At 38.5% G+C, this 72,089-nt stretch overlaps 4 protein-coding genes, 1 long non-coding RNA gene and 2 pseudogenes across 14 annotated transcripts; 2 read left to right on the top strand and 5 right to left on the bottom strand.

Moving 5' to 3' along the window:
• Positions 1-7,037: 7,037 nt before the first annotated feature.
• Positions 7,038-9,540, bottom strand: LOC133739133 (B3 domain-containing protein Os01g0723500-like). 2 transcript variants are annotated; one of them, XM_062166859.1, is made up of 4 exons: positions 8,993-9,540; positions 7,847-8,132; positions 7,595-7,755; positions 7,038-7,346 (listed from the first exon to the last, which is right to left on the bottom strand). In XM_062166859.1, exons 1-4 carry the CDS (start codon positions 9,086-9,088, stop codon positions 7,098-7,100), a joined length of 792 nt encoding a protein of 263 aa, XP_062022843.1. In that variant the 5' UTR covers positions 9,089-9,540; the 3' UTR covers positions 7,038-7,097. The 2 variants fall into 2 exon arrangements, with proteins under 2 accessions (XP_062022843.1, XP_062022844.1); XM_062166860.1 differs by having other exon boundaries at positions 7,595-7,749; positions 8,993-9,535.
• A 484-nt stretch (positions 9,541-10,024) lies between these two features.
• On the top strand, positions 10,025-11,465 carry LOC133737245 (eukaryotic translation initiation factor 2 subunit gamma-like; annotated as a pseudogene).
• A 2,588-nt stretch (positions 11,466-14,053) lies between these two features.
• Positions 14,054-17,311, bottom strand: LOC133737030 (B3 domain-containing protein Os01g0723500-like). Of its 9 annotated transcripts, none has more exons than XM_062164658.1 (6): positions 17,170-17,311; positions 15,711-15,825; positions 15,131-15,546; positions 14,925-15,029; positions 14,737-14,825; positions 14,054-14,474 (listed from the first exon to the last, which is right to left on the bottom strand). In XM_062164658.1, the coding sequence occupies exons 2-6, from the start codon at positions 15,776-15,778 to the stop codon at positions 14,232-14,234; spliced, it is 921 nt and encodes a 306-aa protein (XP_062020642.1). In that variant the 5' UTR covers positions 15,779-15,825; positions 17,170-17,311; the 3' UTR covers positions 14,054-14,231. The 9 variants fall into 9 exon arrangements, with proteins under 9 accessions (XP_062020642.1, XP_062020647.1, XP_062020641.1 ...); XM_062164663.1 differs by having other exon boundaries at positions 15,131-15,521; XM_062164657.1 differs by lacking the exon at positions 17,170-17,311 and adding an exon at positions 17,004-17,145.
• Positions 17,312-40,065: 22,754 nt separating this feature from the next.
• LOC133741293 (uncharacterized) lies at positions 40,066-40,853 on the top strand. The gene is made up of 2 exons (XR_009861790.1): positions 40,066-40,290; positions 40,464-40,853. It is a non-coding gene; the product is annotated as an uncharacterized LOC133741293 (long non-coding RNA).
• A 6,047-nt stretch (positions 40,854-46,900) lies between these two features.
• Positions 46,901-49,490, bottom strand: LOC133735898 (cell division cycle protein 48 homolog). Its single transcript, XM_062163344.1, has one exon. The coding sequence runs from the start codon at positions 49,488-49,490 to the stop codon at positions 47,088-47,090; it is 2,403 nt and encodes an 800-aa protein (XP_062019328.1). The 3' UTR covers positions 46,901-47,087.
• A 15,899-nt stretch (positions 49,491-65,389) lies between these two features.
• On the bottom strand, positions 65,390-67,991 carry LOC133736487 (pentatricopeptide repeat-containing protein At1g62260, mitochondrial-like; annotated as a pseudogene).
• Positions 67,992-68,309: 318 nt separating this feature from the next.
• LOC133736491 (B3 domain-containing protein Os01g0723500-like) lies at positions 68,310-69,765 on the bottom strand. The gene is made up of 4 exons (XM_062164001.1): positions 69,656-69,765; positions 69,133-69,487; positions 68,906-69,033; positions 68,310-68,789 (listed from the first exon to the last, which is right to left on the bottom strand). Exons 1-4 carry the CDS (start codon positions 69,743-69,745, stop codon positions 68,562-68,564), a joined length of 801 nt encoding a protein of 266 aa, XP_062019985.1. The 5' UTR covers positions 69,746-69,765; the 3' UTR covers positions 68,310-68,561.
• Positions 69,766-72,089: the final 2,324 nt, after the last annotated feature.

Raw genomic sequence — 72,089 nt, 5'->3', positions numbered from 1 at the left:
GGAGAATTCTATAATGTTTCGCTAGGCAAACTTGGCGAGTGGTTTACACTGGTCCAGTATAATCAGATATTCAGATACATATATGTATGAACTAGATATTTACTCTCTTAAAAGTTATCAATACTTCACCCACACTGTTATGAGATGATGCCTGTTTGATATTACTATCCCAAAACCAAAGCAATGAGCATGACAAATTTGGATTTGGAATGGACTTGGTTAAGATCTAAAATGATTATCAACAGGGAAAAGGTGAAAAAGCTGAAAATTACTCATGGTATAACAATACTTTGCTAAGCGCGCAGCTTACCATTGTCTATTGAAAAAAGAAAGAAAGAGCAGTTTACCATTGTATATGTGTATATATATAGTCTAATCCAACCAACCATAGAAGATAGATGTGCAATTAAAGTAATAGATGTTGTAAAAGGAACATAGAAAGTGTTTCAGAAAATGGAGAGAGCTTTGCTTCTAAGAACTTGAGAGAGAGAGAGTTTAGATGCAGATAAATAAGTGTAGTATTTTCTGTTTTTCATCTTCTTCCATGTATGAGAAATGGACTACATATGTAGTGGAAGACAAGGAACATATAGCCTAAAGTCCTCCATAAAACAAGGACCCTTAAAGTCCTCCTTAAAACATGGATCCCCTAAAACTAGGAAAGAGAAAAGCATCTTCTAATATACAACAATTTACATGATATAGCCATAAAAGTTTACAACACTCCCCCTTGGATATTTCATGTCAATAGTGTTGCTTAGGTTGTGCGCTTCTAAGTTGTCTCATCAAAAACCTTGCCAAGTAATAAAAACCCTGTGGGAAAAAACAACCTTGGTCGAAGGAGAAAAAGAGCACAACGCGCATGAGTGTGGAGTAGTAATATCACAGCTTCGGAGATAAGTGGAGTCTTCTTATTAGCACCATAAGTAGGTAGTATGTCTACGAGAGGGATGCATTTAGATTTGCTACACCAAAACCTTGCCCGGTAAACCCAGTGGGAAAAACCCGTGGTCGAAGGGAAAAGATGAGCAAATGCATATATATTAAATCAAAACATCTTCAGGATGTAGTATAAGTGGAGCGACCATGCTAAAGATGTGCCTCGTTAAAACCTTGCCAGGTAATAAAACCCAGTGGGACAAAATAACCCTGGACGAAGGACAAAAGAGTACACGATGGTCAAGTGGGTATGCTTCTGGATACTCCCCCTGATTTCAACTCCCCCTGAAAATTACATGTTAGGTAATTCAGATAATTTACGTAGACCAATACCTTGTACATGCTTCTGGAATGTAGACTTTGGTAGTGACTTAGTAAAGAGGTCTGCACGATTGTCTTCAGATCGAATCTGCTTGACTTTAATTTTCTGATGCTCCTATTGTTGCTGATTGAAGAAGAACTTTGGTGCAATATGTTTGGTGTCGTCTCCTTTGATGAAACCCGTCTTCATTTGCTTGATGCAAGCAGCATTATCCTCGTGGATAGTGGTTGGTTCATCAATGGTGGAATGCAGCCCACATGTGCTTTGTGATGGCTCTCAACCATGCATATACATTCACGTACTGCTTCGTGAAGAGCTAGAATCTCAGCATGATTCAAAGAGATAGCAACAAGGGTCTGTTTTGTAGACCTCCAAGAAATTGCAGTATTCCCAATGGCAAAGACATAACCAGTTGGGGAACGCGCCTTGTGCGGGTTGATAGATAGTCTGTATCAGCATATACAACAAGGCGAGCATCATTCTGAGGATCAAGTGGGTTTGATCCATTCCTTGATGCATAGGGATAGAATAAGCCCATGTCCGCCGTACCTCTACGGTAGCGAAAAATGTCTTTTATGTCATTCCAGTGGCGGCGTGTTGGCGCAGAGCTATATCTAGCTAACAAGTTCACATCGAAAGAGATGTTCTGTCTAGGGCATTGAGCCAAGTATAATAATGCTCCTATTGCACTTAGATATGGGACTTCTGGCACCAATATCTCTTCGTTATCACCAGCAGAACGATACGGTTCTCTCTAGACTTCGGACGACCATGGGTGTGCTTGCTTTTATCCTTATTAAAGCATATTAACATCTTCTGGATGTAATTTGGTTGATGGACCAAAATTTCATCTGCACTTTGCTCGGGCTCCAGGTCGAGACAATAATTTGTTCTCCCAAGGGCTTTCATCTCAAATTCCGACTTCAGGTGCTTTGCAGTTTCCTTGATCTCTTCAGGAATATCAATCAAATTCATGTCTTTGAAAACATAGACCGCCATAATTGCAAACCCGGAATTTGTTTCCTTAATAAACACGCATGGGCGTAGTTTATTATTCACATATCCCATCCCGATCAAATATTCACTTAGACGGTTATACCACTTCCGTCTAGATTGTTTTAATCCATAAAGTGAACACCTCAAAACTAATGGAGAACACGTTCCGTGGTCTAGAACTATTTGCATTGGGTACCTTAAGTCCTTCAGGAACTTTCAGGTATATCTCTGTATTATGATCCCCCTAGAGATAAGTTATGACCACATTCATAAGCTGCATATTCAGTTTTTCAGAAACTACCGAACTGATAAGGTAGTGGAACGTTATGACGTTCATTACGGGAGAATACGCCTCCTCGTAATCAATCACAGGGCGTTGAGAAAATTCTTGCGCCACTAGACGAGCTTTGTGTATCACAATCTCATTTTTCTCATTACGCTTCCTTATAAATACCCATTTAAATTCTACAGGTTTAACATGGGGAGGTGTAGGAACAACAGGTCCAAAACACCTTTCTCTTTGTCAAGGAATCTAATTTGACCTAGATTGCTTATTTCCTTTTTGGCCAGTCATTTCTTCGTTGACATTCATCAATGGAGCAAGGTTCGATTTCATCTCTTGTTTTAGTTTCGGTGGCCACCGCAAATACAAACACATCATCGATGATAATCTTATTCCAATTCCAAATCTCACAAAATTTACCGAGATTTCTCTATTCTCGGGAGTGGGTTCAAATGTTGGAGCGTCCCCCAACGTCGTCTCTTCTAGGACGGACCCATAATCCGGATTTATCTCGTGAGATGAATCAGTTTGAGATTGCGATGTCAAGAAGATTCATTTGTGCCGAGTTTACCCTCTTCTGGGGATAAGAATCTTTCGAACCTAATGGTCTACCTCGCTTCTGGGCAGGGACATATGACTGGTTAGCCGCCATGGTTGTACCTCGTCCATCTGGGATGACATGTCATACGGGGACGTCTATCCTTACAGGCATATTTGCAGCAGGTATATGTGATCTGGTCACTTTAGCTAGATCAGAGAAAGCGTCTGGCATATTTTGGGCTATACTTTGTAGATCTAGAATTCTCCGCACTTCACTATCGCATTGTGCGGTTCGGGGATCGAGATGAGACATAGTGGGGACATTCCACGTCAATTCACGTCGTTCATCAGGAACGGTAACGTTCTTATCTCCCCCTAACGGCGGGAAGACTGTCTCATCAAAGTGACAATCTGTAAACTCTCCGGCATTATCAAGTCTTATGGACTTTATGGGATAATCCGAGTGGTGAGCCACAATTTCATGATCTGGGCGAGAGTTTAGCAAAAGCAGCATTTTCTTGTGGACAATAGTGTAACATGTGATCACTTTGTCGATACATCAACCACAACCATGAAATATTTAAATGGTCCGCATGGTGGTTGGAAAGGTCCACAAATTTTCCTTGCATTCTGTGCAGAAAAATGGTGTGTGTATATACTAGTCTTTGCACATGATGGTCTAGAGTTTAACATTCCTAACGATCGAGCAAGTTTGGCATAATGTGTTACTAAACACAAGACCCTTATTCAGAAGGGGATGCCCGTGTGATAAGTTGAGGATACGGTGCATCATACTTTGACCTGGGTGTCCCAAATGGTCATGTCATAGCAAGTAGTTGCTCGAATAAGTTAGCTTCTAGCTAACAGATTTCAATTTCTCCAATATACGCTTCTGGCTGCATATTGAAAGGTTATGCAAAGATATTACACTCATTTTTCTCAGTGGTTTCAACATGATAACCGTTGGCTCGAATATCCTTAAAACTCAATAACGTTCTTCTGGAACGTGGAGAATATAAGGCCTTATTAATGGTAAATTTAATACCATTGGACAACATAAAGTGGACTATGCCATAGCCCTCCATCAGGTTGGATCGTCCTGATGCAGTTGTCACAGAGGTATGAATAGGCAATAAGTTTGAAAATATCTCCGATCTGGGAGTATGGTGTGCATAATAGCACTGTTAGCCAGACAACAAACTTCTCCATAGAATATGCCTATTCATTTATTTAATTCAATGGATCACATGTATAAATAAATTTATTGAATTAAATATATTCGAACATAACCACATTTCTATAATCCAAAATAATTGAAAACATAAATCACCAAAATCTGAAGATGTTTCATTCATTAAGATGAAAATATGGCACAAGGGGCCAATTATATCCATGTCTTCGAGTTCTAATTCTCGGTATGTTTAGTAACTTCCTGAAAATCCATGATCTCTAGTGTGGAATCGATGGAAAATGACTCTTCAATAAAGTTGGTATTTCGAGTTCCACGACTGGCGAAATACTCATCTACTGCTTTGGCTGTCACACAGCAGGTGCGGGACCAACAATCAATTCCTCCACATCGATGACAAAGATCATGCTAATTTTGGTGGCGACGAGCCAGACTAGTGTTCCTTTCAACTCGGGCTTGCTGAGCTAGGGCATCACAATTCTCACCACATGGGCATTGGCCATGTGGAGCTGGATTACGTGCTCCTTGGCCTCTTGGGCCTTGGCCACCTGACTGACGGTCATGTGGGTTATTTTCTTTCTGCCAATCATGTCTTGCTTCAGGCAAGAAAATGGTCATTTGATGGTTAAAGCGCTCTTCCAGAGCGACCCAGAGAGTCTGTGCATCATCTTTATCGGATACTCAGCTTGGAGTGCTTTCTCCATATGTTTCTTTATGAAAATTATGGCACTCGCCTTAAAAGCCTCTCGGGCGACATTGTCAACATTGATTATTGATCTCATCTTCTTTGCAGTTAGATGAATTATCACATCTTGAGTCCACTTTAGATAGTGTCTTCTGGAAACCTCCAAAGCAATAAAGTCAAGTTTGTTGAGATTTGGCATTTCTTACAGGAAAGGAACAAATAATCTTAGTGCTTTGGGTAGTATCGTCCATAAGCAACTAATAGGAATTTCAGGTTCTATAACATGGTATGGAAAATCGGATTAAACATGTAAAATCTACTGGTTTTATCATGTGTGGTGAATTTATGAAGGAAACTTCAAGTTTCTTAAATGGCATTATCGAAACTACATGTTCGATATGTGAATGAACTACTGGTTCATTTAGAACTTCTAGTTCATTAGGTACCTGCATTTTCTACACATATATTCTAGTGCGAAATTTAGACAAGTAACACAATAATATTGAATAGAGCAAATTGAAATAATATCTCACAAATTGAATAAATGGAAATCACAAATCAATTGAGATATTAATTGCATGCTAGTAATATAACATATTAATTATCACACAATTATGTGAATAAATGCTTCTGGCAATTAATTACACATATGAAATATGGTGAATTTATTTACAATAGCCATAATGACATGCAGGTTGTCTGGGTTCAAATCTCAGTAGAATCAAATCATTTTTCCTTTTATTTGGTTCTGCTGGACCAAAGAAAGAGTGGGCTTGATAATAAACTCTACAGGGTTTAGCTGCGAGCTCGTGACCCAAGCTTTCATGCACTAGTCAAAGAGTGTGTGAGGCCTGCTGGGCTGCTAGGTCCTGCAGAGGGAGAGTAGGCCTGCTGGGCTCAAACTGGTCTTTGTCATGGCAACACATGGCGAGCTTCTGTTATGGTCTTGTAGCTTGGGCCTGAGCTTCTGGCTCGGGTTTGTTATTGTGGCTTTGGGCTTGATTTGAGCTTCTGACTCAACCACATTTAATATTCACAATTATAACATAACCAAATTCAATATATGTTATTACATCATAACGGAAACAAATTAATGCAGGGGTTATGTACCTAAGGAAATGGGTTCAAATCCCATTAATGCTTCTGGCATTTCGTATAGGTAATAAATTGAGCAAATACTTCTGGCATAACGTTTATATAATAATCGCGTAATAATTTAGCCCATAATGCTTCTAGCATAAGGAATTATGATGGCATAATTCAAATTTGTGTAACCAAAAAATTAAGTCCATAATGCTTCAACAAAAATCACAAAAACATGATTGCAGCTTCTACTGAACAACAGTCGAAAGACGAACTGAAACATTAAGCAAAACTACCCAGAAAAATACGAAAATTTACAGAGATGCACTAAACACATAAGGGTTCCAGCATACAAAATTTGGTGAGTTTTGAAGTTGATTTACTATTTCAAATAAATACTGGAACACAGAGAACAGAAGTTAAAATGAAACAGCAAAATCGGTTTTTGTTTGGAAAAACCTACTTGGTTGTAGAGCTTGGTAGATTGACGTTGATTGAATGATGAACCGCCTCTTCTCTGCAACCCCAAGAGTTATTCACCTCTTCTTGGAAATCTGCAATCCGAATGCTAGAGCTATTCGTGCTGATAACGTGTTGTAAAAGGAACATAGAAAGTGTTTCAGAAAATGGAGAGAGCTTTGCTTCTAAGAACTTGAGAGAGAGAGAGTTTCGATGCAGATAAATAAGTGTAGTATTTTCTGTTTTTCATCTTCTTCCATGTATGAGAAATGGACTACATATGTAGTGGAAGACAAGGAACATATAGCCTAAAGTCCTCCATAAAACAAGGACCCTTAAAGTCCTCCTTAAAACATGGATCCCCTAAAACTAGGAAAGAGAAAAGCATCTTCTAATATACAACAATTTACATGATATAGCCATAAAAGTTTACAACAATAGAGAAGCAATTAGATATATAGTATTTTAAAAACATCTTAATCGTATATATCATACTGAAATTGCAAACCAGTTGAATACAGTATGAGAAGTAGTTATTCAAGCCACTAACTAAATACTAGGTTTGTCTAATCAGCAAGAAAACAGTGAATTGACACACTGATCACTTAGGATCAATGTGAACCAACATTGTTTTGCTTTCCACAAGCTCAAATGTGCAAGTATCTCCGGAGTTGATTTGGTTGTCACGTCTAAAAGCAGCCCATCCTGCAGAAAGTTTAACCGTATTACAGGAAGCATCCTTCCCATTAGGCACAACGCTTACTTCCCATTCTCTTGCCTCTGAATTTTTCAGGACAATGGTGTAGTATCCCAGAGGAAAGTACTTCATAGAAAAGTCTGTAGGAACTGCCTGCATGATTTTGAAGCTAAAACTATAAACAAAAACAACTAGAGCAAGAAGTTCACAAAGAATATAAAATATATCTGGATAAATATGTATGATTAAATTGATGGCATTGAATAGGGAGAGATAACTGTGTCTAGATTATGCGACATGTGTAATGTGTAAACTAAGTAGACCACTTGTTGCCAGTTAATTTGTTTGCAGCTTGAATACTAAGGAAAGTTGAAAAGAAAGTATAAGGTTGGCTTGCTTACCAAATTATACAAGTTTTGTCCAACAATGCTTGTAAACGCAGGGCCTTCTAAATTGTGCAATGTGGCAGCTTCTTCTTCTTTGTTATCTTGGTAATCTTCCTCCTCTTCTTTAACCTCTTTGAGTTTGTTGGATTGACAACTTTGAGTGTGTATACCTGCAGCTTCCATACATAAATGAAATATTATAAGAGACTAAGGTTGTTTCCAGTAATATGTATGTATAAACATTCTAATCAAAACCTGAACTTTCACCTTGTCTGTGTGTTCTGACATTTGGAAACGTGATCCTCTTACTCGCATTTCTCTCAAAGATCTCAATGCTAAATTGCATATCGCTCTCATACCTAAATACTAAGAATTCAAAGTTACCTAAGGAGTTATCTCTTACAAACTTCTGCCATCCATTCTTGAAATATATCTCCCCTTCTGTTTGGCTCACATCAACAGTCCATGAACTATTTGAAGAATCCATTAAATTCAAAGTAGCCCTGTCGGAGAGTTCATTCAACAGGTGTCTCCGGAATTTGGGTGGGATTCTCTTCAAAAACAATAAAAAGGAAAGAGAAACTAAAATTTCAGATTATGCAATTGGAGGATGTGCATTAGCAAATAGCAAAATGACCATACATGAATACAAAATGTTCATTAGGCCTTCACAAACTCACAATACAGTATTAACTTACACAAGAGGCACATGTTCAACCTTAACAATAGGAAAATAAATTATCCAGCAAATGAGATTATAAATTAATTGAATTACTTAGATTCACTTAAGCCTATACAGACTGATATGGAAGTTAATTTAGTTAAACCCCATCGCTCTATGAATTACATCATTATAAAGAACCCTACAAGATCTGTTAGAACTTTAGTCCTTTTCCACTATCCCCTTTCAAAGGTATTGCAAAGTTGTAAATATCCAAGTAGTTCACAAGAAAGAATTAGTTAAAACATTTTATAACTATTGGTATGCAAAGTGAGTTTCATTACCATGGCCCAAAAAAGAACTGAGTTTTCAGTGTAAGTAAAACCAACACAGAAATATTATGAGTCCCCATATGTTTCTTAGCTGCTACTATTTTTACCTCAGATTTCTTAGTATTTAAGCATAATTTGTAATTACAATGGTTTTAGAAATCAAATGGCAAGGACGGTCAGATTTCTTATTACAACAGCATCAAAAATGAAAAAAAAAAAAAGAAGAAGTTATGATTGCAGGCTAAAGAAGAGAACATCCATTTTAAGCTTATTTTGAATGTGATAGTGTTATCTAGAACCTATAAAGGCACATACAAGGACATATAATCAGGTAAAAACCTCAGTTGCAGAGAAAAATCAATATTTGAGAATAATGAACAAAATTAAAGACATGGGCATGGTAGTAGGGGTTGAAATTACCAAATCCTCAGTGTTGAAACCGGTTTTTATGATCTTGAAGAACGTAGGGCCCTTTTTTTCCTCCATACCACCATTGTTGAATGTTGTTCTCGCCATTCTTGGATACTCTCTGAGACTCAAGGTTTCTCTTCACTCTGAATATGGACTTGAATATGCTAGTTACTACACAACCTCTCAGAATAAGAACTTGTTGAGTTATTGGAGACTAAAGAAAGGCACATGGTTCTACTCATCAGAAAGCATTTAAAGACTGAGGACATGCTTTTGTATCACCCAATGGACAATAGCATAGATCTCTAACAGCCGGCACTGCAATAAGTACTGCCCAGAAATTACTAAGGACTGATCCATCAGTTCAGCTGGTTTATGTTTGTCAGCATATCATATGTACATATCTGAGCATATCTTTTTATTTTGGGGAACTATCTGAGCATATCTTCTATTACATTAAAGAACTCAAACTCATTAATGGAAATGCAATTAAATAACCGGAGTCTCGTGAATGGATATCACAAAACAAGCCTTTTGGATGATTTTTAAACATGTAATCCCAACTTAGGGATAGCACATTCTCGTTAGAATTGGTCACAAAATATACATTTATACCATAAGCACTAGTACAAGTAGAAATAAATTCTCTGTTGCAAAAAGTACCAGTAATTAAAGAAAGCTGAGGGAGATGGAAGTTTAGGAGCAATAAAAACAGATGCAAAAAGTAGTTTTTCAGGATTCGTAATTAGAATTAAAGAATTGGATTTTTTCTTGTTGCACAAGGTATTAAGGGTTCCTAATTAGATTCTATTTAGATTTTGGTTGGCTATATATAAACATCGTCATACTTGAATGAAAAATACAAACCATCCTACAAAATCAGAGCACACGATCACAAAAGATGAAGCTCGTATAACCCTTTTACCCATAGCTCTCCATGGCTTTCATTACGTTACCTAGAAGATCAAACAAGACCTTGTCACAACACTTGTCACCGCAATTTCGAAGAAGAAGAATACTAAGGAAGACCTTGTCACAACAATGTCTAAGAACAATAATAAAGGTTTCATGGAAGATCTCGCCACAACAATGTCGAAGATGAAAAAGAATAATAATAAGGGTTTGATGGCTCAGGAATCAGGATCTGAGCAAACTGGATCTAACTCATTTAGATCCCCTCTCGCTGGAAGTTATATCTTGTCAGGCCACGATCAACATTGGCACAATAGGTCATGTGGCTCATGGTAAGTCAACGGTGGTCAAGGCAATTTCGGGGGTTCAGACAGTTCGTTTCAAACAGGAGCTGGAGCGCAACATAACTATAAAAACAGGATATGCTAATGCCAAAATTTGAGTGTGGTAGCTGCCCCCGGCCTGACTGCTACAAGTCTTATGGTAGTGGAAAAGAAGACAGTCCTCTCTGTGAAGGGTGTGGGAGTCAGATGAGGCTGGAGAGACGTGTCCTTTGTAGATTGCCCCAGTACGTCACGAAGCACTAATGGCTACTATGCTTAATGGTGTGTCCATTATGGATGGAGCGTTACTTGTCGTAGCTGCTGACGAACAGCATCTGGAAGCTGTTGAAATCATGTCTCTTAAACACAACATTGTGCTTCAAAACAAAATTGACCTTGTCCGAGACTCCGAGAGAAGGCAATCGAGCAGTGAAAGGAGATGAAGGAGTGGTTTCGTGGCACGGTGGCTGAAGATGCAACAATTGTGCCTATTGTTGCTCAGCTGAAGTATAATATGGATGTAGTGAACGAGTACATTGTCAAGAACATCCCCATCCGGAAAGGGACTTTGTTTTGCCTCCTTATATGAGGATCATACGTTCGTTTGATGTCAATAAACCTGGGTTGGGGATTGATGACATAAAAGGTGCTGTGGCTGGTGGAACCCTTCTTAGGGGTGCTTTGAAACTGAACCAATTGGTCGAGGTTCGTCCTGGTCTTGTTGTCAAAGACGAGAGAGGAAATTTCATGAGGTGCACGCCATTGTATTCTAGAATAGTTTCCTTGTTTGCTGAGGAAAATGAGTCGCAGTTTGCTGTGCCAGGAGGTCTGATTGGGGTTGGCACAACTTGGATCCTGCTTTGACTCGCGGCGATAAATTGTTGAGTCAAGTTGTTGGTGATGTTGGCTCACTCCCTGATATGCACAACTTGAGGTGCATTACCATATGACTAAGGGATCAGCAGAGAAGAAGGGGGTATCAAAGTTAAGCAAGAATAACATTGTGATGTTAAATATTGGATCCAAGGCTACAGAAGCAAAGGATGTTGCTGTAAGGGATAATGTGGTGAAGTTGCGATTCATCACATCTCCAGTTTGCACCAACATAGGTGACAAAGTGGCGATCAGGTCAAAGAGTAGAGCAGCATAAGCCCCGGTGTCTTATTGCTTGGGGCGAGATTACAGCTGGGAGAACTCTTGATATCGAACCTTGCCCTACTTTAGCAGCTGACTCCACAAATCAGTAAGATAGAAAGAAGGAAACAATAAATAGAGGTCAAGGCAGAGACTTATTAGGAACAGTTTTGGTTGATTTTTATATCCATGTTATTTAGTTTTGTTTGGTGATTAATTCGCAGGATGATTATGATTTATGATGAATTTTAAGTTTTTTACCAGTGATATGCTATTCTCTGTTGATTCTTATCTTTATGTGCAACCTCAGACCATATACCTGAACCGCAATGCTGTTCTCTGTTTTGTTTTGGACATGCATGTTACCATTTCTTTATACAAGATTGTACTCATTGTTAAAAGAACAGAAATTGGCCAGAAGATTAGATTTTGTCTTGATTGAAACATCTTAAAAGAGGTTAAATACAATTCTTTGATATGTTGCTAAACGCCTAAACCCATATTTTGTTTGGTCCCTTTGAATCCAAATTGTCTCATAAAATCCACAGTCAATTCCTACACTCCTAACCTTTTTCTTTTGTGAAAGTAATGGACAAACTTCATTCACATGACTGGAACAGTAACAACGAATTTAACTAGCACCAGGAAGCTAATTCAATCTTCACATTTCTTCCACAAACTTGCCACAACATCAATTACCAAACTATTAACTGCTTTTCCTTAAAAGATAAAAAAAAAAAAAAAAAAAAAGCTGTTAGTATGGTAATTTAAGCCTCTAGAAGGAGAAGTATGGCAATACAGGGAGGAAAGAGAAACAAACAAGCATCTGGTACTTAACAACCGGAAATGTTTCCTTTTTGATGAGAAGCTCAAATACGAACCACCCTTTTCAACGAATCAACTCCAACGCTCTGGTTCAGACCAAGCAGTCCATGTCTAGTAAGATACCCTTGGGTAGTAAGCTCTCTCAGATATCAGCAAGAAAAACCAAGAAAGAAAAGAAGACTGAAAACTCAGAATGCAAGACAGACATAATGGTAGGGCTTCAAGGTTGGATTTCAATTATGGTAGATTTATATATACCAATCTTGAACAATTGGAAAATGGTGAGAAGAACATCACAAAAAATGGCAAGACACCCTTCTTGTTGGATGTTCTTCTCTCCATTTCCAACTGGTCTCAAATTGGAGTAGCAAACGAAGATGGATAGGAATGAAGGAAAGAGGCCGGGGGTACCCAATTTATATAGGCTCTCGCTAGAAAGAGTAATACAAAGCAGGAAATATAGAATAATAGAATATGAAAGGTTCACATGCCAAACTGAATAAAGCTGAGAAGTCTAAAGCAGTACGCAAGACCCAGACTTTTTCAGCAGTCAAGGCAGTACTTAGGACTGTAGGAGCATGTGAACTGAGAAACAATATACAAGAAACAAAGCCACAGACTTTGGGCATCCCGAGTGCAGTCCAGCCCAGTCAAACGGTTCTGATTAATTTGTGACCTATGCTAGCTAATAATGCATTGAGCAGTACAGTAGAGTAATGGGTAAGCAGTACAACAATGCATAGAACAAAAACTTGGTGTGTCTAGTTTACCCAATCGACCAAAAAAAAAAAAAAAATTCCACCCAACAAATATTGATATGGATAAATAAGTTTTTTTAATTTTTTAAATTAATTTTTTATCTAAACCCATAAATCCATAATTGCCACCAATGGACACCAAAAACATTTTGTGCGTTTTAGCACATTTTGATTCACCTATAGAAATTTAGAATAGTAACACAACCCAAGGTTATTCCTAATTACAACTTTACAAGGCCTGCTAATTACAACTTCACAAGGCCTGCCATTGTCTTGAGCATAATGTATTCTGAGTTTTTTGTTTTTTTTTTTCTTGGCCAATTTCTAATTGACACCACAGAAGGCAGGCATTACAAACAATTTTTTGATTAATATCTGACATCTAGAATCCACCCCTTAATTTGTCAATTTCCATGCTGAGTAAAACAGAAACAATCCAAGTACAGTATGATAGTTTAATTTCCTTCCTCAGTTCCTCATGTGATTACTTGGTTTAAATGTGAAGCTCAAACTTCACTTGTTCAGCAAGCAATTTGCATAAAGCACACCACCCTTAATTTACACATGATTACTACATACCATGTTTTCCCTTCAAAATTTTCAAGAAAACAACATTATACTTTCCTGGAGAAAAATCACAAATAATTTTATCGCGCTGTTTGATCTATATATATGCATGGTAAGGTGGTTGATTCCTCAGTTTTGTTCTCTTCCTCGCACATAATCTCTAATTCTCTAGCTATTAGTTCATCTGATTCACTACTTCAAATGTGTTTACACATGATCATGACTCATGAGTTAAATGAGTTCCAAATCAAATGGAAAGCAATTCCAAAGCATGCTGAGTCATGATATCAAGCAGCTGAAAGCAAAAAAAGCTTCACATGAAGATGTTATACTTAACCATCATGGCAATCCTATAGTTCTGGTGCTAGAAATCTTGCTCAGAAGCGCCTGTTGCTGAAGTGTTGTCTGTCGTTTGACAATGTATTTCTATAGCATTATCTAATGGTTACTTAAGCATTGTTAATTGTGACTATGTTTTTGTCTAGAGAAAGAGATGAAGAGGAGAGGTTGATTTCCTTAAAAAAAAAAAAAAAATACAAACATCAGTGAAATATCAAAGCATAAATCATGCACCAATATCCAACTTCTCAGAAATCCGACATAATACTAAAGGAAAGTGCAAGGCAATCCAATACAACAGACAATTTAATAAGAGCCACGCCACAAGCAAAGCAAGGCAAGTCTAAATTGTTTGAAAAGCTTAAGATATTCTTAACAATTTCATATTGATTACTGCTGGACTACGTGAACCACCAATTTGTTTTCTTCCACAACTTCGAATACGCAAATATTTCCGACCTTGATTTGGTTAGCACATGCAAACTCAGACCACCCTTTGGACAAGTATGCCGTTCTTAGGGATCGTACAAGCTTCACTTGGTACCATCTTTCCCCCCTTGCAATTTTCAGGAAAACAACTTCATAGTTGCCCCCAGAGAGATGCTCCCTATAGAAGGATGTGGGGAATGAGTACTGCATGCATGAGTCACAGAGAGAGGGAACTAAGCTCAAATGGTTAAGCAACACCGATCAATCAAATTAGGGAAAAAAAATCTCATAATAAGAAGATTTATAGAGACGATTTGATAAGTGACATCAAATAGGTCTAGTATGTGTTTCGGTTATAATGGAGATTGAATTAGTTGAATTAACCCTATTAGGCCTCAGTCACAAAAAAGTTATGATGGCCTCAATTCTAACTAAACGGAATGAAAACAAAGTCAAAGGAATTTACCACACAAAAAGTCTCTTTAATGGTTTTTGTGACATGAGGATAGTTGGACTTGAAAGATTTTGCAGATTCCTCAACTATGTCATCTGGTACTTCACATACAGAACCAAACATAGCAGATCAGAGTCATCAGACATTGTTATTTGATGTCCATCCAGTATTAATCTGTATATATAACCCCAGTCGGCTACCTGAATTGTCTTCGCCAGAGTTTGATGGGCAGGGGCGCTTATAACGACGGATATGGGATTTTCTTGGTCTACCAGGAAGCCTTTTCTTAGCTATGTTATCTGCAACTTCCCATACAAATAAAAAAAGCATATTAGACATTGTTATGCGAGTTCCATCCAGTATCTGTATATAGCAAGTTAGCAACATCTAACTGTAGTCCACTTACCTGAATTGTCTTTTCTAGAGTTCAATGCGAGGGGACGCTTAGAACAACCGATATCTGATTTCCTCGGTCTACCAGGATGCCCTTTCTTACACTCAGCAAAGGTGGATTTTGTGTGTGTTTCAATTTCAGGAAAAGAGTCTCTCTCACAACAACTGTTGTCAAAAATCTGTACGCTGAAATGCATGTTTCCTTCATACTCGAATACCAAAAAGTCACCATCTTCCACAGAGTTATCTTTTAAGAACCCCTGCCACCCATCCTTGAAATACACACCTCCTTTTGTTTTACGTACTCTAACATTCCAAGACCTCTCTGAACAAGTGTTCGAGTTCAAGGTTGCTTCATCAGATAGGTCATTCCTTATAAACTCCAAGAATGGTGGTGGGATCCTCTTCGATAAGACAACAAAAAGGAGGCTGAAACTAAGATTTTGTGAATATGCAATTGATAGAGGATTTAAATATGCTTAGAACATAAGGAACCCACAGAAAAGATTATGAACTAAACAGTAACAGAGAGCAGCAGTTAACACAAAGCAAGAAGCTAGTCAAAGACACAGTAGGTGGTTAAAGTTGATTACCAAATGTTGAGTGGAGTAGCCTGGAATAATAACCTTGAAAAATGAAGGCCGCTTTTCTTTGATACCATTCTTGGGTCTCACCATTTTTCTCCCTTGTCAAATCAGTAGTGAGTCTCTGTAGAGCAAACATTATGGGGTAAGAAAACAATTAGATAACCCCAGCCCTGAGCACATACACACTAAGGATGATCAAATTGATACGGGTGATATTGCTTGATGGCTTCATTTCAAAGTCCAAAGTGGCACAGCAAACTCAAGAGTAATCATACAGGAATTATAGGAAGAAGTCCTAGATTAGATTATAAGAAAACGTAGGAACAAAATTGGACACCCCAAGAGCAAATTACGCATATCCAAATTGCATTAGCAAAAGAAAACAAGAGAATACTTCTTGACTTCTTATGCAGAAATTATCAACATGATCAAAGATGAAATTTGCGTGTACATGAAGTAGTACTAGTACCTAGCTAAGGATCTCATCGTGAATTTCAACATTTTGCCATTCTAACACTAAAAGAGTTAAAGAGAAGTAAATAAACAGGCATAACATAGCCTGCAGCTAATTAAGTTCCAGCAAAAGCAGACCATTTGAAATTAAGCAAGGAACAAGCAGAAACTTGGTATAGATAGCATCTGATACGTTCATACTTGTGTAATTGATTTGGTACACAAAACAAATAAATAAATTGAAAAACATAAAACGGGTAGAGATAGAATTTGATGCATTTACACACAAGGATGACCAGAGACATGAAAATTTGTTCAGTGGTTTCATTTTGATATCCATAAGGACCAAAATGAGTAACAAGAGGAAAGGAATACAGCAGCAGAGCCACATGTTGTGCATCAGATAAGGAAACAAAAAGGCAGGCTTTCAAGAAAGAAAGAAGTGGAAAACTAGATTCTGATTGAGGTCTGAGGAAATGGGGACTAAACTTGGATGCCCTTATGGACCAAAGAAGGTAATCAACATACTTCGGATAGCAAATATGAACAGGAGAAAACAGCTTCAACTACTGGAGTTGAATTCTATGCAGAACTTACCAACATGATCCATGACAAACTTGCATATACATAAAGTATTATCTAGCCAAGGTCTTATCTAAGTGGTGAATTTTTACAATTTGCTTGTCTAACATGAAAATAAAAAGCTTTAACATAATCTGCAGCTAAGTTGGGGGAAATTAACAACAAATCAAACACCAGGGGAAAGCAGACCACTTGAAACCAAAAATAACCAAGGAATGATAAATCAGGCAGATAAACAAGTTTATGAAGAAATCCTAAACTCACATTATCAGCTGAGACTGCAGTTTCAAGCCCTTGAACTTATCTGAAGGCCCCTTCGAGTACTTTAACTGAGTGGTTCAACTTAATTTGATCTCTAGCCATCTTGTTAGATTGCTATATTCGTTTATAACATCCTTGATTGGCGCGAGGACAGTAAAAGAAAGGATACCTTCGCTGCTGAGTCCCTTGCTAGGCTTTCCGATTGCCTCTCTTCCGGCGCCTTGGCTTGGATCCGCCGCTAGACCACCATGCATCCTGAATTTTTCTGGTTCTGTTTCTGGTTCTATGCTTGATCTGTTGGTATTGCTCATCGGTGATGGTCCGTGAGTTCTGATGAAATGGAACGAGAAACGGTCAGAACAGAGCTCACCACAATCAGCTTTGGGTAAGTTTTCTTTATTTTCGAGATTTCAAGCATCACATGGCTGTTTGCCCCTGGGCATTCATGGGAGGCCTGGACACGGCCTCTGCGCCTCCTTCAACAGCCCCAAAATCACGCACTTTTGCATCTGTCCTCGCCAACTCAACAGAGGCTGCTATATCTCTCAGCCAACTACCATCTCCGGTTGTTCGTGGGGATAAAATTTATGTCAAGATCAATGAATCCCTATATCAGGAACAATTGAAGCAATTCAAAACCAATCTTATTGGTCGTCTTCTTCTACGTAAGGGTTCTAGACCTCTTAAGGCTGATGCCCTAAAAGGATTGCTTGCTGCTCTCTGGCAGCCTTCAAAGCCATGGCGTCTTGTGCCTCTTGGTAAAGGCTACTTTGACATTCATTTTGCCACAGAAGAGGATCTGCGTAGGGTATGGAGTGGAGGTACTTGTACTCTTCCTGATGGAATTTTTCGCCTAACTCAGTGGAAACCAGATTTTGTACCTGGAGTTTCCTTTCCACAAACTCATGCTCAAATTTGGGTTAGGTTTTATGGTCTGAGCCAAGATTATTGGCACCAACAACATCTTATGGAGATTGCTCGGGGGGTCGGAACTCCATTGCAAATTGATAAAGCCACAAGAGAAAGACAATTTGGCTACTTTGCTAGAGTCTTAATTGATGTGGATCTTGCTGGTGAACTACCACCTTCTTTGATGGTTGAGCGTGAAACTCATTGTTTTCAAATTGAAGTAGTCTATGAGAATGTGTGTACTCATTGTGGGAGGGTTGGCCACATGGCTGACCAATGCAGGGCCTTGAAGAGCTCTAACAAAGAGCAAAATGCTCAAGAACAAAAGGCAGTTAAAAAGCCTTCTCTCATTGGGCGTCAAGAGTATCGTCCCAGGACGGCTGTAAACAATGTTTCTGAGCAAAACTTGGACACTACTCCTCAGGTGCAACTCTCCCCTGATGTTGTAAACCATGAACAGATTACTAAATTTGCAGAAGATGTTCTCACTGAGGCCATTGACCAGGAATTGGATCGTATTGCAGATTTGGTCATTATTGAACCTATAACCAACGGGAAGGCTGGATGTTGTAGAGGCAACATAACTCCTCTTATCAATATGAATAATTCTGTCATCCTTGCAAACAAGGAAACTAAAGCAGGGGTTGACACTACTCCTAATGATTTTGTTGTAGTTGTTGGTCCAACTATTTTGGAGGACCCTTCGGTCCATATTTCTGATGAGAATGATGAAGTTGAGATGTGTGATGATGATGTGAGCTACAATATGGAGCTAAATGCTTATAGTACTGCCCAGCCAACCAACCCCCTTTCTTCACATAGTGGTCAGTGTTGGCATGATATGGTGGAAGAGGAAAATATTATTGATCTGGCAGATTTAGCTACGGGTCTTGCTCCCCCGGGATTCGAACATGTTGCAACTTTAGCCAAGGATGTCTCATTAATTACTGGTCATGGGGATAACGGAGATACAGAGAATGGTTTCACACCGGTTCTCTCTAAGTCTCAGCAGAAGAAACAAAGACGACAAGCTACTCAAGCTCTTGCTCGTGAAAACCCTTATCCAAAGAGGGACAGAACAAAGAATAAAAAGTACAATCAATGAAGGTTCTTTACTGGAATATTAGGGGAATAGGAAACAATGACTCTCAATCCGAGCTTTCCAATATTTGCCGTATTCACAAACCAGATCTTGTTTGCATTGCTGAGCCAAAGGTAAAGTTCACCTCAATTTCAGCAGTTTTTTGGTCTTCTTTGAATTTGGATCTTGTTGCAACTAATGATTGTGGTGCGGCTCTTCCAAATCTTTGGTTGTTGAAGAGTTTTCATATTCCTAATCCGACGATTATTTCCAACTCCGAGCAGCAGGTTACAATTCAGGTTCCTCTTGATAATGAGCCCAGTCAACTTTCTTTTGTATATGCTTCTACCTCTTATATCAAACGCAGGGATTTATGGCAACATCTTTATGCTCTTCGTCCTCAAACGTCTATCCCATGGATGGTAATTGGTGACTTCAACGCTGTGTTAGGAGCCCACGAGAAATCGGGAGGCCCATCTCCTTCTCGCCTCTCTTGTGCAGATTTTCAAAGTATGTCAGATACTTGTGATTTTGTTCATTTGGATACTTCAGGTTTGTTCTTTACTTGGTCAAATGGTTGGAGCACCCGTGGCCATGTTGAGCTTCGTCTGGACAGATGTCTCTGTGATACCACTTGGTTTGAAGCTTGGCCTTTTACTAGCTGTGTTGCTCTTCCCCGTGTTGTTTCTGATCATTCTCCACTGATTTTCTCTGCTTCAAAACTCTCCCCAAGTGGTCCTAAGCCTTTCAGGTTTCAGTCTATGTGGTTGCAGCATCCAAATTTTCATGCAGTAGTGTCTAATTGCTGGAGTTCCTTTCAACTTTGTGGCTGCCCAATGTTTGTTGCTTTGCAGAAACTAAAGGCTCTGAAACAGTGTCTGCGTGATTGGAACAAAGCGGTCTTTGGTAATGTCCATCAAAATGTTGCTGCTGCTCGCGAAAATCTAGTCACCATACAACATGATATCGCGACCCGTGGCATGACTGATCAAAAGTTTGAGGATGAGATTGCTGCAAAGTCTTCAGTCTTAGAGGCTCTCAGGTTGCAAGAAACCTTTTGGAAAGATAGAGCTCGAGTTAAGTGGCTTACTGATGGGGATCGAAGTACATCTTTTTTCCATACTTATGCCAAGGTTCGTGCAGCAAAGGGTCAAATGTCTTCTATCCGTGTGGGGGAGCGGTTACTTACTGACCCTTCAGACATTGCAGCACACACTGTGGCTTTTTATCAGAATCTCTATGATATTTCCTCCCCTTCTACAAACGTGGATGAGGTTTGTTCTGTTATCCCATCTTTGGTGACAGACGATGAAAATGTGGTGCTATCTGCAATTCCTACATCTGAGGAAATTAGAAACGCAGTTTTTTCTATGGATGGTTCTAGTGCTCCAGGGCCCGATGGTTTTTCATGGTCTTTTTATCATGCTTGTTGGGATATTGTTGGTACTGATGTGGTGGCATGTGTTCGTCAATTTTTTCTTCAAAACTGGATCCTCCCCAACATGAATTGCAACTTTTTAGTTCTCATTCCAAAAGTCCCAAATGCTCAACTTATTACTCAGTTTCGCCCAATTGCCTTAGCCAATTTTCTCTTCAAGATCATTCCGAAGATTTTGGCTTCTCGCTTGGGGTCTATTGCTGCACGCATAATTTCTCCTCAGCAATCTGCCTTCTTACCTGGTAGACGAATCAATCACTGTATTGGTATGGTTTCGGAATGTTTTAACTTATTGGACCGAAAGGCTTATGGTGGAAATGTGGGAATCAAAGTGGATATAGCAAAGGCATTTGACACTCTGAATTGGGATTTTCTGCTCCGAGTTTTAAGCAATTTTGGGTTCTCTCCTACTTTCACTAGTTGGGTCAGCTCTATTCTTTACTCAGCAAGATTATCTCTTTTAATCAATGGCTCTCCTCAAGGTTTTTTTAAGTGTGCTCGTGGTGTTAGACAAGGAGATCCTCTTTCTCCACTCTTATTCTGCCTTGCAGAGGAGGCTCTTAGCCGGGGTCTTCACCTACTTCTCCAAACCCGTCAATTGAAGCCAATTTCTTTTCCCAGGAATTGCACTGCACCGTCTCATGTGTTATATGCAGATGACCTCATGGTGTTTTGCCGTGGGGACAAAAACTCTCTTAAACGTCTGCGTGGGTTTTTTGACCGTTATAGTGCTGCTTCAGGGCAATTCATTAATGCGGAGAAAAGTACTTTCTATCTTGGAGCTAGGTCTCGTCATAGGAAAGGTACTGTTCAACGTATTTTGGGTTTTCATGCAGGGCGTCTACCTTTTATTTATCTAGGAGTTCCTATATTTTGTGGAAAACCCCGCAGCTGTCATCTCCAAGTTATTGCCGATAGAGCTAAGTCAAGGTTAATGGGTTGGCAGGGGAGGCTTCTCTCTATGGCTGGGCGTACTCAACTTGTGCAATCTGTTTTTCAAAGTATGCTTCTTCATAGTTTTTCAGTGTATCAATGGCCTGCTTACCTTGTGAAGAAGTTATCTACTTGGGCGCGTAATTTTATATGGTCCGGAAATATTGAGACTCGGAAAATTGTCACTGTTGCTTGGACTCAAGTTTGTGCTCCGAAAAAAGAGGGCGGGGTTGGTATTCGTGACCTGGCAACTCTTAATTCTGCGGCTGTTCTAAGGTTTGCATGGAACTCTTTCACTTCTTTGAATCAATGGGGTCATTATATGCGAACTCGTTACCCTATTGTATCTAGCTCCAAAGTGAGTTATCGCAAATCATCAATCTGGCCAGGCTTCCGTTCTATTGCTCTTCATATCACCCACAATTGTCGTTGGATTATTGGAGATGGTCGTTCAGTGTCCTTTTGGAAAGATAAATGGCTTCAGGATCCAATTTTGAAAATTTTGGGTTTTTTCGACTGGTCAGGATTCAGTGATTTACGAGTGGCAGATTTCATCTCAGATCAGTCTTGGCAGTTCCCCTCTTTTTTCCTAGATACCTTTCCAGACTTGTACAGAAAAATTTCTGATATTTGTCTCCCTTTAGACACAGAACCTGATATGCTAATTTGGGAGTCTACAGCCTCTGGAGAGTTATCTTTCACTAACTCTTATAACTTGCTTAGACGTCACTTTATTTTGAGAGACTGGGCTTCTACTATTTGGCATTCCTTCATTCCTCCGCGCTATTCTTTCTTGGCTTGGAGGATTCTCCTTGATCGCTTGCCCACTGATGATCGGTTGAAAAGAGGTGGGATTCCGGTTGTGTCCATCTGCCAATTATGCAACAGTTCGGCAGAGTCAGCGTTGCACCTATTTTTACATTGTCCTTTTTCCCAACATCTTTGGGGATGGCTGGCAACTCAGTTTGGAACCTCACTTCCTGCTTATAGCTCTCTGTTGGATTTTTGGGTTGGCTTTTGTCACAAGGTTTTCTCCCCTCAGCTTTATAATTTGTGGTTGGCAGCTGGCTTGCTTACTTTCATGGAAATTTGGAAGGCGCGAAATAGACTCAGGTTTGATGATCGATCTCCTATCTTTTCTACACTGTGTTGTTCAATTATGGCATGGCTTCGGCAATTTGGTTCCCTCGTTCCTGGTCACTTTAAGGGCGTCCTTGATTCCCGACTATTATCTTCCCTTGGGGTGTGCCCCAAGCCCCGTAATGCGCCCAAGATTCAACGTGTCATATGGCATCCCCCCCTCTTTCCTTGGGTCAAAGTTAACACTGATGGTCTGGCGAAAGGTAATCCTGGTCCTGCAGCTTGTGGGGGAGTCTTTCGTGATGCCTCTGGGGTTTATTTAGGGAGTTTTTGCCAACCTCTTGGTCGCAATTCATCCTTCTATGCTGAACTTTGTGCGGTTATTGTGTCTATTGAAGTTGCTTTCACCAGAGGTTGGACTACTCTGTGGTTGGAAAGCGATTCTACTAGTGTTTTAGCATCTCTTTCCTCCATTTCTTTCTCTCCTCCATGGGACTTGAGAGTTAGATGGCAAAACTGCCTGAAGAACATTCAACAAATGCAATTTCGGAGCACTCATATTTTTAGGGAAGGGAATGCAGCTGCTGATAAGATGGCAAACTTAGGTGTTTCAAAGCACTCATTTACTTGGTATCCTAGCCCTCCTGCAGAGCTTCACAGGTACTTGCAGGCTGATTTTTTGGGACTCCCAAATTATCGCTTCACAGGTTGCTGAGATGATTATGTTGGCCTGTCATATTCATATTCAGAGGCTTACTTCCCAGGAACCCCAGGAATTTGTGCGCAAAGTTAGCTTCATCAGCATCTACATGAAGACCAGGACAGTGCAGCTAATTTCTTGTCTCTACTTTTAGATCTTCATACTCATAGGGAAGACAATTCAGTGGCAGATTGCTTGACGATTTTGGGATTGACTTTTCCTTCTCTTTGCTGGCTCCCTACGCCTCCAATGGAGACTTTTTCTAAGCTTCGTAATGATGCCTTAGGAGTCCTCCATTATCGTTGATTTGGTTGGATTTTTCTCTTTTGTTTTCTTTTTATGGGAAAGGTTTTGGTCTAGTCCCCCTTTCCCTTTTGTAATTTTTCTCTTTTTCATTAATTTAATCCGGGCGTGGGGTTGAGCCTCCCAGTTAGGCTGGGTTCCAAACCCCTTCAACAAAAAAAAAAAAAAAAAAAAAAAAAAAAAGCCCTTGAACTTAATTGTGAATGAGAGAATGAGAGAGTGTCTGATACATCTACACTAGTATACTTGATTTTCTCAGAATACATTTACCCATTCCTTTCCATTATGGCACAAAATGTCACGTACAGTCATTGGGTTTTCGATAAAGCAAAGCGAAAAAAGAAAAAGGGCAGTCCTGAAAAGCATGCCTCATTACTATTATTATGTATCAATGTATGGTTTATTCAAGGGTAAGTGTACATATATGGATACATGGAAAAATTGTATGAACCTACTCTATCATGCACACAGTGGTCCCAAGACTCCAGATGACAGCTAGAATTGCCGCACATGAGATTTCAAATTCATTTTGCTTCAATTTGAGTGGGAGATTAATGTGCCTAAATTATTGCAAACCCTTTCTGAGCCCAAGATAACAAAATGAAACTAACCACTGGTCCACTACAATCATGTACCAAGCAGAAATGTCTATATAATTACTACCCACTTAAGCCTATATAGAGTGGTATAGTGAGTGAACATATTGAGCATTTTAGCAAATACATGATCATCATCAAAAGTACGTCCTGATAGCTATACCAATTGACAGCCAATTAAGCAAGTCATCTCAATGGTCTTCATAATTAGCAATATTTGTAATGAAATCTAAAAGGCTAACACATTCTCCAGCTAAGTAAGGAACCAACTTTAATATAGCTAACAGGCCACTTGAAATCAAAGAACAAGACAATCAATCTAGAAGAAACCACTTAAAAAAACCGGGCAGACCAAATACATAACAACGTCACAAGCTTCGAGATCGATGACTAGTTTGTCAAGCAAGAGCTGGAGCTTAAAGCCTTGAACTTGATATTTCATACTGTCGTAAGCTTCAGTCCTATCATGATCAAAATGGTCAGGTCCCATTCTTTAGACACATTTATTTATTTATTTTTACATTATGTCAACTTCATTGGGTACATATCAATACAGCAAAGAAAATAAAGGAAAAGACACACACTGAGGAGTATCCAATGACATCTAAACACAACATTACTGTTATTTTATTTATGGTTTTAGGCTAAACACTAACTTTGTGAAAGTCAATGTATGAATTACATGGAGTGCTTATATACATGTCTTCGTGTATGTATGTGCGTGTGTGTGTGTGATCAAACTTAATGGTGCCATCGTAGCTCCCAAGTAAAGGAAGTTGGCTTATTTGTTTTACCCAAGGTTCTAAAAAACGCTAGGCGCTAGTCGGGCGGTGACTCAGGGACTAGCGCCTAGGGGTCTAGGCGGGAGCTTAGGCGGGGACTAGGCGGTTTTTTTTTAAAAAAAATTAAATTATTTTAATGACATATAATAATATAAATGACAATATTTAAAGTCTAAAAATTAATTATAAATATAAAAATAGTCAAAATATAGAATAAATTAGGGTTTATGACGGCCTAGGCTCCGCCTAGCCCACCTAGCCCCCGCCTAGCACCACCGCCTAGCCCGCCTAGGCGGCCGCCTAGTAGCCCAGCGTCTAAGGGAAACGCCTAGGCCAAAATCGGAGCGGTTCCTTGCCGCCTAGGCTGTTTTTTAGAACATTGGTTTTACCACTACTTTGTGGTTTATATGGAGAGCTAGAAACAAAATGAAGCATGATAATTGTGTGGTTACTATGGAGGCCACGAAGAGGTTAATTATGGGTCATGTTCAAACTGCTAGTAAACTAGCCACAGGGAGTATGCATAATTCAGTGGCTGAGCGATGTCCTCCCTTATTCTGTTTGTATTATCCAACTCTTTTAATAAATCAGGTTGGGAGGCTTTGCTCTCTCCAATCATATTTTAGCCAAAAAAAAACTTAATGGTGCCATAAGCTATACAAAAAGATCAGAACAGGATATTGCAGAATTTGAATCAGAAGGGCACATCTATTGAAGAAAAGCATCCAAGTAAATTAAGGTTTTACTTTTACTTGCAAGCAAAAAATTTGATACTCAAGTGAAAATTGAACCCTTCAAAATCTATAAGATAACATTGATTATGTTAACCTATATGTTTCAATGGATTTCTGATGATTAAAACTGCTTAGAATTTAGGTAATAGACCTTTATTAGGATACTAACTCAACTAAAGAAAAAAGAAAGCATAATTTGATAGAAATGCTTTCTAGCTATGCAATTATGCATGTGACTCTTTCTTAATTCTCTGTCATTACTCTTATTTATTGCAGATAGCTAGGGGTCGTCAACGGGCCGGGCCGGGCCTTGCTATATTTTTAAATAATTGCGGGCCGGGCCGAGCCGGGCTTTATTAAAAATCAAAGGATCCAAGCCCGTCCATATAAAGCGGGCCTTGCGGGCTTTTTCGGGCCGGGCCGGGCTTTTTTGGGCGGGGCCTTGCGGGCTTTATTTATAAATAAATATTTAAAGACACAAGCATTTTTTTTTTTTAATCAAGCTTTGGAAATTCAATGGATAATGATCAAATACAACCAAAGATAACAATCTATATAACTATATTGTACCAAAAAAAATCTATATTTATATATAGATACTAATTTGTTGATAAATAAATTTTTAAAGACACTAATTTTTTATAAATCTATATTTATACATCATACACTCCAAAGAGCTACATATAGCAATTCAAAGAAAATGAGAAACCGACCGTTGGATGAGTTTATTACAATAAATTATGAGTGTGGTAAAAAATTTAGCCAATTTAACCATATTTTTGAATCCGATCGGATTGGTCAACCGTAGTCACTTATATGTTTTATTGGTTGACCGATGGCGTGGCAACCGCGAAACGTGCTTATTTTTTCACATCACGTTTGTATATATTCCATCGATGGATGTGCGTGGACATAAGATAAAAAAAATTAATTTTAATTACAAACACATTGGACTATACCAATTTTATTCCTAAAGTTATATGACTTATACATTGCATTTAAATTGTTTAAGTTCATTCTAAAGCAACCATGAAGTGGAAAATGAATTCGGAGAAACCAACCGCTTGATGGAGAGATTGTAATGTTTTATGGTGGTTGTAGAAAATCCAGCCAATTTGGTTCACGTTTCGAATTCGATCAACTAGGTCAAACGTAGTTACTCTTATAAACCTATATTTATATATCATACACTCCAAAGAGCAACCCCTATCAATTCAAAGAAAATGGAAAAACCGACCGTTGGATGAGTTTATTACAATAAATTATGAGTGTGGTAAAAAATTTAGCCAATTTCACCATATTTTCGAATCCGATCGGATTGGTCAACCGTAGTCACTTATATGTTTTATTGGTTGACCGATGCCGTGACAACCGCGAAACGTGCTTATTTTTTCACATCACGTTTGTATATATTCCATCAATGGATGTGCGTGGACATAAGATAAAAAAAAATTAATTTTAATTACAAACACATTGGTCTATACCAATTTTATTCCTAAAGTTGTATGACTTATACATTGCATTTAAATTGTTTAGGTTCATTCTAAAGCAACCATGAAGTAGAAAATGAATTCGGAGAAACCAACAGCTCGATGGAGAGATTGTAATGTTTTATGGTGATTGTAGAAAATCCAGCCAATTTGGTTATTGTTTCGAATTCGATCAACTAGATCAAACGTAGTTACTCATATAAACCTATATTTATATATCATACACTCCAAAGAGCAACCCCTATCAATTCAAAGAAAATGGAAAAACCGACCGTTGGATGAGTTTATTACAATAAATTATGAGTGTGGTAAAAAATTTAGCCAATTTCACCATATTTTCGAATCCGATCGGATTGGTCAACCGTAGTCACTTATATATTTTATTGGTTGACCGATGCCGTGACAACCGCGAAACGTGCTTATTTTTTCACATCACGTTTGTATATATTCCATCAATAGATGTGCGTGGACATAAGATAAAAAAAATTAATTTTAATTACAAACACATTGGTCTATACCAATTTTATTCCTAAAATTGTATGACTTATACATTGCATTTAAATTGTTTAGGTTCATTCTAAAGCAACCATGAAGTAGAAAATGAATTCGGAGAAACCAACCGCTCGATGGAGAGATTGTAATGTTTTATGGTGATTGTAGAAAATCCAGCCAATTTGGTTATCGTTTCGAATTCGATCAACTAGATCAAACGTAGTTACTCATATAAATCTATATTTATATATCATACACTCCAAAGAGCAACCCCTATCAATTCAAAGAAAATGGAAAAACCGACCGTTGGATGAGTTTATTACAATAAATTATGAGTGTGGTAAAAAATTTAGCCAATTTCACCATATTTTCGAATCCGAACGGATTGGTCAACCGTAGTCACTTATATGTTTTATTGGTTGACCGATGCCGTGGCAACTGCGAAACGTGCTTATTTTTTCACATCACGTTTATATATATTCCATCAATGGATGTGCGTGGATATAAGATAAAAAAAATTAATTTTAATTACAAACACATTGGTCTATACCAATTTTATTCCTATAGTTGTATGACTTATAAATTGCATTTAAATTGTTTAGGTTCATTCTAAAGCAACCATGAAGTAGAAAATGAATTCGGAGAAACCAACCGCTCGATGGAGAGATTGTAATGTTTTATGGTGGTTGTAGAAAATTCAGCCAATTTGGTTCTCGTTTCGAATTCGATCAACTAGGTCAAACGTAGTTACTCTTATAAACCTATATTTATATATCATACACTCCAAAGAGCAACCCCTATCAATTCAAAGAAAATGGAAAAACCGACCGTTGGATGAGTTTATTACAATAAATTATGAGTGTGGTAAAAAATTTAGCCAATTTCACCATATTTTCGAATCCGATCGGATTGGTCAACCGATATGTAGAATATATATATGCACATATTTTATATAAGAACTTCCCCACACACACACACACACACACACACACACACACACACACACACACATATATATATATATATATATATCTATACACACACACATATATATTAATATATATATATATATATATATATATATATATATATATATATATATAAACACACACATATATTAATATATATATATATATATATATATATATATATATATATATATAAACACACACACATATATGATATATCTATATATATATATATATATATATATATATATATATATATATATATATATATATATCTCTCTCTCTCTCTCTCTCTCTCTCTATATATATATATATATATATATATATATATACACACACACACATATATATATATATATATAAACACACACACACACATATATATATATATCTCTATATATATATATATATATGGGGAAGTCTAAGGTGTGTTGATGTTTGTCATACATCAACTTTTTAATAAATATGTATTAAATTAAATTAGTTAGTGAAACCTGTTGTACAGGTCAACAGGTTATCCACTTATAATTTGACATGTGTACTAAAAAAAAAAAATTACCATACTAAGTACTCATTTATTGTTTTATATGTAAATCGTTCAAAAATTTGTAATGAAGATCGTAAATGTAGTAATTACTTTGATTACAACTATAATTATCACTAAATACGTCCAATGTGGTTGTTTGTTGTAAAATGTCTCATCGATGATATAATTTACAAAAGAAATTACTCTAGTTACAAAAATAACAACTGGATTACAAGAATAAGGACTTGAAAAGTTTTAGGTCTAATATGATTATTTACCATATAAACGAAACATTTGTTGTAGCAGTGGTAAAATGATCATTTTTTTTTGTAAATAGAACTACATTTCAAATAATTATCATAAAAACAACCATAATTACAACGTTATACGTCAATTGTTGTAATTTATAGTAAAATGCATTGTCAAACGAGTAATTATCTCATAGATGATGAGATTTACACAAGAAAAGTATTAAATTACAAAATATAGAATTTTAATACACAATTAAGGACTCGCGCCTCATTTACAACATATACATAAAGTTTTACCACTTTGACAACAATTCGTTGTTACATTAGTAAAATGGGTCTCAGACTTGTAATATAAAAAATTACCACAAATAAGAGCTTGATTACTACTTCTACAACAATTTGTTATCTCATCGGTCAAATGGTTCTCAAACTTGTAATATTAAAAAATTACCATAAATACAACCTTAGTTACTACTTTGGACCTCAATTGTCGTAAAATCAGGAAAAAACATCTTTAAATGAGTAAATAACTCATAAAGGACAATAGTTACAAGATAGACAACCTTATTACACCATAAAGGACTCACCGCAAATTTACTTAAATATATGAAGTTTTACTATTATAGCAACACACTCGTTGTTTTATTAGTAAAGTGGTTCTGAAAACTTGTAATAATGAAGTATTAACACTTATTATAACTAAATTATCACTTTTTACCACAATTCATTGTTTTATTGGTAAAACGGTTCTCAAACTTGTTATAGTAAAATATTAACACTAATTACAACTTGTCTACCAAAGGTTTTTTCTTTTTTTTTCGAGAGAGAGAGAACTGAGGATTGGGGTTCTCTATTTTCCTCTCTTCCAGCGTCCTTCTTTCTTTTTCCTTCTTCCTTCTTCCTTCTTCCTTCTTTCTTCTAGCGTGTCAGATCCATGGCTACCTGAACATCGCTCCTCTATCACTTCTCCGCTGCAATTCTCTCCATCCTTAGTTTCTCTTGTCTTTGAATTTACAGAAATCTAATTGAAGAATTCCCAAAACCCCTAAATCAGAATTCCCAAACCCTAAAATTTTCAATCTCTCTTAGTCATCCTCGGAGCCAGAAGCCAACTAATTCAAACTCCAATTCCAGTAATGTCCAATCCGTTGGGGTTTTGTTCCCTCCCTGACGCATTACTTCACCAATATTCCCTTCTGGTTTTTCTCTTCACCATCACATTCTCCTCATCATAAGGATTGGTTTTGTCTCTAGTTTTTCTTCTTTTTCTTCCAGAGGCTCGACTTGTGTCAGCGATGTGGAGATGTCAAGTTTGGAGGAGGAGGAGGACTGGAAATTGGGGCTTTCAATGGTGGAAGGCTCGGAGGAGGAGGGTCTTCGTTCGGGTTCGGCAGCCCAACTACCGGCTCGGATGTGAAATCTGGAGGTTGGATTTGTACCAGGTAGTTATGCTAGCTAGAAGAACTGGATTTGCACATCTTTAATCTTTTTGGTTTGGCTAGCTTTTCTGTGCAATGATATAATTTTCAGCTAGTTTTAGTTTATTAGTTTCTCATTACTTGCGTATTGAATTCCTCTTTCTTTGACTACTTTTCAAGATAGATACAAGTACTTTAAGAATCTCTTTCTCTAGATCTGTTCTTTGACTGCTTTTTGGTTTGCCTAGGAACAATGTGTTCTGTAAGTTAGTTTAGGAGACCGAAATGCTTTTGCAGAAGTACCAGCAGCATGTATTATTTTGGGATTTTTTGATTCTCTTGTATATGGTTCTGTCATTTCCCAGTTCTAGATTCCTCTGCCACAGTCTTAATCCATTTCATATATTATATACTATGTAACTAGTATACTATTTATAAATCTGATGTTGGCCTGCCAATTGTATCTTTAACTAGACCCAATAAAGCTAAGCTTTGAGGATTTCATAAACTCCATATATATGCAGTCACAAACAGCCTCTTACTGTAGACATCATATAATAGAGCCTCTGAATGAACAAAAGAACCAGGAAAACATTGACTAAAGTACATCACAGCTCAGCTTTCCAAGTCTTAGAATCTCAATTACCACAAAAAAAAAAGACATATATAGGTGTAATTTTACTTTATAATCAATCACAAATCTTGTTCGTTATATAATCTATTAATAATATTTGTTTATTTATTTATCTCTAATTAGTAAGGTAATGTCGGTTGCTTCAATGGAAATCCTGGTTACCGATTCCTGAACATACATGAATGCCAACCGCAATGAAGTGACTCTCCCTGTTATGCGTATACTTAATCTCTTGTAGTCATTTCTAACACCAAAACCCATAGCCTTTGTATAGGCATTGTAAAATGATTCAGCTTCCTCCACAGTCTTAAACTCCTGCCCTTTAAGATCTTCTGTAGACAACTTATCATACCGAACTCCCTTATATTGCATTTCATTACAGTTACTTCCATTACACATTGAAGATTCATATGATCCATCCATGCCTAAAATAGAAAAAAAAAAAAAAGTTACAGAGATTAAGATTACAAACTAATATGCAACATATAATTAGATGGATTATCTATATCAAATAGAAACCTGTAGGATTATTAAAACAAAATTACTGTACTGGGAACAATATGTACGTACATAGTAGACCAATTTAAGGAATAAACAGGGTTTGGGATTTGTAAAATAGAGTCTTTTGGGTGTTTTGGATTGTGAAGTAGATGATGGTGAAACGAAAGCTAGTTCCTGGTTTATATGAAAGATCAAAGTAAAAAGATTTTAGTTTATTGTCTCTTACATGACAATAAATGAATCAGTAGCTAGGCCTTTTCTTTTCTTTTTTCCTTTTCAATAATATTTACATTGGTTCAACTAAAGTGGGATGAGATGCATTTGAGAATAACAAATAAGATGTCTCAGTTTCCACTTGCAAGCCAACAAATAAGGTGCACCCAGATATCATATTTAATCTTCAATATCCAAAATAATTTTTACCTTCAGATTGGACTACAATACATGCTCACATTCATCGTAACAGTCACTTTTTATGTAAAAAAGCAGAACCACCCTTTTGTCCAATCCTCGAATAGAATACTAGAAAAACTAGTAATTTTTTTATGCCCTAATGAGTTTTCTATTTCTAAACCAAGAACTATAGCTTGGATTTGAGAGCACGTTATGAAATGGGTCCTTAATAGGTTAAATTTTAGCTGATGTCGATTTTGCATGGGTCAAAGTTATGTTTTGTGATGAAATACTTACACCAACCTAGAATCTGTGACCTTAAGGATAAGAAAGGAGAATTGCAAACCAATCAATATCAGAAGCTTAGTATGAACAGAAGAAATAATGTTCACTCAAAACGATTTGAAGATGAAGTACAAAAAACAAAAGAACAAAAAAAACGATTTGAAGATGCAGTTCAAAATGGAGGTTGCTCCCACTGAGGCTGGGATGAAGCCAAAGAATTATTCTATGAACATGTCGAAAGACTTTATTCCTATGTGCGTTTTCTCGGAGGGAAATCAAGGCAAGATTGCTGTGAAAGGAAAAGTAGAGCACAAGTTTGACATGAAGCCCCATGGTACAAACTTTGAAGAGTATGCGAAGATGTGTCGTGAAAGGACAAACAAGTCCATGATCAAGAATAGACAAATACATGCAGGTTATTGATAATGACCGAGGAGTACATATGAGGCCCATTCCTGGTATGATTGGCTTGATTTCTACCAATGCCAAGGATGAGAAGAAACCTGTACCAGTTAAACAATCAGATGTGAAAAGGACTAGAAGGGATCGTGGGAAGAAACCTGTTCTTACGTCCCTTTTCTCCTTTTCAGCGCTCTTCCTCCTTCTCCTTTTCTCCTCTTCACTTTGTTCCCTGTGGCGCCTCCTCAATCCTGGTCAATATTGCACATAATCATCCAATTCAAATCACACAAACCCTGAATCACATCATCCAATTTATATGAAACAGAAAGGGTTTTGTTTTCTCCCTTTGTACAAGAACAAACTGTCGTTCTTCCTCTTTTCCTCGTCTTCTCCTCTTTTTCAATTCTAGGGTTTTTTTTTTTTTTTTTAATTTCATTGTAGATATGTAATTCAGAATTTTGAAAAAGAAAAAAAAAATTATACATGCTACCTGGTAAGCAGGTCACCACCACTGAATATTCCTGACCATCAGATATATTCAACTTTTAATTAAATCCAACGGTCTAAGATATTCAAAAAACTTGATGTATGACATATGTCAACATATACTAGAATTTTCCATATTATATATATATATATATATATATATATATATATATATATATATATATATATATATATCTATATAAACACACACACAAATATATATCTATATGTGTCTATATATACATATATATAAACACACACACATATATGATATATTGATATATATATATATATATATATATATATATATATATATATATATATATATATATATATATATAAACACACACACAAATATATATCTATATGTGTCTATATATATATATATATATATATATATATATATATATATATATATATATATTTATATTTATAAACACACACACATATAGATATATCTACATATATAACACACACACACACATACATATATATATATATATATATATATATATATATATATAATATTTTGCGGGCTTTTACGGCCCGGGCCTAGAGGGCTTTTACGGGCCGGGCCGGGTTTTTGCGGGCCTCCATCGGCCCACCAAGGCGGGCTTTTGCGGGTTTTTTGACGGGCCGGGCCGGGCCAAAAGCCCTGCGGGCCGGCGGGCCTCCATCGGCCCACTTGATCCGCGAGCTTTTTGATGAGGCCTACAGATAGCTTTGGATTTTGAAGATTTTTGAGCTCCAAACCAAACCAGCTGAAGAGGCATGTGGTTCTGCAATATTGAAAAAGACAATGGGCTAGGATTGAACAGATTGCTAGAAGGTTTAGTAAATGTGTCACATGGCCGCTCTTTCAGGTTGCCCAAGAAGCACTACTTGAGTATCATCAAAGTGAGGAGCTACATTACCATTTTGCTAATTTGTCACTTGTCCCAGAAAGGAAACTCTCACACACTCATGTAAGCTATCGTGGGGTAATGTATTATTATCCTCGAAAATTCTACAATGCTCCGAGCTTGCCATGCTTGGGCACGTCAGCATAATATGGACCGCTGGATATCAAATCTGAAATCTGATGGTTGAAAATGCTAACCGGGTGACCTGCTCTCCATGGACTCCATGGATACAAATTTGCTTGGACATTTGCCCAGCTCAACAGAAAAAAGCCACATGAAAAAACTACTTATTTTGTCATCTCCTTTTTCCTTTTCCTTTGCTACCGAAACCCAGCAACAACTATCCAACTTTTATTATTTTCCATCTTCATACAAACCCAAAACACCCAAGAAGAAATTGACAGAAACTCATTTCAAGTCTGAAGAAGATGCAATCCAATCTTGAGAGATGATTCTCCAATTTGATTGACAATCTGCAGCAGCTCTCTAAGAACCCGGTGATGAACTGGCAATCCAAGCCTCAACGTCCACAACTCAAAGTTTCTGAATTTATAACTCCACCAAAATAACCCTTCAACAACAATCACAATTCACCAAAGCCGAGAGTAACTCAACTAACCTTATTCCGGAAACCCGACGAAGCTCTCAACTAGTGATGAAGTACGATCTGACAGTCACCAACTCGAAATTTCCAGACTTTAACTTCAATCAAGGTCAGTCCTCGCCTATAGATGCAGTCGAACCAGAAACCCAGCCAAGAAGTGCCGGAAAACCACCGATGTCGGAGAACGGTGCCGGAGCCGAGAGTAACCCATAAATGAAAATCATCAGAACTTAATCTAATTCGAAAACTAAGTACACCAACGTGTAGAGCATGATGAGAGGAGTGATTTTCATACCACATGCACCCCAAACGGTCGCCGGAATTCGTTGAAACTCGCCGGAGGTTCTTCAAGCTTTGGATGGTCGATTCTCCGTTCAGAGTCGCTGCATGTATGATCCGAGGCCACAGGAACATAGACGACAGCGAGACGAAGAGGATGGTGCTCGTGCGCCTGCCGGAGGCGGCCTGACGGTGGAGCGCCGGTCGGGTTAGGGGATCGGGTCGCTGGCTCTCGGTTTCGAGTCGGGAGACCTCGAAGCCTCTGGACGTGATCTCGATCCTTGATCTGATCAAGGGTATTTATAACCCCAAGTTCAATCTATTTCAATGGCTAGGATGAAGCGGTGGTGGAATTGAAGGCCACGATCGCACCATTGATTTTTTATTATTTTCTAAAATCTCATAACTTCGGAAAATCACGATAAATAGCTCGGGTATGCTAAAAATTCCCCGAAAATTTTCACGAACTTGTCGTGTAGTGTGCTTTATTATTCAATCCTTAAATCGAGGATTTCACTTTATGAAAATTTCTGAAAATATTCTCGAGCACTTTGACATTTATCGAGATCGTTAAATTTTTTCGTACAATCTCCACTAAGCTCGATACATTTTTCCGAGGCTCACATCCGCCGTCATATCGACATGAAATAAACCGATCAACCCTTTAAAAGCTTTTACTTCCCTAAGGGGAGCCGACCCTTAAGGAGATAAAATTCCTGAAATTTTCATATTGGTTGATATAGCTCCAACCCACGAGAATGTGATAGCTGACAGATCGAAAAAATAAGTTGCGTGAGCTGTTATGAGCATATTAGTTTTATGTGGTATTTAAGGTTTAGGGTTGACCTACTAGATCGAGACCCAAACGACGACGAAAATAGCTGAAATTTTGACCATAACTATATCTTCTTATCATAATAACATCCTACAGTCGATTTTAATAAAGTCTATTTCCTCCACATTGTTCCCCATGGAAGGTATGGTATTTGATGCAAATAATAAACACAAGTTGTATCACATTAGTAGACATATAAGGATTTTGTGCGATCTAAACAATCGAAATTGGAAATTGATAAATTTTAAATTACCCATCTATTTATATCGTATTAATAGGTATTGTGTAAAAAAATTAACCCGATCCGTCGTCATATCGACATGAAATAAACCGGTCAACCCTTTAAAAGTTTCTACTTCCCTAAGGGGAGCCGACCCTTAAGGAGATAAAATTCCCAAAATTTTCACATTGGTTGATATAGCTCCAACCCACGAGAGCGTAAGAGCTGATAGATCGAAAAAATAAGTTGTGAGTGAGCGGTTATGAGCATATTAGTTTTATGTGGTATTTAAGGTTTAGGGTTGACCTACTAGATCGAGACCCAGACGACGACGAAAATAGCTGAAATTTTGACCATAACTATATCTTCTTATCATAATAACATCCTACGGTCGATTTTAATAAAGTCTATTTCCTCCACATTGTTCCTCATGGAAGGTATGGTATTTGATGCAAATAATAAACACGAGTTATATCACATTAGTAGACATATAAGAATTTTGTGCGATCTAAACAATCGCAATTGGAAATTGATAAATTTTAAATTATCCGTCTATTTATAGCGTATTAATAGGTATTGTGTAAAAAAAATAACTCGATCCGCCGTCATATCGACATGAAATAAATCGGTCAACCATTTATAAGTTTCTACTTCCCTAAGGGGAGCCGACCCTTAAGGAGATAAAATTCCCAAAATTTTCACATTGGTTGATATAGCTCCAACCCACGAGAGCGTAAGAGCTGATAGATCGAAAAAATAAGTTGTGAGTGAGCGGTTATGAGCATATTAGTTTTATGTGGTATTTAAGGTTTAGGGTTGACCTACTAGATCGAGACCCAAACGACGACGAAAATAGCTGAAATTTTGACCATAACTATATCTTCTTATCATAATAACATCATACGGTCGATTTTAATAAAGTCTATTTCCTCCACATTGTTCCTCATGGAAGGTATGGTATTTGATGCAAATAATAAACACGAGTTATATCACATTAGTAGACATATAAGGATTTTGTGCGATCTAAACAATCGCAATTGGAAATTGATAAATTTTAAATTACCCGTCTATTTATAGCGTATTAATAGGTATTGTGTAAAAAAATTAACCTGATCCGCCGTCATATCGACATGAAATAAATCGGTCAACCATTTATAAGTTTCTACTTCCCTAAGGGGAGCCGACCCTTAAGGAGATAAAATTCCCTAAATTTTTACATTATTTGATACAAGAGTGTGAGAGGTGACAGATTAAAAAAAGAGGTTGCAAGTGAGCGGTTATGAGCATATTAGTTATACGTGGTATTTAGGGTTTAAGGTTGACCTAATAGATCAAGACTCTAACGGCGACGAAAATAGCTGAAATTTTGACCATAACCATTCCTTCTTATCATGATAACATCCTACGGTCAATTTTGATAAATTCTATTTCCTACACATCGTTGCTCATAGAAGGTATACTTTTCATTACAACTAATAAACTAGTTATACCACATTAGTAGACATATAAGAATTTTGTGCAATACAAAAAATTAAAATTGGAAATCGATAAATTTGACATTATTCATCTATTTATAGCGTATTAATAGGTATTGTGTAAAAAAATTAACCTAATCCGCCATCATTTAGATGTCGAATAAAGCGGTCAACCACTTACACTCTTCTAACTCCCTAAGGGGAGCTTAACCACGAGTAGATAAACTTTCAGAAATTTTTACATTAATTGATATAGGTCATAGCCACGAGAGTGTAAGAGCTGACAGATCGAAAAAAGAAGTTGCGAGTGATCGGTTCTGAGCATATTAGTTTTATGTGGTATTTAGGGTTTAGGGTTGACCTAGTAGATCGAGACCCAAACGACAACAAAAATAGCTGAAATTTTGACCATAACCATTTATTCTTATCATGATAACATCCAACGGTCAATCTTGATAAATTTATTTCCGCCACATTGTTGCTCATAGAAGGTAATTTTTCCATGCACTAATAATTATTAATAAACAAGTTAAAACCACATTAGTAGGGATATAAGGATTTCGTGCGATCCAAAAAATTGAAACTTAAAATCGATAAATTTGACATTACCCATCTACTTGTAGTGTATTGATAGGTATTGAAACTTAAAATCGAGCGGTTATGAGCATATTAGTTTTATGTTGTATTTAAGGTTTAGGGTTGACCTACTAGATCAAGACCCAAACGACTACGAAAATAGCTGAAATTTTGACCATAACCATTTCTTCTTGTTATGATAACATCCTACGGTCGATTTTGATAAAGTGTATTTCCTACACATTGTTGCTCATGGAAGGTATACTTTTCATTACAACTAATAAGCTAGTTATACCACATTAGTAGACATGTAAGAATTTTGTGCAATCCAAAAAATCGAAATTGAAAATCAATAAATTTGATATTACCCATCTATTTATAGCGTATTAGTAGGCATTGTGTAAAAAAATTAATCCAATCCGCCGTCATTTTGACATGAAATAAACCGGTCAACCCTTTAAAAGCTTCTACTTCCCTAAGGGGAGCCGACCCTTGAGGAGATAAAATTCCCTAAATTTTTACATTATTTGATACAGTTCCTACCCACGAGAGCGTGAGAGCTGACAGATCGAAAAAATAAGTTACGAGTTAGCGGTTATGAGCATATTAGTTTTATGTTGTATTTAAGGTTTAGGGTTGACCTACTAGATCGAGACCCAAACGACCATGAAAATAGCTGAAATTTTGACCATAACTATATCTTCTTATCATAATAACATCCTACGGTCGATTTTAATAAAGTCTATTTCCTCCACATTGTTCCTCATGGAAGGTATACTTTTCATTATAACTAATAAGCTAGTTATACCACATTAGTAGACATATAAGAATTTTGTGCAATCCAAAAAATTGAAATTGAAAATCAATAAATTTGATATTACCCATCTATTTATAGCGTATTAGTAGGCATTATGTAAAAAAATTAACCCAATCCGCCGTCATTTTGACATGAAATAAACCAGTCAACCCTTTAAAAGCTTCTACTTCCCTAAGGGGAGCCGACCATTGAGGAGATAAAATTCCCTAAAATTTTACATTATTTGATACAGCTCCTACCCACGAGAATGTGATAGCTGACAGATAAAAAAAATAAGTTACGAGTGAGCGGTGATGAGCATATTAGCTATATGTGGTATTTAATGTTTAGGGTTGACCTACTAGATCGAGACCCAAACGACGACGAAAATAGTTGAAATTTTGACCATAACCATTTCTTCTTATCGTGATAACATCTTACGGTCAATTTTGATAAAGTCTATTTCCTACACATAATTGTTCATGGAATGTATACTTTTCATTACAACTAATAAACCTGTTATACAACATTAGTAGTTATATAAGAATATTGTGCGATTCAAAAAATCGAAATTGAAATTCGATAAATTTAACATTACATGTGAGCCCCGGAAAAGTTTATCATGCCTAATTGTGATAGTTTGATAATTTACTTATCGACCTTGGGTTTTAGGAAAGGTGCTCGAGAATATTTTCTGAAATTTTTCATGAGTGAAATTCTCGATTTAAAGATTGGATAATATAGTACGCGACACGACGAGTTCGTTGGAATTTTTGGAGAATTTTCCGGACTTTCAAGCTATTTTTGGTGATTTTTGGAAGTTTCAGATTAAAGGAAAATATTTTGGAAAAGCAGAGATCAACCTGGCGCGATCCTAGCCATCCATAAATCCACCGACTGATTACAGCCATCGAATATTAATTGAAAAAGCCTATAAGTAGGCATGGATCATCTGATTACATCCAGAAGGATCGAGAAAGAGAACCAGAGTTCTCTGACCCGACTGGTGCTACTCCGTCCGGCCACAGCACAGCGGCGGACCACCGGCATTCTCTCCGCCTCGCCATCGTCGTCACACCCGTGGCCTCTGATTGTCCATGGATTGAACGAAGAAGGAATATCGAAGACCCCAAGCTCCGAGTCTCCTTCGGCGAGTTTCAACGAATTCCGGCGACTCCGGTCACCGATTAAGCTTCATGTGGTAGGAAAACTCATCCTCTCGTCAATCTCTATACGTTAGACCAATTATTTTTTCAATTCGAATGATTTTGACTGATTGGGTTTCTGGGTTACCTTCTGCTCCGCCGTGTTCTTCAACGCCGGCAACTTCTCCGGCCTTTCTGGGCTTCGTTTCTTGCTCGGCTGCACTCATAGGCTAACAATCGAAAAGCTTTCTGGTTGTTGGCATCACACTCACCAGTTCATCTTCGGCAGTGACACTGGGAAATTGGGTTTTCGTCATTAGGCTTGTCCTGGGAACTGAGTTGGGTTGATTAAAGTTGATTTCCGATTTCGAAGGTATAATCACGTTTTGTTCTTGTGTTAGTGATCGGAAGTTATGGAACTGAGTTTGGTTTGATATGGTGAAATTGAAGACTCTGTTATCATCGAATTGGTTATGTTGTCTTGTTTATGGTGTTTTAAGTTGTTGCAAGTAAATCTGGGAATTGATATTTGAATTGAGATTGTGGACTGAAATTGGCTGCATGTGTTGCTTGTGCTTACGGTGAATCTGCGTTTATGAGAATGTTGTTTTTTTTTTTTTTTTTTTTGCTTTTCTTTCTCAACTACCGGGAACAGGCTAAGCCTTTTCCCCTCATTCTGTTCACATGGCTGGGCCCAAATAACCCGAGCACTCCAAACTCGGAGAACGGAAGACGTTCTCTATTATCCTCTGCAAATACCAACCTCCTTTAATAGGATGAATATATTTTTCAAAGATATACTTAAAGTTGAGGTAGGTCTCTTTTTCTTGAATGTAGTTTTCAGGAACAGCTAGCTAGCTGTTCTTGTTTGACCGGTACCCCATTATTAGTCACTTATTGCATACCAGTATCTGTAAACTGGTTTAGCATTTTAATTTTACTCGATTATTTCTTTCCTCTAATGTCAAGCAATTCACCCCAAATTCAAACGGACTACATCCATAGACAGTAAACTAGGAAATTAATGCAATATCGGGGAGATTACAAAGTTTTAGCACAAGCTCAAACCCTAATCTCCGTTACACCCATATACTTTCACTCATGTGACAAACTGTTTCTTGCTCAGAGTTTGTTAATAGGAATTCTGAGGGTTTCCAAAGTTACAAGTAAAATATCTTCGATGACAAAGTCGTTGGAAAAGGTCATTCCCAGTACAAATGGAATTCCAGTGCTGGAACGATCATGGCATTGGTACTCTTATCCTCTCCCCACATTTGTCAAAGTCTCTTGAAAATTTCAAAAATGTCATTTTGGCCAAAAACAGTGTACCATTTTGGCATCTTGATATAAATGTTTTATCTTTGAATGCCAATTGTGGATCTTTGAGTTCACTCCTATATAATTTTAAAAACAAGAGAGAAATGTTGTAGGAGAATTGTAATTGTGTTTCCTTTGGGTTCGATGTCATTGGTCTCAATAATTCCACGTCCTCATGTACACTAGTGTAGTTCGTAGAGATCTCTGTGTGAAATGAGTAATACACACAGATTTCCGTGTGAAAAGAACAATTGGCTACAGGATTCTGTGTGAAAAGGAGACTACACACAGAATTCCGTGTGAATAATGAGACTACACACAGAATTCCGTGTAAATAATCGACTAACAATTAGCATGACAGTTAGAAATCAATTGTAAATGTGTAAGTATTTCACACGGAAATCAGTGGTTATTCTGCTTATAATTAGCAGATTGATCAAATTTGGCCATTGTTCTCATATAAATATTTCACACGGATTTCTGTGGCAAAATAATTCCAAAGAAAATTATTATCAATAAAAATAAAAGCTACTGACTAATTATTTATTTTCAAAAAATAAGGGCGGGCTTATCAATTTATTCCCGCTCAATATTTGAATATTCCCACAGATTACTGTGGATACTGTTGTAAAAAAAGAAAAAAAAGGATAACACACGGACATCTTACATTTGCTAAAAATGTATTTCAGACAGATTTTTGTACGTATTATAAATTAGTTTATTTAGAAATCGTTAATTTTTTATGTTATGTGATTTATGGAGGGACGGATTTCTGTTACAATAAGTTTTTGGTACAGATTACTGTGTGAAATAAATATCAGTAACGGATGTTGTGTAAAAACTAAAACCTTTTCACACGGATATCCGTGTGAAAACAACAATTAGCTACAAAATTCCGTGTGAAGAAGTATAGGTTATATAAGGTTGACCACTTATTTGATATCGAAATAACGGCAGATTGAGTTAATTTTTTTACACAATACATATTAATACACTATAAATAGATGGGTAATGTCAAATTTATTGATTTTCAATTTTTATTTTTTGGTTCGCACAAAATTCTTATATGTCTACTAATGTGGTATAACTAGTTTATTAGTTGTAAATAAAAGTATACCTTCCATGAGCAACAATGCGTAGGAAATAGACTTTATCAAAATCGACCGTAAGATGTTATCATGATAAGAATAAATGGTTGTGTTCAAAATTTCAGCTATTTTCGTCGTCGTTTGGGTTTCGATCTAGTAGGTCAACCCTAAACTTTAAATACTTCATAAAATTATATGCTCATAACCGCTCACTCGTAACTTATTTTTTTGATCTATAAACTCTCATGCTCTCAGAGGTAGAAGCTATATCAACTAATGTAAAAATTTCTGAAATTTTATCTCCTCAAGGGTCGGCTCCTCTTTGAGAAGTAGAAGCGTTTAAAGGGTTGACCGGTTTTTGTTACAGACATCTGTGTGAAATGAGTAACACACACGGATATCTGTGTGAAATGTAGACACAGATATCTGTGAAAAACTATAGAATTCCGTGTGAAAAACTATATTAGCTACAGAATTCCGTGTGAAAAACTATATTAGCTACAGAATTCCGTGTGAAAAACTCTATTGCTACAGAATTCAGTTACAATAAGTTTTTAATACAGAATTATCTGTGAAATGAGCAACACACGAATATCTGTGTGAAATGTAGACACAGATATCTGTGTGAAAAGAAAAATTAGCTACTAAATTCCGTGTGAAAAAAATAGAATAGAGACAGAATTCCGTGTAAATAATAATTAACATGACAGTTATATATTACCGAGATAAATACACACGAAAATCAGTGGTAAATATATATGTATCTCACACGGATTTTCGTGGTAAATTTTTTCCCGCTCAATTTTTTGGAACAAATTCAATTTCCCTCCCCTAGTAGTATTACACACGGATTTCGGTGGATTTTTGAGGTACATACACACGGATATCCGTAGTAAAGGTAAATGTATTTCACACGAATTTGCGTGGAAATTCCGCTTATACCCAGCAAACTGCAATCGAATGATAGTTATTGGGTTACCGAGGTAAATTCACACGGATATGTGTAGTAAATGCAAATGTATTTCCGTGAAATACTCTATTTCCGTGCGTAATGTTGCTTAAAACCAGAAAACACTTGACCAAAATCTAATCTAAAGCCTCCTCCGAATTCTCTCATGTCTCCCTCTCTCTGTCATCTCCCCCACCCTCTCTCTGCTCCTCCGCCCACTGCTCTCCCTCTCTCATCTCCAAATTTTTTTGGTTTAATGGAGGACAGAGGAACTAGATCTGTTTTCTCTCTCCTTTGACACCCACTTCCGGTCACCACCGTGACTCACCTCCACCATCACCGACCTCCGACGAGTTTAACGCAGGTCACAAAGCCAAGAAATGATGGAAAATGTGAGGTACCAAGGCCAAGGCTTGTTGGGAGGTTAGCGAAGCAGTCTGCTAAGCTGCATCCTTCTCTGCCGTCTGGTGGTGGTCTTTTAAAAACTGCTCCAATCTGTGAAGTGCATCTTCATCTGAAGTTCAGCTTCTGAGATACTGTGTGGGAATAAATTTTTTCTATAATTAATTTTCTCGGTGTTTGGTACTCATTCTCAGATTGTTGGTGGTGATTCTGTGGCTAACTGGATTTTGGGAGTTATCTGTGATCTAAAATTGCCGGAGTTACCCCTCCATTGCTCCAATTCCGCTGCGAACGAGTTCTCCTATTATTGATAGCATCTCAAGTTCCTTTGGATGGGTAGGACATTTATCTTTTAGCAAGGCATATTTTCTCTCTGCATGTTGATGAAATGCTGTTGGTTTCTTGCTTAGATGCTCTGTCGTATTATGATATGTATTGAGTACCTCTCTTCGACTTGGTTTGCTTCTCATTTAGCTTATATTCAGTAATTGCTAGCACCTTTTATTTTTCCATACTGCATTTTCTTGAATGTTTGTCAATTTGTGGTAGGGTGGTAACCTAATTTGTTATTGGATTCAGCTGGCATATTCTCATTGGGATGAAAACCACTAAAAGTTCTACAGCTAATCAACAAATACCTCATTCTTTGCATCTATGTCTTGCAGTTCATGAAGCTCATGTCAAAATGCGGTAATAAAGTGCTCATTCTCTTTGTTCTCATTGAACAACAGTTCCTACCCCTTAGGGAGAGGCAAATCATAATCTTTAGCTTTTTGGTATTCTAGATCAAAACATGCAAGCCTTCAAGGAAGTGGCCATCATAAGGCATCCACGTATTGGAGAATATGCATTTGGGTTCATTACTTCATCAGTTACCCTTCAGGTCTGAGAATAATTTGTGTTCTGAAACTACCTTTAGTTTTATCAGTTACCCTTCAGGTCTGAGAATTATGTTTATTGTTGGTAATTGATTAGTCTAATTTTCTCAGCATGGATTTAATTGTTTTAACTCACAATTCTTGAAAGCATGCTTCAGTTACAAATCATTTAACTAACCTACTTCTTATTATGCAGGATCCAAACTATTTATTCACTGGCTTCCTTCCATATTTGATGATTCAGCTAAATTAAAATTATGCTGGAGCTTAAAATTATCACAACCAAAGTTCGCAGCCAACCAAGCAAGCAGATGACATCTCTTTTCGAAAGGGTGCATTAGTATTCCCCTGTGGAGGGTCCACATCACTTGAGGTGCGTTTGCATTTGACAGAAATCTGATACTGTCAGTATTACTGCTGGGATAGGATCATGACATACGGTCGTGCCTTCTGTTTTCTGAGCCATTTCTACTGCTGGGATAGGACCAAATGACACAGCTTGCATCAGTCCACGCACAATGCAATAGACCTGTGATACCAACCCCAGCCATCAATGATGCGTATCGACCCGAAATGTCTCAAACTGTTCCAGATTCGCAGCTGAACTGAAAGGGTTGGTTTCACTTGGCATTATCTAGTTTGAAATGTATTTACTTTGGTTCGAAATGTATTTTGGTAGGAATGTAAATAACATCTTGCTATGAATGTAAAGTTTATTCATGTTCGATTGAGTTGTGGATTTGTTCACTTGATTGTAAATATTTGAAGTGTATTTATTGTTCAAAAATCAAAACTATTATTATGTTTGGGTTGCAAATTAATTAGCAGAAATTTTTTTTTTTAAATGCTGTCACTTTTACACACTGAAATCAGTGTGATTTAAGAGTATAGGGATTTCACACGGAAATCCGTGTCAATAAGGTTATAGGTTTTGATACAGACATCAGTGTGAATTATATTTTGCTACAGAAATCCGTGTGAAATAGAGTTGTTCACACGGATTTTATTCCATTACGGTGATCTATATTTACGGAAAGATAGTGGGGCCCACGTCTAACATTCACACGGACAAAATAATCCGTGTGAGATAGGTATGTATTTGACACAGAAATCTGTGTGAGATAGGTACGTATTTGGTACAGAAATCCGTGTGAAATAGAGTTGTTCACACGGATTGCAGCTAATTCCGGTAATTTATATTTATGGAATTATAGTGGGGCCCACGTAAGTATTTCACACGGACAACATAATCCGTGGCGGATGAGCATTACCCCCCTTCCAAACCGCACAGTAATACCAATCTGTGCGTGCACTGTGTGTAAAAGCTATCACACACTGAAATTAGTGTGAGATAGTCTTATTACCCACAGATTAAAATCCGTGGGTAATTGTTGTTTTGCTAGTAGTGACCATTATAGGAGAAGTGCATAGTGCAGTAGAACTTAAAGTCATTACCTTCTCTGTCACAATGTCAACATCGTATTATTACTCCACCATTGATGAACCGATGTATCATAGTGGTCCTTATATTTAATTAATACTATACATTCATTTCTATGATACATTTGCTTATGAAGAAAAGCAAAAGGAAAAAAAAAAAAAACAACGTACCAAAGACTTACCAGCTATGATACATTCATTTGTGATCGTTAAATGAAAAAAATATCATTAAAGACCTCAATAACTTGCATGAGTCAGAGAGTTTCCTTACTAGGTAAATTTTTTCAGAAAAGTGAAAGACTAAAACCACTGCCCCAGTGCCCTTCATCAAAGGAAAGGACATCATTTACCCCAATCCAAGTCTAAATGTTACACATTACATAGCCAACTTGTTTGGTGAATAAATAAAATAATATAATAAAAGATTACTGCCAAACCATATGATATCCATTTTTCTATTTTGTTATGTTATAATCAAAGTAAGCAGATAATCGAATGATGAGCATTGCCATGAGAATTTAAGAATGCTATTGCAACAACTTGAGCCAGTTTTTCACATTCCCAGTTGATGAGTAGAAGCAGAATAACTAAATATTAAAAAAGAAAATGTATGATGTGGAAGACAACAGAGATGAAATTACAAACCTTTTGAATTTTCTTTTACCAGACTACACTAAATTCTAACATCTGATAACAGATTTATTTGTCAGCAACTTACAGATACTAATCGTAAAACAAACATGAAAATTAAAAGACAAACAACAGAACAAAGTAAAATACTAATCATAAAGATCTTCATCAGCTTCACCAGCGTTAGTAGTTGCAAAAGGATCAGATCCAACAGCAGCACCCGAACCACTGGGAAACCTGAACTCATCTGCTCCAAACCCTCTTGCCTGGTGCAATGTAGTCGCAAATGCCTGGTACTTGAGGATATCAGCATCACTGACGCTCCTGCGAGCATACTTCATCGATTCCTCAAAATGAGCTGCAGTGATCTCAGCTACTTCATTCTCATCATCTTCCATAATCTCAGGATTCTCACTTCTCCTCCTCTCCCTCTCGATATCTTTCTCAATGTTGTCTCTAATGGCATATTTGCAAGCACGCTGGCATATTTCTGTGATATCAGCACCACTAAATCCTGGTGTGTGCTTGGCAAGAGCACTAAGGTCCACATATTTGGAAACCGGAGATTTCCTCAAGCAAGACTTGAATATTTGATAGCGAGATTCCTCATCAGGGAGAGGGATGTAAAGCAACTGATCCAGACGTCCTGGTCGAAGAAGTGCAGGGTCTATAATGTCAGGTCTGTTGGTTGCCCCAATAATGAACACAGTTTTCTTGGCAGACACTCCATCCATTTCTGTAAGGAGTTGGTTCAAAACCCTATCAGCACCTCCAGAATCACCTGCACTACTACCCCTTTTAGTAGCAATGGAATCAAGCTCATCGAAGAAGAGGACACATGGAGCAGATGCACGAGCCTTGTCAAATATTTCCCTGACATTGGCCTCACTCTCTCCAAACCACATGGTTAGCAATTCAGGTCCCTTGATACTGATGAAGTTTGCCTGACACTCATTGGCAATAGCCTTGGCCAGAAGAGTTTTACCGCATCCAGGAGGGCCATAGAAAAGAACTCCCTTTGAGGGTGACATTCCGAATTTCTCAAATTTCTCCGGGTGCTCAACAGGATATTGAACAGTCTCTTGAAGTTCTCTCTTAACATTTTCCAGACCTCCAATTGCATCCCAAGTGACATTGGGCACTTCAACAACCGTCTCACGAAGAGCAGATGGGTTGCTTGTTCCAAGAGCGGTTTGGAAGTGCTCATTTGTAACCGCCATTGAGTTAAGTACCTCAGCATCTATTGTCTCATCTTCCAAGTCAATCACATCCATCTTTTCTCGGATGCATTGAAGTGCAGCCTCAGTTGATAAAGCAGCTAGATCAGCCCCAACATAACCGTGAGTGTCCTTGGCAACCCTTTCTAAATCGACATCTTCAGCAAGCTTCATGTTCTTGGTATGAATGTGGAGGACCTCAAGGCGCCCAACTTCATCTGGAACACCAATATCTATTTCCCTATCAAATCTTCCAAACCTTCTAAGAGCCGGGTCAATACTGTTTGGACGATTAGTAGCCGCCATTACAATTACATGTGCTCGGGACTTTAGTCCATCCATAAGTGTCAAGAGCTGGGAAACAATCCTCCTCTCAATTTCTCCATTAGTCTTCTCTCTCTTGGGAGCAATGGAATCAATCTCATCAATAAATATGATTGATGGTGCATTCTTCTCTGCTTCCTCAAAAGCTTTCCTGAGGTTGCTCTCACTCTCTCCAGCCATCTTGGACATGATTTCTGGTCCATTGATACAGAAAAAGAAGGCCCCAGTTTCATTAGCAACAGCTCTTGCAATTAGAGTCTTTCCAGTTCCAGGAGGACCATAGAGCAGAATACCCTTTGGTGGTTTGACACCTATTGATTTAAACAGCTGAGGATGCCTCAGAGGCAGCTCAACCAATTCGCGAATCTGAGCCATCTGTTTCCTAACTCCACCAATATCATCATACCCTACCTCATCTAATCTTTCCTCATCGTCCCTTCTAACAGGTTCTCCCTCGCAGAAAATTTCAGTGTCTGGAGCAACCACACAATACTCAGGAGGATCAGTCTCAACAACCTTGAACTCCACACTCCTCATTCCTCCTCTCACTAGGAAAAGATCGCCTTTCCTCACCGGGCGGTAGGCTTCCCGGAAATAAGGCTTCAAGTAGGCATCAAACAGATTTCCAGTGATCCCTTCGATTGTGTCATCTATAGGAAGAATGTGGACACGGTTTCCATACTTGACATCAGCGCATTGGTGAATGGAAACAACATCACCAAGCCTAACCCTAAGGTTGTTCCTCACAACCTTGTTCATCCTTATCTTTGGTTCTTCACAGGTGTCATCAGCAAGAGCAATACAGATTGTGTCTGTATGCTTCTTTCCCTTGATCAAGACTGTGTCGCCACGAAAGAGCTGGAGCTTCTCCATGGTCTCCGGGCAGAGTTGGATGGTGGAGTTGTCATCCACCACAGCTTCATCAACAACAAGGCGATTTGGAGCCTTCTTGCGGTCCAGAATCGCGGTGCTGAAGTCCCTCTTATTTGTTCCTTCACGTTGGTTCGTCATTGTGAGTTTGTTAATCGATTAGAAGCAAAAGAAATTGTGTGCGTTATGAGGCTTTTAGTTGGGAACGGGGATATTTATAGGAGAGGCGTGAGGGCAACTCCGTTTCTGGTGAGGAGAGGAAAAGTTTCAGTTTTCCTTTGAACTGTTGGATTCCTAGTCCTTCTCCTGTTATGAAAGATAAAGCTAATTGTGAGAAAAGAAAGTTCTAGATGTCAGAACCTTCTCCTCTTAATATCAGGAAACCTACAAACTTATTTCGTTTCCATTTGGAGTTCTTGTGCCATACTAATTAGTAGGGGAAGCCTTAAATCTATCGAATTTGGATCCCAGTTGGTCACAACTGAATCAGTAGAGATTAAAAGTAGACAGAGCAGTATAAAAAATAAATAAATAAATAAATAAAATAAAATAAAAACATGGCTTTGCCGGATTTATTTGTCATTAGGTCATCCATAGTCATAGTCAAATTGTAATGCTCTTGCTAGGATCATTTTTGTTTCAACTTTGAGGCTTAATGCCACCTGCTATAACTATGAACAAGGTTACAGTACTGGATAGTTCATCAGAAAACTATTATTACACATGGGTTGACATGATTAACCTCGTGAGTTTTGAGGATTCAATTCTAATTTTCTAACCAATTTCATGGCTCTCTGAGACATTAACATGCCTTGAGGCGTTCCCGCTACTAGCTTGAAGTGTAAGATTACGATATAATAGGCTCAATCGACAAAAAAGGCATGTCTGTTGTAAATCATTATGGCTATATCATGTAAATAGATATAGGGTACATCATTATGTTGTTATAGGCTTACCCTTTCCATGTTTTATGGATGACTTTAGGAATCCTTGTTTTATGGAGGACTTTAGGGGTCCTTGTTTTATGGAGGACTTTAGGCTACATGTTCCCTATCTTCCACTATATGTAGTCCATTTCTCATCCATGTTATGAGGAGAAAAACAGAAAATACTACACTTATTATCTGCATCTAAACTCTCTCTCTCTCAAGTTCTTAGAAGCAAAGCTCTCTCCATTTTCTGAAACACTTTCTATGTTAGTTTTACAACACGTTATCAGCACGACTAGCTCTAGGATTTGGATTGCCGATCGACAAGAGAAGAGGTGAATAACTCTTGGGTTGCAGAAAAGAAGAGGTTCATCATTCAATCAACATCAATCTACCAGCTCTACAACCAAGTATGTTTTTCCAAGCAAAAACAGATTTTACTGTTTCAGTTTACCTTTTGTCCTCTGTGTTCCCGTATTTATTTAAAATAGTAATTCAACTCCAAAATTCACCAAATTTTGTATGCTAGAGCCTCTGTGTGTTTACTGCATCTCTATAATTTTTCATATTTTTCTGGGTTGTTTTGGTTGGGATTTTGGTTTGTTTTTCGACTGCTATTCAGTAGAAGCTGCAATCACGATTTATGACTTTTATTGAAGCATCTAGTTTAACTTAATCATCTATGAGAGACACTTATTTCTCTTGCACTATAATTGGCATAATGGAATGAGTAAAAGGAAAATCAATAGCTTTTTTAATTTAGCTATTAATTCATGTATATTGTGACAAATATCTATAAATACTTGTTTGGACTTTGTGATAATGATACATCTTTCCTTCATTATTTATTATGATAATGTTTTGTGGTGTTACCTGCTCATATTAAATTTAAATATTTTACCCGCTTAAATTCTTTGCATTAGAATATATATGTGCGGAATGCAGGTACTTAACGAACCGGAAGTTCACACACATAAACATTGAACCAAAATTTCATACATAAATATTGAACCAGAAGTTCACATATAGTATCGAACCTGTAGTTTTGACAACACTGAAATATTATGAATCTTTCCAAGTAGGCTCACCCAATTCGATGTGATGTCTAGGCAAGATACAATGAGGCTGTGTACTTAAGAGAGCCTCGCTCCACCCAAACCTCATACTCTTACCTGGTCGTATTTAATTGGAGTTACCAAAAGGGTTGAGTAATAACTTTTCATTCCTTGGCAGACCAGTTTGAGCCCAGCAGGCCCACTCTCCCTCTGCGGGACCTAGCAGCCCAGCAGGCCTCACACACCATTTAAATTACGCATGAAAGGCCGGGTCACAAGCCCGCAGACTAAGCCCGATAGGCTTCACTATCAAGCCCACTCCTTTGGTCCAGCAGAATCAAATAAAAGGAAAAATGATTTGATTCTACTGAGATTTGAACCCAGACAATGTACATGTCATTATGGCTATTGTAAATAAATTCACCATATTTCATATGTGTAATTAATTGCCAGAAGCATTTATTCACATAATTGTGTGACAATTAATATGTTATATTACTAGCATGCAATTAATATCTCAATTGATTTGTGATTTCCATTTATTCAATTTGTGAGATATTATTTCAATTTGCTCTATTCAATATTATTGTGTTACTTGTCTAAATTTTCGCACTAGAATATATGTGTAGAAAATGCAGGTACCTAATGAACTAGAAGTTCTAAATGAACCAGTAGTTCATACACATATCGAACTTGTAGTTTCGATAATGCCATTTAAGAAACTTGAAGTTTCCTTCATAAATTCACCACACATGATAAAACCAGTAGATTTTACATGTTTAATCCGATTTTTCATACCATGTTATAGAACCTGAAGTTCCTATTAGTTGCTTATGGACGATATTACCCAAAGCACTAAGATTATTTGTTCCTTTCCTGTAAGAAATACCAAATCTCAACAAACTTGACTTTGTTTCTTTGGAGGTTTCCGGAAGAAACTATCTAAAGTGGTTCAAGATGTGATAATTCATCTAACTGCAAAGAAGATGAGATCAACAATCAATGCTAACAATGTCGTCATTGATGCTTTTAATATGAGTGCCATAATTTTCAAAGGAAACATATGGAGAAAACACTCCAAGTTGAGTATCCGATGAAGAGGATACACAGATTCTTTGGGTCGCTCTAGAAGAGCACTTTCACCATCAAATGACCATTTTCTTGCTTGAAGCAAGACATGATTGGCAGAACGAAATTAGCCCATATGACCGTCTGCCACTTGGCCAAAGCCCAAGAGGCCATGTAATCAGGCTCCACGTGGCCAAGGCCCACGTGGTAGGAACCATGATGCCATAACTCAGCAAGCCCGAGTTGAAAGGAACACTGGTCCGGCCCGCTGCCACCAGAATCGATCAGCATGATCTTTGTTATCAATGTGGAGGAATTGACTGCTGGTCCCGCACCTGTTGTGCGATAGCCTAAGCAGTAGATGAGTATTACGCCAGTCGCAGAACTCGAAATACCAACTTTATTAAAGGGTCATTTTCTATCGATTCCACACTAGAGATCATGGATTTTCAGGCAGTTACTGAACATACCGAGGATTAGAACTCGAAGACATGGGTATAATTGGCCCCTTGTGCCATATCTATTTCATCTTAATGAATGAAACATCTTCGGATTTTGGTGATTTATGTTTTCAATTATTTTGGATTATAGAAATGTGGTTATGTTCGAATATATTTAATTCAATAAACTTATTCATACATGTGATCCATTGAATTAAATAAATGAATAGGCATATTCTGTGGGGAAGTTTGTTGTCCGGTTAAAAGTGCTATTACGCACACCATACTCCGAGATCGGAGATATGTTTCAAACTTATTGCCCATGCATACCTCTGTGACAACCATATCAGGCCAATCCAACCTGATAGAGGGCTATGGCAAAGCCCACTTTATGTTGTCCAATGGTACTGAATTTACCATTAATGAGGCCTTATATTCTCCACGTTCCAGAAGAACGTTATTGAGTATTAAGGATATTCGAACCAACATTTATCACGTTGAAACCCCTAAGAAAAATGAGTGTAATATCTTTGCATAACCTCTGAATGTGCGGCCAGAAGCGTATATTGGAGAAATTGAAATTTGTTAGCCAGAAGCTAACCAATTCGAGCAACTACTTGCTATGGCATGACCATTTGGGACACCCAGGTCAAAGTATGATGCACCGTATCCTCAACTTATCACACGGGCATCCCCTTCTGAATAAGGGTCCTGTGTTTAGTAACACATTACGCCAAACTTGCTCGTTAGGAATGTTAAACTCTAGACCATCATGTGCAAAGATTAGTATATACACACACCATTTTTCTGCACAGAATGCAAGGAAAATTTGTGGACCTTTCCAACCACCATGCGGACAATTTAAATATTTCATGGTTGTGGTTGATGTATCGACAAAGTGATCACATGTTACACTATTGTCCACAAGAAAATGCTGCTTTTGCTAAACTCTCGCCCAGATCATGAAATTGTGGATCACCACTCGGATTATCCCATAAAGTCCATAAGACCTGATAATGCCGGAGAGTTTACAGATTGTCACTTTGATGAGACAGTCTTCCCGCCGTTAGGGGGAGATAAGAACGTTACCGTTCCTGATGAACGACGTGAATTGACGTGGAATGTCCCCACTATGTCTCATCTCGATCCCCGAACCGCACAATGCGATAGTGAAGTGCGGAGAATTCTAGATCTACAAAGTGTAGCCCAAAATATGCCAGACGCTTTCTCTGATCTAGCTAAAGTGACGAGATCACATATACCTGCTGCAAATGTGCCTGCAAGAATAGATGTCCCTGTAGGACGCGTTGTCCCGGATGGACGAGGTACGACCATGGCGGCTAACCAGTCACATGTCCCTGCCCAGAAGCGAGGTAGACCACTAGGTTCGAAGGATTCCTATCCCCGGAAGAGGGTAAAACCAGCACAAACGAATCCACTAGACATCGCGATCTCAACTGATCCATCTCACGAGATAATTCCAGATTATGGGTCCGTCCTAGAAGAGACAACGTTGGGGGACGCTCCAACGTTTGAACCCACTCTCGAGAATAGAGAAATCTCGATAAATTATGCATGCTTAAGTGAGATTTGGAATCGAAATGAGATTATCATCGATGATATATTTGTATTCGCGGTAGCTACCGAAATTATAACTAGCGATGACATCGAACCTCGCTCTATTGATGAATGTCAACGTAGAGACGACTGGCCAAAATGGAAAGAAGCAATCCAGGTCGAATTAGATTCCTTGACAAAGAGAAAAGTGTTCGGACCTGTCGTTCCCACACCTCACCATGTTAAACCTGTAGGATTTAAATGGGTATTTGTAAGGAAGCGTAATGAGGAAAACGAGATTGTAAGATACAAGGCTCGTCTAGTGGCGCAAGGATTTTCTCAACTCCCTGTGATTGATTACGAGGAGGCGTATTCTCCAGTAATGGACGTCATAACGTTCCGCTACCTTATCAGTTTGGTAGTTTCTGAAAAACTGAATATGCAGCTTATGAATGTGGTCATAGCTTATCTCCATAGGGATCACAATACAGAGATATACATGAAAGTTCCTGAAGAACTTAATATACCCGATGCAAATAGTTCTAGACCACGGAACACGCTCTCCATTAGTTTTGAGGCGTTCACTTTATGGATTGAAACAATCCAGACGGAGGTGGTATAACCGTCTAAGTGAATATTTAATCAGGATGGGATATGTGAATAATAAACTATGCACATGCGTGTTTATTAAGGAAACAAGTTCCTAGTTTAGAATTGTGGCGGTCTATGTCAATGACATGAATTTGATCGATACTCCTGAAGAGATCAAGGAAACCGCAAAGCACCTGAAGTTGGAATTTGAGATGAAAGGCCTTGGGAGAACAAATTATTGTCTCGACCTGGAGCCCGAGCACAGTGCAGATGAAATTTTGGTCCATCAACCAAATTACATCCAGAAGATGTTAAGATGCTTTAATGAGGATAAAAGCAAGCACACCCATGGTCGTCTGAAGTCTAGAGAGAACCGTATCGTCCTGCAGATGATAACGAAGAGATATTGGTACCAGAAGTCCCATATCTAAGTGCAATAGGCGCATTATTGTACTTGGCTCAATGTCCTAGACAGGACATCTCTTTCGATATGAACTTGTTAGCTAGATATAGCTCTGCGCCAACACACTGCCACTGGAATGGCATAAAAGACATTTTTCGCTACCGTAGAGGTACGGTGGACATGGGCTTATTCTATCCCTATGCATCAAGGAATGGATCAAACCCACTTGATCCTCAGAATGATGCTCGCCTTGTTGTATATGCTGATACAGACTATCTATCAGACCCGCACAAGGCGCGTTCCCCAACTGGTTATGTCTTTGCCATTGGGAATACTGCAATTTCTTGGAGGTCTACAAAACAGACCCTTGTTGCTATCTCTTTGAATCATGCTGAGATTCTAGCTCACAAAGCACATGTGGGCTGCATTCCACCATTGATGAACCAACCACTATCCACGAGGATAATACTGCTTACATCAAGCAGATAAAGACGAGTTTCATCAAATGAGACAACACCAAACATATTGTACCGAAGTTCTCCTTCAATCAGCAACAACAGGAGCATAAGAAGATTGAAGTCAAGCAGATTCGATCTGAAGATAATCGTGCAGACCTCTTTACCAAGTCACTACCAAAGTCTACATTCCAGAAGCATGTTCAAGGTATTGGTCTACGTAAACTATCTGAATTACCTAACATGTAATTTTCAGGGGGAGTCGAAATCAGGGGGAGTATCCCGAAGCATATACACTTGACCATCGTGTACTCTTTTCGTCCTTCGTCCAGGGTTATTTTGTCCCACTGGGTTTTGTTACCTGGCAAGGTTTTAACGAGGCACATCTTTAGAATGGTCACCCCACTTATACTACATCCTGAAGATGTTTTGATTTGACATATATGCATTTGCTCATCTTTTCCCTTCGACCACGGGTTTCTCCCACTGGGTTTACCGGGCAAGGTTTTGGTGTAGCAAATCTAAATGCATCCCTCTCGTAGACATACTACCTACTTATGATGCTAATAAGAAGACTCCACTTATCTCCGAAGCTGTGATATTACTACTCCACACTCATACGCGTTGTGCTCTTTTTCTCCTTCGACCAAGGTTGTTTTTTTCCCACAGGGTTTTTATTACTTGGCAAGGTTTTTGATGAGACAACTTAGAAGCGCACAACCCATGCAACACTATTGACATGAAATATCCAAGGGGGAGTGTTGTAAATCATTATGGCTATATCATGTAAATAGATATAGGGTACATCATTATGTTGTTATAGGCTTACCCTTTCCATGTTTTATGGATGACTTTAGGAATCCTTGTTTTATGGAGGACTTTAGGGGTCCTTGTTTTATGGAGGACTTTAGGCTACATGTTCCCTATCTTCCACTATATGTAGTCCATTTCTCATCCATGTTATGAGGAGAAAAACAGAAAATACTACACTTATTATCTGCATCTAAACTCTCTCTCTCTCAAGTTCTTAGAAGCAAAGCTCTCTCCATTTTCTGAAACACTTTCTATGTTAGTTTTACAACAATGTCAAATTTAAAGTTAGTATGAGTATCATTTTTCCCATCGACTCGATCTTTAGCTGATGGAAATTGATACCACCAAACACACTAGATATGGCTTTCCATGAGACTTGAGTCAACAAATAGTCAAAAACAGGTTTACTTAACCATAAAATCGCTAGAAATGGTGGTGACTGATTTTTTCTTTTCAGGAAAATCAACAATAATAGTATAACAGATTTAACAGCACTACACACCTCCAATTCAAATTGAAAATTTAAACAACAAAATGAAAGTTCATACAGCTATATATACAGCTATAAACCTTACAGCTCAACCTTCACGAATCATAGTGTTAATAATTTCACTTCTTCAAAATTAGAATAACCAATTTCTTATCTTTCAAAAACTCAAATAGGCAAACCCTACCGACTTTAACTCTGTTATCAAGTGCAAAAGCATACTATCTTCAGTCAAGTATATCATTTGCGTTGAGGCTGGAAACAACTTTATAATTGCCTGAAGATGCTCCTTATTGAAGGGTGTTCCCAGATGCTGCATGCCTGCATGCATGGCATCTAATCACTAGAAATGTTGGAGACAAATTAAACAACACCAACCAATCAGAGAAAAGAAATCACATAAACATTAATCAGATTTTTATTCTATTTTTTTATATGCATGGTCAAAGGTACATACAATATTATGTACAGAGATTGAATTAAATAGGCCTATAGGTTTACTAGAATGAAGAATAAGATCACTCTAAGACGTTCCTGTTGCCCTGTCTTGGTTTGCAGTTACTAGGATTAGGACCAATTGACAACAATAATCGGCCAAAAGTATTCTTAAAGGAGTATGAAATCAAAGCAAATGGTTCATTTGCTGGTTACCTCTGGATCACGTCTGCTAATTTTTTCTTTAAAATGGGGGTACTCGGATCTGAACTGTTCAGCAGATACTTCAGCAGTTATCTTCATAATCTTCTTCCTCTTTTTGAACCTCTTTGAGTAATCAGATTTAGAGCTTGGATTGTGCTTACCTGCAGCTTCAGATACAGAATAAAACTTAGCTAAACCAGAGACAATAAGTATACCGTATACGAATTCCAAAAGCGTATGCATAGCAACATTCATTTGATTAGATTACCTAAATTCTCTTTGCAATGATCCAAAGGACCGAGGTGCTTAGAACAAGATGAGTTTCCTTGGTCTACCATGCCTTTTACTGGTCTAAGTAATGGTAAAGTTTTGATGTCTTGTGGTGTCAGGAAAACCTACTCTATTACACCCATTCGTGTCAAAAACCTCTCCGCTGAAACACATTTTTCCACTACTGATGGACACTAAAAACACTTCGTAACCCAAGGAGTTTCTAGGTTATCTCTTAGAAACTCCTGCCACCTGTCCTTCAAATACATATCTCTTCCAGGATTTGCTTGCTTTAACATTCCATGAAAAATCAGAAAATTGCTTCAATTTCAATCTTGCCCCCTATCAGACATTAATATCATCACTACAAATTTGTGAGAAACTAAAGTCTCAGACTATGCAATTCATCGAGAGCACTGATAACATTCTAAACTAAACCGCTGCAGGGCAACAACAGCATTATACTTTAGGATATCAATTACCAAATTTTTGGTGTTGTAGCCAGGAAGAATAATCCTGAAGGAAGCCTCTTGTGCCCGATACCATTCCAAGGTGCTTGACTCAGCATACAAAAATATCCTCAGCACTGGGAAAAATCTACCTGACTATAGCCTTTTTGCTGTTTGAGGACAAGCATAAATTGACAGAAATATGGAGAGAGTAATAATTCAGAGAGAATGGAGATTCAAGTGTGTTTATTCATCTCATACAAGGAGGTATTTATAGGAATACAATTGAGGTGTGAGATGCTTAAAGAATGATACAACTTTGATGACAGCTCCATTTCTAGCTTTACATTGTGGCATTGTGGCTGTGATGATGGAGATAACCATGCTTGTTCCTCTTTGGCATAAAGCTTATCATATAGGTCACTATACCTATCTTTACACTTAAGCACCTCTCTTTATACTCAAGTATATATCCTATACATGAAATAGACATATAAACTATGACAACAATAATCATATATACTACAACACTCCCCCTTGGATATTTCATGTCAATAGTATTGTCTAGGCCGTGCGCTTCGAAATTGTCTCGTTAAAAACCTTGCCAAGTAATAAAACCCTGTGGGAAAAACAACCTTAGTCGAAAGGGAAAAAGAGTACAACGCGCTTTTGAGTGTGGAGTATGTTTCTGGATACTCCCCCTGATTTAGACTTCCCCCGAAGATCATGGGAGTTCGGATAACCTTCTTAATCCGATGCTCTTCACATGTTTCTCGAAAGGGGATTTTGGTAACGACTTAGTAAATAAGTCTGCTACATTATCCTCTGATCGGATTTGATTTACTTCAATTTTTAGAAGTGTTTGCTGTTGCTGATTGTAAAAGAATTTAGGTGATATATGCTTGGTATTGTCGCCCTTGATGAAACCTAATTTCATTTGCTCAATACAAGCTGCATTATCTTCATAAATGCATGTAGGCTCATTTGTGGTAAACTTCAAACCACAAGTTCCTCGAATGTGTCTAATTATAGACCTTAACCATATGCATTCACGCACAGCTTCATATAGAGCAATAATCTCTGCATGATTTGAGGAAGTAGCAACAAGGGTCTGTTTTGTAGATCTCCAAGATATTGCCGTGCTTCCCATGGTAAAGACATAACCTGTTTGGGAGCGACCTTTATGAGGGTCAGAGAGATACCATGCATCAGCAAATCCCATCAAAACATCATTATCATTTTGATGGAGGGGAGGAGGAGAACGTCGGTCACCATGGATGGTGTTGCCGGCGTCTGTATTACGGAAGGTGGCTTTTTGTCTCATGGGGTCTGATCCCAATCTTCCGTCTTTTCTTTTCTCTCTGTAGGGGTAAAACAAGCCCATATCAATCGTACCTTTCAAGTATCGAAAGATTGTCTTTATGCCAATCCAATGGCGGCGTGTTGGCGCAGAACTATGTCGAGCTAACAAGTTTACTGCAAATGAGATATCCGGTCTTGTGCATTGAGCTAAATACAATAATGCGCCTATCGCACTTAGATAGGGTACTTCAGCCTCTAATAATTCTTCGTCCTCATCCCTTGGACGAAACGGATCTTTTGTGGGCTCAAGACTACGGCCGATCATGGGAGTACTTACAGGCTTTGTTTTATCTTCATTAAAGCGCCTTAGTAATTTTTGAGTATATGCTGACTGATGGATCATAATCCCATCACTACGGTGCTCGAGTTCTATTCCGAGGCAAAACCGTGTTTTCCCAAGATCTTTCATCTCAAATTCGGATTCCAAATATTTAGCAGTTTCCTTTAACTCGTCTAGAGTTCCAATTAGGTTCATGTCATCGAAATAAACTGCTACAATTGCAAATCCGGAACTTGTTCTTTTAATGAACACGCAAGGGCATATTTCATTGTTAACATATCCCTTCCCAATCAAGTAGTCACTTAGACGGTTATACCACATCCGTCCGGATTGTTTCAATCCATATAGTGAGCGTCTTAATCTTATTGAAAACGCACTCCGTGGTTTAGAGCCACTTGATTTGGGTAATTGAAGTCCATCTGGAACCTTCATATATATCTCTGAATCTAGATCCCCATAGAGATATGCTGTAACCACATCCATAAGCTGCATGTCAAGTTTTTCGGAAACTACCGAACTGACAAGGTAGCGGAACGTTATAACGTCTATTACGGGAGAATATGTCTCCTCGTAGTCGATTCCAGGGCGTTGTGAGAAACCTTGCGCCACAAGGCGGGCTTTGTATCTAACAACCTCATTTTTCTCATTACGCTTTCTAACAAAGACCCATTTATGGCCAACAGGTTTTATATTTGGTGGTGTCAGCGTTATAGACCCAAATACCTGTCTCTTTGTTAGTGAATCCAATTCATTCTGGATCGCATCTTTCCATTTAGACCAATCTGCTCTTCGTTGACATTCTTCAACGGAGCGAGGTTCGATATCATCGTATTCTATAATTCCTTTTGCAATATGATATGCAAATGCATCATCAATAGTCATAGAATTTCTATCCATCATCACATGTATACTAGTGTAATTCATGGAGATCTCTCTATTCTCTGGATTTGGTTCTGTCATTGGAGCGTCCCCCAATGATGTCTCTTGGACATAACCATAATCCGGAATATTCTCATGAGATGGATTATTTGTATCGATGATTAATGGATTATTTTGTGCCAAACTCGCTTTCTTCCTTGGGCGAGAATCCATCGAACCTATGGGCCTCCCGCGCTTCCTGGCAGGAGCCGTGGGCCTAGCTAATGTGTCACCCATAGAGGGGACGTTGGCGCCATTCTCATGTACTCTTGAGATGGCATTATGTCTTTTAGGGACATCAATCCTTGCAGGTACATTTGCAGCAGGTATGTGTGATCTCGTCACTTTAGCGATATCAGAAAACGCATCAGGCATCGATTCTGCTACGTTCTGAAGATCGAGAATTCTTCGCACTTCTATTTCAGACTGTGCGGTTCGGGGATCAAGATGAGACAAAGTGGGGACAAACCACGACAATTCCTGTCCTTTTTGTTGAACATTAGTGTTCATGTCTCCCCCTAACGACGGGAAGACTGTCTCATCAAAGTGACAATCCGCAAATCTAGCGGTAAATAGATCACCTGTCAAGGGTTCTATGTAGCGGATAATGGTTGGAGAGTCATAGCCAACATAAAGGCCTAATCGTCTTTGAGGACCCATTTTAGTGCGCTGTGGCGGCGCAATTGGCACATAGACTGCACACCCAAATATGCGTAAGTGTGAGACATTTGGCTCATACCCAGTTACCATCTGGGACGCAGAAAAGGGTTGTGTGGCAGTGGGCCTTAGACCAATAAGCACAGCTGCGTGCAATATTGCATAACCCCAAGCAGAAATAGGGAGATTGGTACGCATAACCAATGCCCTAGCAACCATTTGAAGTCTTTTAATGGCAGCTTCTGCGAGACCATTTTGGGTATGTACATGAGGGACAGGGTGTTCAACCTCGATCCCAATGGACATGCAATAATCATCAAAAGTCTTTGATGTAAACTCCCCAGCATTGTCAAGACGAATTGACTTAATAGGATGATCAGGGTGGTGAGCCCTTAACTTAATGATTTGTGCTAGGAGTTTAGCAAATGCAGCATTTCTTGTGGATAAAAGCATGACATGTGACCAACGTGTCGATGCATCAACCAACACCATAAAATATCTAAATGGTCCGCAAGTTGGATGGATAGGTCCACAAATATCACCTTGTATTCTTTGCAAGAATGGTATATTTTCTTTAGTGTCCTTTGCATATGATGGTCTCGATCCTACTTTTGCTAAAGAGCAAGCTTTGCAAAACGAATGATATGCTTGAGAAGTAATTCTTTGAACCTCTCTTTGGTTCGTACTTCTTTTCGTTTTGAAGAATGGATGTCCATGTGAAGTTTTTAATATACGGATCATCATATCACGACCTGGATGTCCCAAACGGTCGTGCCAAAGCTTGTATGTGTCTGAATCCCATAAATTTTCATTCATGACATGGTTGGATTCAATGACTCTAATAGTGGTTGCGTACAATCCACTAGAGCGACACATAAGTTTCTCTAATATTCGTGTATTTCCGTAGTTATTAGAGGTGATGCAAAGGAACTCTTGTCCATTCTCACAATGTGTTTTCACATGAAAATCATTGGCTCTTATATCTTTAAAACTCAATAGGGTTCTTCTAGCCCTTGGTGCATATAGAGCTTCGGCGACATTAATATTTGTGCCATTTGGCAATAGAAATTGAGCTGGTCCTTGACCATGAATCAATTGAGATGGTCCTGCCATCGTAGTTACTGAAGATTGACAGGGCGTCATCCATAAGAATAATTGCCTATGTCGTAATATAGTATGTGTGGTGCCACTATCAAGAAGGCATTCCAATTCTCCCGAAAACATACTGAAAAAAAATAAAGTTCGGAATATTAACACATGTCCATGACATTGAATGATAATGCGATACTTTATTAATAAGGAAAAAAAAAAACCAATGATTACATCAAAGTTTCCAAAGTCTATTCCAAAATAAAATCAAACTTATACAAATTGTAATTGCTCAATCCGTTTGGTAATTCCAATGAAATATGACCAGGGAAGTAGAGAGATGTTGGTGGAGCGAGGCTCGCTTAAGTACCCCGATCTCAATTACTTTCCTAGACATCATACTTCATTAGGTACGCCACATGAGAAAGAGTCAATACAATTGTCATTTATTGACTAAGGCACATTTGCCGTTTTATTGGAAAATAAAAAAGACTGTTCTAATCAAAGTCTGCGGCATCCTCGTGCTCTTCATTTACAGCTTTGAAGTCTTCTATGGTAAGATTGACATCTTCACCATTTTCTTCTTCAGCAAGGTTGGCTTCTTGCTCCCTTATTTCCCTGTACTCTTTGTAGCGTGCAGCTAGTTGAGTACTTGCCTGGCATTGCCTAAACCAATGCTCGATTGAACCACATCGATGACACATGTCATTGTGGTTGCCTCCCTTGATTTGAGGTGCAGGTGGTGCACGTTGTGGATATTCCCTAGGCGGGTTGTTACTGCTACTACCACGGCGTATGGTGCGACCTCCACGGCCCACAGTGTTACGGCCCATGGTTTTGTTATATCCACCTCTCCCACGTGTGTAGTTACCACCACGTGTGCCCGCACTATAGTTGCGGCTGTCTTCTTTGTTGGGGCGGTTATATGGACCCGTTCGTCCTTCATGTTCCCTGTTATTAGGGTACCGCTCCTTGCGCCCTTTCTTGGGTGCATTATAATTCGCCTCACGAACGCTTTTGGTTCCAACGGGTCTTGAATTATAATTCTTTACAAGGATGTTGTCGTGCTTCTCAGATACCGACAAAATATTGATGAGCTCATTGAACCTTGTAAGTCGTCCAGCATTAAATTCAGTGCGATGCTGCTTTGATACTATAATTGCTGAGACGGGGAAGGTGGAGAGAGTTTTCTCAATTAGCTCTTCTTCTGTGAGAGGTTTTCCACAGAACTTCAGCATGGCCTTTAGGCGAAGAGCTTCTGAATTGTATTCAGAAACAGACTTGAAGTCTGAGAAGCGTATATTGTTCCACTGAACCTTCAAGTCAGGGAGGAGGGAATCTTGGATATTACCAAAGCGCTCTTCTAGCGCTACCCATAGTTCCTTTGCATCTTTGATGGACATATACTCTAATCTGAGTGCTTTGTCCATATGGCGTCGCATCAAGATAATTGCTTGTGCATGCTTTATGGATGTTCGTTGGAACACAAGGCCCGCACTTGGTGCCTGTATGATGGGCAATATCCCTTTCGATGTGAGATGGTTCTCAACGTCGGTTTTCCAACTATGGTAATCCGAACCAGTTGAGTCAAGCATTTGAAAGTCGAGTCTAGGTTCATTCGACATCCTTGAAATAAGAAGAAAAGATATATTAGTTTCGGAGTTTAAACTTCCACGAAAAACTAAAATAATCAGATTTCCGAGCTATGCTACCAAGAAATCAATTTCCAAGAATATTTGGATTAGACCTAAACAATGATGTTTAATAGGGTCATAAATCGATGCTTGCGGACGCTCTTAGTCCGAATATTATGAACACTCTTAGTTCATTTGTCACGAACGCTCTTAGTTCGTTTAGGGTGAATTTCTATAATTCCGCTTTTTGATTGTAAGTTCCCGATAAAAAGAAAAAGAAAAAAAATGAATAAAAACTCAAAAACGAGAACTTTTAATAAGCAATACCTTGAAATAGTGTTGTCGGAAATGACCGAAAAGTTGCAGGAAAAGTGTCCCGAAAGTTGCCGGAAAAGTGTTCCGAAAGTCGCCGGAAAAGTGTTCCGAAAGTCGCCGGAAAGTTGTCGGAAACTGGCCCTGCAGATCTGTCGGCAGATCTGTCGGCAGCTGCTCGGCAGATGTCTCGGCAGCTGCTGCGCAGCTGCTCGGCAGCTTCTCGGCAGATGCTCGGCAGGGGCTCGGCAGGTGCTCGGCAGGTCTCGGCAGATCCTCTCGGCAGATGCTCGGCAGGTGCTCGGCAGGTCTCGGTAGATCCTCTCGGCAGGTGCTCGGCAGGTGCTCGGCAGGTCCTCTCGGCAGATGCTCGGCAGGTGCTCGGCAGGTCTCGGCAGGGCTTCTCGGCAGATCTCGGCAGGGCTTCTCGGCAGCTTCTGCGCAGCTGCTCGGCAGGTCTCGGCAGCAGTCTGGCAGAACTCGACAGCGGTCCGGCAGCGGTTCAAAACTTCCGGCAGCCGGTTCGGGCGGTTCTGAAACCGGTTCTGGGCTTCTTGGATCAAGGGCTTTGATATGTGCTAGGGTTTGGAGGTTTTTTGTAGGTTTGAAAAAATGGCTTTGATCGGATTATGAACTTCCTCTATTTTGTCAATTTCGATTCTAATTCTAGAGCAATTTCGTGCTGATAACGTGTTTGAGGACAAGCATAAATTGACAGAAATATGGAGAGAGTAATAATTCAGAGAGAATGGAGATTCAAGTGTGTTTATTCATCTCATACAAGGAGGTATTTATAGGAATACAATTGAGGTGTGAGATGCTTAAAGAATGATACAACTTTGATGACAGCTCCATTTCTAGCTTTACATTGTGGCATTGTGGCTGTGATGATGGAGATAACCATGCTTGTTCCTCTTTGGCATAAAGCTTATCATATAGGTCACTATACCTATCTTTACACTTAAGCACCTCTCTTTATACTCAAGTATATATCCTATACATGAAATAGACATATAAACTATGACAACAATAATCATATATACTACAACATTTGCTTAATTATCTTGTTATTATCCATCAGCAGTCTCACAGCTGCTGCTTCATCACATTGCCCACACATTGCCCAGATCAGCATACATATTGTATAACAATACATATGGAGCTGAGCATTCGGATTCAAGTCTCATTAATGCTTCAGCTGCAACTTTTGCCAACTCTGCATTGTTATGCAGTCTACAGGCACCTAACAATGCTCCCCACACAGGCTTATCTGCTTCAAATGGCATGCTATTGATCAAATCCATAGCCTCCTCAAGCTGTCCATGCCAACCAATTATGTCCACAAGGGATGCATAGTGTTCAATACGTGGCTCAATACCAAAGTCACTAATCATGGATTTAAATTACCTCCGCCCTTCTTCAGCTAATCCTGCATGAGCACACGCATTTAACACTGCAATAAATGTTATATAAGTAGGTCGCACCTTTAACCTCTTCATCAAAGCGAAAAGTTCTAAAGCCTCTGCAGCAAAACTATGAGATGCGTAGCATCCAATCATTGCATTCCACGAGATGACATTTTTCTCCCATTTCATCTCATCAAAAATTGTTTGCGCCTCCTCTATCGCACCACATCGTGAATACATAGTTATAAGGGCATTGTTTATTGGCAAATCTGCAATAAGTCATAACTGTCTTCGTGACAAGCTGATGAATCTGCGTGCCAAGATGCAGATCCACCAACCCAGTACCCACACTAAAGTGTGTCTATCAGGTTTCTCTCCTTTGAGTTGTATCTGAGCAAAGAGCTTAACTGCTCCTATGAAGTTCTCATTTTTCTCATATCCTGCTATCATGGAGTTCCAAGAGACAAGACTCTTGTGGCATCCTATCTAAAAAATCATGAGCCAGTTTTAAACGACCAACCTGGGCATACCCTAAGATCATTGAATTCCATGACAGTGTATCAGGATTTGGCATTTCCTGAAAGAGCTTGGACGCCTCTTCCATATCTGACATATGTACATAGCCACTGATCATGGTATTCCAAGAAAAGGTATCTCGTTCTATCATTTGGTCAAAAAGTTCCCTAGCAGAAACAACATTTCCTAGTTTCACATAGCACATAATCATGGAATTCCATGTTATGACATTTCTCTCAAACCTCCTACCGCCCCTCTTTCCCCTTATCATGACAAAATGGAATTCGATCAAAAATGTGACGAGCTTCTTCAACCCTTCCTCTCTGACCATAACCTCCACACCCTCACCCCTATCCCCACATTGAACAACAATCCTCGCAGCTTCATCCAGCTCGCCGTTTTGAGTAAGCCCCGACACAAGTGCACTAACAGAAGCTCCATCCCGCTGTGGCATTCTCTCGAAAAACTCAACTGCACTCACAACATCACCATTCTGCAAAAACCCAGTAACCATTGCATTCCAAGACACAACACTCCTCTCAGGCATAGACTCGAAAAGCCGCAATGCCTCCTCCATCCTCCCATTCTTGGCACACCCACTAATCATTGTGTTCCAAGAAACACAATCCCTCACTGGCATTTGATCAAACAAACTCCTCCCCTCCTCAATGTACCTAGCTCCTCCGGCACGAAATATATCCCGAGATCTTCAGATTCCATGACACAACATCTCTCTCAGGCATTTCGTCGAACAGGTTCCGGGCCTTGGCCATCTCCCTGCGTTTCACACACCCAGTGATCATTGAGTTCCACGTTACGATATTTCGGTGCTTCATCTTGTCAAACACTTCCCTAGCTTGAGCTATCCGATCAGTTCGAATCAAATGGGAGATGTTTTTGAAAACAAGTCTGGGTGTTTGGGCACAGTGGAACTGTTGGGTTTTGAAGTTGAGGCGAAGGAATGATTGGGCAAGAATCGGAATAGGAAACCAATTGGTGCATTGCCCAGAATCGCTCTCCTAATGACGAGGTTGGTCATTGAAACACCACCGTTGGTGTAGTTGTTAGTTTTCTTGCATGCCTAATGGTGCAGACTTGGATTATAACAAGACCAACACTTTATGGTACCCACCGGCCTAGTAAGCAAAACTCCGACCACCTGAATAGTAATGGTTCTTAAATGTGTATCTGAAGCTTGTTCCAAAATACAATGTGGGGTGACCGCAAATGCTCGAGAGTGATTTATCTAAATAAGTTCACGCCCATCAAAAAATTTATTAGCTACTTAGTTGTACACCTAGAGAGTGATTTATTATCGAATTAAGTCTGAATTCATATTCCGTCAGCGTCAAATTTTCATTATGAAAAACTTATGTGTTGCACATTTCCTATCCTAAATGCATCAACAAGTGCATGTCAACTTGGAATCTAATGAGTTATGTGTTTCATAGTTTGAATCAACAAGTTTTAGCCTTATTAGGTAAGCCGTGCATACATAAGCTTAAATCAATTCGAATTAATTTCTTGGCTGAAATTGTTTCAAAAATGGGCTGGAATGGCTTCTCAAGTTGATCAATGACTACTTAGATAATAATAAGGTTACTACTCTGCAAAAAAAAAAAATTAAAAATAAATAAAAATAAATTGCTCGAATTAGATAATGAAATTCACCCTACCTGTTACAATTCTACTGGTTTCAACACCGATATCCAAACTGTACCCATGTAATGCAATTATGCAAACCAGTCCAAAACAAAATGAGAACTAATACAGGCCATTTGAACACTACTACTATGTCTGATTGGCATCAACATTACTTATGGCTGATCAAAATAGAACCCTACAGTCCACAACCTAGATCACCATGTTAACAACTTCAAACTCACTTCCTACAAATGTGAACTACCAATCTCTTTTCACTCACAAGCTGAAACGTGCATACATCATGGAACTTGATTTGGTTGGCTTCTGCAAAAGCCTTCCAACCTGCAGAAAAGCAGAGTTTTCCATTCGACTCGACAATTTTCACTACCCATTCTTTCCCCTTTGAGTTTCTCAGGGAGACCTCACCCGGAGAAAGATACTCTGTAGAGAAGCTTTTCGGGATTGACTGCATTTTGAAGATAATATTTCATTTCACAATTTATAATATATGTTTGGTGTTACTTTTATGAGTAGGCCTAATGGTCAGTTTAAAGGAGCAGATAAAGAGGTTAAATTTCTTACCACATTGTGAGGTACATAAATGGTGCTTGTAAACTGGCGGACTTCAGATTCAAACAATTCAGCATATTCCTGAGCAGGGTTGTCATTGTATTCTTCTTCTTCTTCTTCTTCTTTGACCTCTTTATCAGCTTCACAACCAAAATAAAACATGAAAATGAGACACGATCATGAGTAACATGAGATCCAGTAGTGACATGTATATAGCAACATCTAAACCACAAGAGTACCTGAATTGGCTTTGCTACATTTTCTTGGTCTACCCCTAGGCCTTTTAGTACTCTTAGAAACTGTGGAGTTTTGATGTGCTTTTATGTTATGGAAATCCATTCTCTCACACCCATTCTTGTTGAAAATCTTTACGCTGAATCGCATTTTTCCATCGTAGATGAACACTAAGAATTCTTTGTCACCCAAGGAGTTATCTCTCAAGAACTCCTGCCACCCATCCTTCAAATACACATCTCTTCCTGATTTCCTCACTATCACACTCCATGAACACTCTGAAGATCGCTCCAATTTCAGTGTTGCCCTTTCAGACAGATCTTTTGCAATGTACTTCAGGGTGAATTTAGGTGGGATTCTCTTCCAGATTTATGCAACAACAACAAAAAGAGAGACTAAAAGTTCAAGACTATACAAGTGATGACGAACTTAAAAGATGCTTGTAACAGTAAGAACCTAAAAACAACAACATTCAAGAGATTATATACTGGGATATATCAATATATAGCAGTAGTTAAAACGAGTTACCAGATGTTCAGTTGTGAGACGAGGATGAATAAGCTGGAAGAAGGTAGGCCTCTTCTTCTCAGTAACTTTCCTGAGTATTTTCCTCCCCATTTTTTCTGCTATGTCAAAGTGAACTCAATATTGCTTTGACAACGTAAAAAATGGGCATAAAGAAAGGTAATGATTACAGACGACAAGGTTATACAGTAGTTTTTACTTTTACCCAAAAACAATGAAAATATCTAGAATATAGCAGGCTAGCAGCATACTACTATCATCAGGGTAAGTTACACATCACATCACATCCCATCCCTGTAATTAGAGATAACAATGGGGAGGGTAGGGTAAGGGGATTAAATTACCATTCCCATACCCGACTTCATTCTCCATCCCCTTACTCTCCCCAATCCCTGAAATAAGATATCGGAGATTCCCCGTCCCCGTCCCTATTAGGGATTAAGTTCCCGTACCCGCCCCAATCCCCGTTAACAATATATTTTTTTTTTTTTGATCAAGAAGAAACTTCATTAATAATGAACTGGTTACAATGAGTTTTGGGCAACATCTCTTACACAGAAATGGCTACTGGACTTCACACTAGAACTCCAAAATGACTGACTGACAGAAAAAACCTCGACTCAACTACAGACTTAAAACTTGCACAACAACTAAAAGGCAAAGACAACATGTGCTGGAGCAGTGAATCCCAGACTCACAACTTTGTCAACACTAACCGGCCACCCAGAGTCCTCCTGACCTGCCTTTGATCGACCAAGTCTACACTCGTTGTGACTTCGAACCCGACCAAAAGAAATGGTGGACCATCAGACCTGAGACTAAACTAAACCCAACACCATTGCCACCTTAATGTCAACACCGGCAATCCAAAAATGCTCCAAATCGCCATCACCTCCGAACCGAAACCAGAAAGGAGCGACCCACTAGAAGGCCAAGGATGATTGTCTATGCTAGTATGACACAGCCAGACATTTTCGCCACCGCTACTGACCCAACTCCAGAACCGGAACGACCCTCTAGACCGCCGAAGAGAAGATTGTCTATGCCAATAATTGCAGTGCACCGACCCAACAACTAAAACTTATTACCGAAAAAAAAAAAAAAAAACCAAGCCCTAAAAACTAGTAATAACCCAACACACATAACCCAGCATCAGCATGCCTCGATCCCGCAAGGTGTAGCCACGACAACCCACCACCGACAGCCAACCCACCACCTCTCCATCCTTCCGTTCTCCCAACACGCCAGCAGACAACACCGCTGCCCCTAGCCACTCCCCTCGACAAGACGGCTCTAAGAAGAAGAGACCAAATCAGAACACTCCGATCAGATCGGATCCCCTCAGAACCCTCCGTCACACCACCAGCCGAAGCCGCCTTCTTCTGTTCACCTCCCGCTCCTGGGGAGAACGACCCCAGCTCCACCCACAAGCCGCTGAGCCCACAATGGACTTCCCTGACCAGCCACACCCACCGGTCAACAAACTGTCGCCACCACCACCCAACAACTCCATCAAAAGATTTGGACAGCGATCCCATCACCACAACACCTTCGTACCGACTAAGAAAACTCCGGGAAGACACCCTCTTGGACACAAGGTCCTCTGTAACTTTTATTAAATCAAAGAGAAAACCGTAAACAAACGAGAAAAGAAACAAGGAACCGGGACATAGCTAGCCCTAAGGAGGAGGCCTCCCCCAACCCTCAAGCCTTCGATCTAGATCCGGAAGGATCAAGATCTGAGCAAGAGTGGAAGGGGGGAGGGGGAATTGGTTTCAGATCGGTTTTCTCTCTTTTTAGGGTTTTGGTATCTGCCTATTATTCTCGTTTTGGATAGATTTCAAGTTCCGTTAACAATATTACTAATTTATTATATAAAAATTTATACAAATAATTATATATTGTAAAATATGAAGTTAAAATCAAACATTAAAATAAAATAAATTTCTTATTTCAATCAAGAAAAATTGATATGTTGATATATATCTTTTATTAAAAGAATCTTCATTTTTTTGAACATATTTATTAACAAAATTTAAATATTGACAAAACATGAAGTTTACATAAATATTTATTTATAAATAATATAAAAAATATATATTTATTAAAAGAATCTTCATTTTTTGAACATATTTATTAATAGAATTTAAATATTGACAAAAGATGAAGTTTACATAAATATTTATTTATAACTAATATAATATATATATATATATATATATATATATATATATATATATATATATATTTCAGATAATTCTTATTGGGTGGGTATGGGGATGGGGATCAAAATATCATCCCCTCCCCGTACCCGATTTCAAAATTCGAATACTGGGGATCCCCATTCCCATTACCCGATTTCCCCCAAATTTCTCCCCGTTAGGGTCGAATACCTGATGGGTACCCTACCCGATGGGGATTTTTGTCATCCCTACCT

This window comes from Rosa rugosa, chromosome 3, assembly GCF_958449725.1.
Source record: "Rosa rugosa chromosome 3, drRosRugo1.1, whole genome shotgun sequence".
Lineage (NCBI taxonomy): Eukaryota > Viridiplantae > Streptophyta > Magnoliopsida > Rosales > Rosaceae > Rosa > Rosa rugosa.
Note: the sequence above shows the minus strand (reverse complement) of the source record. Positions and strands in the feature narration are given on the sequence as shown.

Coding starts and splice junctions, on each gene's coding strand:
- LOC133739133 (XM_062166859.1), bottom strand. CDS start 9,088: ATGGCGAGAACAACATTCAACAATGGTGGTATGGAGGAAAAAAAGGGC. Junction 8,133..8,992: donor GTTTCAACACTGAGGATTTG/GTAATTTCAACC, acceptor TTGTTTTTGAAG/AGAATCCCACCCAAATTCCG. Junction 7,756..7,846: donor TGTCAGAACACACAGACAAG/GTGAAAGTTCAG, acceptor TATGTATGGAAG/CTGCAGGTATACACACTCAA.
- LOC133737030 (XM_062164658.1), bottom strand. CDS start 15,778: ATGGTATCAAAGAAAAGCGGCCTTCATTTTTCAAGGTTATTATTCCAG. Junction 14,826..14,924: donor CTCTGGCGAAGACAATTCAG/GTAGCCGACTGG, acceptor CTGTATGTGAAG/TACCAGATGACATAGTTGAG. Junction 14,475..14,736: donor TTAAAGAGACTTTTTGTGTG/GTAAATTCCTTT, acceptor TCATGCATGCAG/TACTCATTCCCCACATCCTT.
- LOC133736491 (XM_062164001.1), bottom strand. CDS start 69,745: ATGGGGAGGAAAATACTCAGGAAAGTTACTGAGAAGAAGAGGCCTACC. Junction 69,034..69,132: donor ATGTAGCAAAGCCAATTCAG/GTACTCTTGTGG, acceptor TTGGTTGTGAAG/CTGATAAAGAGGTCAAAGAA. Junction 68,790..68,905: donor TTTATGTACCTCACAATGTG/GTAAGAAATTTA, acceptor TTCAAAATGCAG/TCAATCCCGAAAAGCTTCTC.
- LOC133735898 (XM_062163344.1), bottom strand. CDS start 49,490: ATGACGAACCAACGTGAAGGAACAAATAAGAGGGACTTCAGCACCGCG.